General features: G+C 34.6%; 3 protein-coding genes across 3 annotated transcripts; 1 reads left to right on the top strand and 2 right to left on the bottom strand.

Annotated features, from left to right (window-relative positions):
* Nucleotides 1-6696: 6696 nt before the first annotated feature.
* On the bottom strand, nt 6697-18609 carry LOC117326547 (slit homolog 3 protein-like). Its single transcript, XM_033883302.1, has 2 exons — nt 17419-18609; nt 6697-10328 (listed from the first exon to the last, which is right to left on the bottom strand). Exons 1-2 carry the CDS (start codon nt 18454-18456, stop codon nt 7350-7352), a joined length of 4017 nt encoding a protein of 1338 aa, XP_033739193.1. The 5' UTR covers nt 18457-18609; the 3' UTR covers nt 6697-7349.
* A 6206-nt stretch (nt 18610-24815) lies between these two features.
* Nucleotides 24816-36142, bottom strand: LOC117326107 (prolyl 3-hydroxylase OGFOD1-like). The gene is made up of 13 exons (XM_033882728.1): nt 35889-36142; nt 33647-33792; nt 33093-33142; nt 32585-32685; nt 31120-31239; nt 30148-30239; nt 29333-29461; nt 28820-28933; nt 28024-28100; nt 27374-27543; nt 26700-26834; nt 25536-25594; nt 24816-24979 (listed from the first exon to the last, which is right to left on the bottom strand). Exons 1-13 carry the CDS (start codon nt 36079-36081, stop codon nt 24833-24835), a joined length of 1533 nt encoding a protein of 510 aa, XP_033738619.1. The 5' UTR covers nt 36082-36142; the 3' UTR covers nt 24816-24832.
* Nucleotides 36143-36337: 195 nt separating this feature from the next.
* On the top strand, nt 36338-58536 carry LOC117326110 (U6 snRNA-associated Sm-like protein LSm4). The gene is made up of 5 exons (XM_033882730.1): nt 36338-36433; nt 43221-43262; nt 44105-44203; nt 46384-46558; nt 53670-58536. Exons 1-5 carry the CDS (start codon nt 36431-36433, stop codon nt 53747-53749), a joined length of 399 nt encoding a protein of 132 aa, XP_033738621.1. The 5' UTR covers nt 36338-36430; the 3' UTR covers nt 53750-58536.
* The last annotated feature ends 2412 nt before the right edge of the window (nt 58537-60948 follow it).

The following is a 60948-nucleotide window of genomic DNA, read 5'->3' on the forward strand; positions in this document are numbered from 1 at the left end:
TATCCTTTTCATATGCCCATCAAATAATACGAATGTATTATGGTATAGCGTTTATCAGTCCGTCCGTCTTTCCGGCTTAAAATTGTTGTTTTTTTAAAGAGAACTCCTACATTTATACAGTTTACACATGATAGAAAATTACATACAATATAGAAAAAGGTACCTAATAAACACACAGACCTCACATACACAGTATCTCACATACTCTGAATTCAATTCACCGTCGTCGTCCTCCTCCTCCTCCTCCTCCTCCTCATCATCATCATCATCATCATCATCATCATCATTATCATTATCATAATTATCATCATCATCAACATCATCATCATCATCATCAAATAAATTTACATATATTGTGTCGACATACAAATGTACATATTTACATCACTCGTGCCTTATTAGCTTCAAATATATATATCTAGCGAGTTTATGAAGATCACAAATATTATCAACACTTGACTTGATGGCTGCATAAGTTTGTATAAGGATGTGTTTCGCCTGTAATATGATTGTATGTACTTTACTCTCAGATTATGATACTTCATGCATCTCAAAATAATATGATATTCGTTTTCCACGCCTAAATTGCAGCTCATACAGAAACTTTGTTCTCTCTTTGTATTACTGTATCTACCAGTTTCAATAGCTAAATTGTGTAAACAGAGTCGGTGCTTGTTGGCCCGGATAGGAGCGCTCGAGGGGTCTAAATGTCGGAGGAAACCGGAGTTCCCGGAAGAAGTCTGTAAGATATAGAGGATATTGAATGGTTTCCCGTTTAATGTAACATATGTTTCAGAAATATTTTATTAACAATACAAATATAAATAAATACAAAGTATTGTCAAAAGAATAAGACAACAGGCGCAATGCCTATATCAGTATGACAGAATATAGATATTTTCACGAGTAAAATATATCGAACTATTCTGTCATACGAGTGAAATATATGTTATATTTAACGGAAAACCATTCAATTTGCTTTTTATTGCATTTCATCAACTTAAAAACAAAATTAAAAACATCGAAAAATTAATAGTGTTAAAAAGTCCAGAAATCAGTTATAACGTCATCTATTTGTGACGTCATTTCGAAAGGACTGATTAACGCAATTTACGCGTTTCTGCTGTTATAGCAATCTGATTAAAATCAGCTGTTACATGGCTACGTTTACTATGCACTACGCCTGAATCTGTGCATGAACAGCTAACGTCAAGTGAGTATTTTGTCAAAAACTAGTCTGAAAATTTCAGAAATACAGCAAAATAACCAATTTATCTACATTTGTATCTCCACTTCGATTGGAAAACTCAGCAAGTTTCAACGAGGTGAATACAAAGATCCGCTCTGATTTGTCAAAAACGGAAAACTTATATTTTCACTGCAAAACTTATATTTTCACTGCTCATAAGTGCAGACTGCTCATAACTGCAGTGACAATATAAGTTTTTATTAGTTTGATAAATTTCTTCATTGCATTTTTGCCAGTGAAATATAGAAATTTATCAAAGTAATAAAACTGCAGCGATGAGCAGTGAAAATAACAGATTTTGCAGTGAAAATATCAGTTTTGCAGGGAACCATTCAATTTCCTCTATATATTTCACTGGAAAAAATGCAACAAAGAGTATTATTTAAGATTTTCCCGAAAAAAAAAACACGCCAAAACTGATGTGCTTTTGTGGAAACTAAACGTATGTGTATTAATTCGTCATAAAACAAATGGATGCGTGTTAAAATCAAGACTATCAACTGATAAATTATCAATATTTACGCATTCACCTGATACAGAACGCAAAATAGTTTTAATTCATATACATTTGTACATTTTATATATCGACATTATTCAGTTTTATTTCTGTACATTTCCTTGTCATCGACTTTCTTACAACATAAGATTTGAAAAACAAAATCGGAAACGGATGGGGGCTTATTGCCAAATGAAAGCTAAATTTCAAAAGAAGTAGGGAATTGACTTTTGCCAAGAAGTGACTTATTGCCAAGTAGTGACTTGTTGCCGAGTAGTGACTTATTGCCGAGAAGTGACTTATTGCCAAGTAGTGACTTATTGCCGAGTAGTGACTTATTGCCAAGTAGTGACTTATTGCCGAGTAGTGACTTATTGTCGAGCAGAAGAAAAGATTGAGACAGCGATTGCTCCAAACTTTCAACAAAACTAAACTTTGGATTCTCCACACTACTAACTTGTATAAACATCCAATACAATGTCTGACATTTTTCATATAAATTAGACACATTTTATTTAACAATGCAGCCGATCATGGAGGCTAGTATATCAGTCTCATAGCAATGAGGAAAAAAGAAGAAGAAGAAGAAGAAGAAGAAGAAGAAGAAGAAGAAGAAGAAACAGAAAAAGAAAAAAGAAAATAAACTACATGTACATATAAAATATGATAAGATGTTTTGATACATGATGCCATATGAGAAACCCATGGAAAGATTCTCTTAATGCAATGACCATCAGTATGCTTCTCGATACTAGGTGTGAAGTCACTGGTACCGACTCCAAAAACGACGGTCATCAGTAATGATAAACTAATGTTGATGAAGACAATTGTTCATTCGGATTTTTATTGATGCATTGTTAATAATATTTTAATGATGATGATATATATATTCCCTTAATACAGCACTCATCATTAATTATACATGATATAAGATGTAAATTTAATGGTACATACTCCCTTAATACAGCGGTCATCATTAATTATGCACGATATAAGGTGTGAAGTTAATGGTACATACTCCCTTAATACAGCGGTCATCATTAAATATTTATATTTCCACTCAATTCAGACTCAATGAACCTACCACAGTTAATTCGAGTCATTTTTCAATGAACTATATCAAGTCTGGCGTAGGAATACATTTGTCCAGCTTGGACTATATCTTTTTAATTCCTTTTCAAAAGTGATCATATTTATATGAAATAAATTCCTTTAAAACTAATTTTTGTTTTAATTGCTGTTAAGTTTGTTCACGAAAGAAATCCTGAAAGTATTAACCATATGTAGACGAAGAGTGATGACGTACATTTCCCTGGTAGACTTGCACAAGTCCCTATTTATCAAAGACAAAAATATTGTACAAAATATCAAAACAATATAAATATAAGGATTGAATAAAGTTATGTTGAGGTGTATGGCTTCGCAGTTCATAATAGATTTGTCTCAAGACCTATTGAGGTTTATACCCGCATACACCTCAACATAACATTATTCAATCCTTAATTATACATGCTATAAGGTGTGAAGTTAATGGTACATACTCCCTTAATACAGCGGTCATCGTTAATTATACATGATATAAGGTGTGAAGTTAATGGTACATACTCCCTTAATACAGCGGTCATCGTTAATTATACATGATATAAGTTGTGAAGTTAATGGTACATGCTCCCTTAATACAGCGGTCATCGTTAATTATACACGATAAAAGGTGTAAAGTTAATTGTACATACTCCCTTAATACAGCGGTCATCATTAATTATACACGATATAAGGTGTGAAGTTAATGGTACATACTCCCTTAATACAGCGGTCATCATTAATTATACATGATGTAAGGTGTGAAGTTAATGGTACATACTCCCTTAATACAGCGGTCATCGTTAATTATACATGATATAAGGTGTGAAGTTAATGGTACATACTCCCTTAATACAGCGGTCATCATTAATTATACATGATATAAAGTGTGAAGTTAATGGTACATACTCCCTTAATACAGCAGCCATCATTAATAATACATGATATAAAGTGTGAAGTTAATGGTACATACTCCCTTAATACAGTGGTCATCATTAATTATACATGATATAAAGTGTGAAGTTAATAGTACATACTCCCTTAATACAGCAGCCATCATTAATAATACATGATATAAAGTGTGAAGTTAATGGTACATACTCCCTTAATACAGCGGTCATCGTTAATTATACATGATATAAGATGTGAAGTTAATGGTACATACTCCCTTAATACAGCGGTCATCATTAATTATACATGATATAAAGTGTAAAGTTAATGGTACATACTCCCTTAATACAGCGGTCATCGTTAATTATACATGATGTAAGGTGTGAAGTTAATGGTACATACTCCCTTAATACAGCGGTCATCATTAATTATACATGATATAAAGTGTGAAGTTAATAGTACATATTCCCTTAATACAGCAGCCATCATTAATAATACATGATATAAAGTGTGAAGTTAATGGTACATACTCCCTTAATACAGCGGTCATCGTTAATTATACATGATATAAGATGTGAAGTTAATGGTACATGCTCCCTTAATACAGCGGTCATCGTTAATTATACATGATATAAGGTGTGAAGTTAATGGTACATACTCCCTTAATACAGCGGTCATCGTTAATTATACATGATATAAGGTGTGAAGTTACCGGTACATACTCCCTTAATACAGCGGTCATCGTTAATTATACATGATATAAAGTGTGAAGTTAATGGTACATACTCCCTTAATACAGCAGCCATCATTAATAATACATGATATAAAGTGTGAAGTTAATGGTACATACTCCCTTAATACAGTGGTCATCATTAATTATACATGATATAAAGTGTGAAGTTAATAGTACATACTCCCTTAATACAGCAGCCATCATTAATAATACATGATATAAAGTGTGAAGTTAATGGTACATACTCCCTTAATACAGCGGTCATCGTTAATTATACATGATATAAGATGTGAAGTTAATGGTACATACTCCCTTAATACAGCGGTCATCATTAATTATACATGATATAAAGTGTAAAGTTAATGGTACATACTCCCTTAATACAGCGGTCATCGTTAATTATACGTGATGTAAGGTGTGAAGTTAATGGTACATACTCCCTTAATACAGCGGTCATCATTAATTATACATGATATAAAGTGTGAAGTTAATAGTACATACTCCCTTAATACAGCAGCCATCATTAATAATACATGATATAAAGTGTGAAGTTAATGGTACATACTCCCTTAATACAGCGGTCATCGTTAATTATACATGATATAAGATGTGAAGTTAATGGTACATGCTCCCTTAATACAGCGGTCATCGTTAATTATACATGATATAAGGTGTGAAGTTAATGGTACATACTCCCTTAATACAGCGGTCATCGTTAATTATACATGATATAAGGTGTGAAGTTACCGGTACATACTCCCTTAATACAGCGGTCATCGTTAATTATACATGATATAAGGTGTGAAGTTAATGGTACATACTCCCTTAATACAGCGGTCATCATTAATTATACATGATATAAGGTGTAAAGTTAATGGTACATACTCCCTTAATACAGTGGTCATCGTTAATTATACATGATATAAAGTGTGAAGCTAATGGTACATACTCCCAAAATACAGTGGTCATCGTTAATTATACATGATATAAGGTGTGAAGTTAATGGTACATACTCCCAAAATACAGCAGTCATCGTTAATTATACATGATATAAGGTGTGAAGTTAATGGTACATACTCCCTTAATATGATTGACTACATTTATTTATGATACATGTTATGAAAAGATAGCAGTGATTATCTAGCAGAATTTAGACATATTACTTGTAGATGCCTAAAATGTATGTGATAACTATTAATATCTAAATGTCATATTTTGTATACGTAACTATGTAATGTAATGGACATGATATTATTTAACCACATCATAAATGTGAAAATAAATATCAAAAGCAATATACATTGAACATTTGATCATTTCCCAAGGATATCCGACACTTAAAAAAAATAATTATATATCACATTGTTCAGTTTCCTGTTGACTATGGTTTTCCACGAATAAATGATACGAGGTGAATAATACAACTGAATACTATTTTTACATCAATTGTAAATGAAAGAACACTGAAAGAACTACTTCGAGCATTAACGGTCATTTAATACGAGACAATATCTTTGGGAATAGCATTTTGAAACCGTTGTTGATTTGAAAATATGCATAATATCCTACTCGACTGGTGCACACACCCTTAATACAATTGACTTCAGTAATAAAATCACCGATACACACTCCCTTAATACAACTGACTTCACTAATGAAATCAACGGTACATACATCCTCAATACAACTGACTTCAGTAATGAAATCGACGGTACTAATAAAACTTATATTTCAACTGCAGCGATGATCAGTTAAAATATAAGATTTTGCAGTGAAAATATAAGATTTTGCAGTGAAAATATAAGTTTTCCGTTTTTTACCAATCAGAGCAGACTTTTGTATTTACCTCGTTGAAACTTCCTATCGATGCGGATATAAATATATTAGTTATTTTGCTGTGCTTATTTCTGAAATGTTCAGACTAGTTTTTGACAAAACACTCACTTGACGTTAGCTTTTCATGCCCATATTCTCCTATAACAGCAGAAAACGCTTAAATTCCGTTGATCAGGTCATCGTCAAGTTGACGAGGAGTAAAGAAATGACGTCATTACTGGTTCCCGCACTCTTCGACACTATTAATTTTCGATGTTTTCAATTTTGTTTTTAAAGTTTATGAAATACAATAAAAAGAAAATTGAATGGTTTCCCGTTAAATATAGCATAAATTTCACTCGTATGACAGAATATTTCGATATTTTTCACTCGTGCTTCGCAAAATATTGATATTCTGTCATACTCAACGTCCTCTATATATGAAGAAACCCATGTGCACTGCTGTCATGAACAGATTCTTTGATATAATGATACGCTGAAAATGACATGATTTGATATTAACAAAGATAGTATTTCAACTATCGTATCTGGGTGTATATCTTCAGAAACTCATTTAAGTATCTGTTATTTAATGAGAGTTTAAATTTCGGTATCAGATATTTACCATTCGTTTTTGACTGGTTTTGGTGAGGGTTTGCTTGTGATATTAACAGGATTCATTTAACAGCACATCTCTTTATATGCTTTGACTTCTCGTAATTGTTTAGGTTTGAGTTATGTACATGTGTGATAGTGTCTAATAATTTGTCAGATAGTTTCAGCTTGTTATGGTAAATGTCAGAAAGATCATGTTTTTGTAAGTATTGTGGGGGGACAGGGTGCTTTCGATTTTTATATGATGTCTGAATAAAATGATTAGGTGTTCCTAGAATTTGAGCTAGGAGCCTGACGATAACGCAAATTTGCGTTGATGCCTGAGAATTTGAACTAATCTGAACTTTGGGCTGAATGGTGTCTTAGTAATGTTTATTTTCATTTCTAGCAACAGGAGTCCTGATGTATGAAATCTAACCTTAAGCGTTGTTTTCAATACACCGCATTTTACTGTTCTGATTTGTTGGGTACTATTTCCGGATATAGACAATATTTTGACGCCCTTTACATCTAAAGTAAATGACAAGTGCTGTACATATAGCAATGGCCAGAAGTATGGAGAGAGCAACAATCACCCCAATGTAAACGGAATGCAGCATTTCACAACGGTTTTCATCTTTGGTTACTACACCATCCAATACGACACATTCTCTGATGTCACTTATCCAGGTGTTATCTGACAATGTCAGACACACTAAATCTCCAGTTTCCTCACTGTCATCTGAAAGTGACCAGGTATTCAGTCCTACTAATGAAACATTGGATACCAGATTACATTCCCTGAATACTTCAATGTGGGAATACGATTTTGAAGTAGTTTTTACATTACCTACTGAAAGGTCCCATTTAAGGTTTTCATTCTGTTTTGTAAGCACTAGTCCTTTCCTGAAACATGCCTGTATATTTTCCTTTGATGAATACATATTTTCATTTGCACCACAAGATGAGTTTGTCAGACAGGTAACCGAGTTACCCTCGAGTTCAGCGGGATAGCTACACCGTCCCAGGTCTGTGGTAAGGTTATAGTTTCTCAGCCAGGCCATGGAACAAGAACAAACAAGAGGGTTGCCGTGAAACTGAAACACAGTCAGAAATGGCCACAAGGAGAAACCAGCATCTGGGACCGTCATGATACCATTGCCGGCTAAATTAAGTTTTTTTAAACTTGACAGACTTTTTATACTTTCTGGAAACAGTGAAAGACGGTTGAAGCTGAGGTCCAGTTCCCAGAGGTGCGAAAGTCCAATAAAAGCGCTGGGCGTTATTGTGGAGATCTTGTTGCCACTCATAACTAGGTATAGTAGAGAGGAGGAGTTGGCGATCGGTTTCAGTATCTCGGTTAAGTCGTTGTGACTAACATTTAACATTCTAACTTTGTTTAGTATACAAGTTTCATTGTGTGGCAGGGCTTGGAGGAAATTGTGGGAGAAATCCCAATCTAATCTAACACAACATTTAAAGTGTTTTAGAGAATCACAGGTGGGGAATTCTGTTAATAGGTTTTTGGTAATGTTTAAAACTATCCTGGTATATGAGAAATGGGTATTTGGGTCAAAGTGTAAGAAATTTGAAATGCGTTTTATGTTGTTTCTGCTAAAGTCAAAAACCAACGTTGCGTCTGGAATTGTTGTGCCACCAAACTCAATAACATCTTCAATCGACTCTATGTGATTGTCTGATGAAATTAGATAAAATGTGGGCATTAAAATCTCGATTTCAAATTTTACATGAATGTTCTGTTTTAAGTTATTGTTGCTAATGTCCACAATGACTTCTCCTGATCGACTGTAATAGAATACATAATCGAAACTAAACGCAAAACCATATGCCCTAGAAATATTACTCCAGGAAAAATCAAAAATTGCTAAAGTTGACTTAAAGGTATACCGTAATAAAGGGAGTTCCGATTGATTATTTAAAGATGTGTTCAAGTGTGACAACTCACTATTTCTAGCTAGAGTTTCGACAACATTAAATAACCCAATATTATTTTCAGCTAAATCTAAATATTCTAGATATGGCATTTCCTCTGATATGAATGATTCGTTCATAAAACTCAAGCGGTTGCCCTTTAAAGACAGCATCGACACAGTTACATTGAATGAACATTCTTGTAATACCTCTATTCCATTTCTGTCCAGGTAAATACTGACTCCGCCTCTGTATGGATTTGACACATTTGACCTCAGATGACATAGGAATTCAGATGAAACGCAATTATCTGCTAAATTAAGAATGATTTTAGAGAAAAACCAAATGTCTGAAATAGTCGTTTGTTCGCACATAAATGTTGTGTTTTTCAAGATGACATCACGTATAGCTAGGTTGGGTAAATCAGTCAGGAAGTCCATCACACTCGCTGTAGAGAACGGGTTATGAGATCCGTTAAAGTTAATCCACGGTGGCAGATGTGAAGGTATGGCGTCTAGTACATTGAAAGAGATGTCAATCAAACTAAAGGTGCTGTTCTGGTTTGAAGAGAGGCGCATTGCATTGAGTTTATTGTGATGAATGGAAAATGTACAATACAAGCAATCGTGAATGGTCAGATCTAAACTCACCAGAAGATTGAAGGACAAGTCAAGGTCAAACGAGTGCATAAACCCTGTTCCAGCAGCAAACATGGTCTCGGAAACTTTAGTGATCAAGTTATGGTGAAATGACAAGGTCTTTACAGTCTGTTGGTGAACAAATGCTGGTCCTATTTCAGAAACCATGTTATACGAAATATCAAATGTCTCTAGATTTCCCATGCTGGCCACCACGTTATCACTGACATGATCTATCTGGTTGTGAGACAAGTTGAGATGTCTTACTTGATGTAAATGTTCCAAAGAGAGCCAAACGTCGCCGGTCAGTTGGTTTTGGGACAGATTGATGACAAGGAGATGAACATCGGCGGTTACAAACGACTTTGGATGGATGTATTTGAGTCGATTCTCACTCACGTCAAGATTTTCTAAATTTGAAAACAGATGTAGTTCATCCCCGTTGATTCCGGGAAGTTTGTTTCCTCTGATGTTGAAAGTCTTCAGTGGGTTTTTGTTGTAGGCATCTGCCGACATGGCAGAACTCAATGAATATATTTGGTTGAACGATACGTCCAGATGTTGTAGGAAACTAGGTACACTGTGTCCAGGAATACAGGTGATGAAGTTCTTACTTAAGGTCAGTTCTCTCAGATGGTACAAATTATTGACCGAACAAGCAGGAAAATGATCCAGTTGGTTGTCGTCCAGGTTTATGATTGTCAACTCCTGACTGATGTTGTTAAACACGTCACATGACAAGTGCTGTAAACCAATGTTCGTTAGTATAAGCCGATTAACTGAGGGTAAGTCTGTGAACGAGTTTTTGTCCAAAGTTCTCATCATCCACTCTCCATAAAATCTCAGGTTATTAAGAATCCCGTTGTACTGTGGGAAACTTGGTATAGCATTGGTTTCATCCTGGTAACAAGTTATTCTTTTTAAAGATGTTGACAACCTACATCTCGAGACCACAGCTGGCAGTGACCACGCCAACAGGACCGTGATTAAGAGGATTTTATATTCCATCTTGAGGACGTTGAACATGGCCATATCTGACATGTCAGTGTTTAGTTGTACTTATGTAAATCCATATGAATTACATTTTGTATAGGTGCTCTTTTGAATCACTATTTCCGTGACAGGGGAAACTATCGATCGAGAGATTCAAGTTGATGACCACACGGAAGACTAATAGTTAACAGTATGAGCTCATTTAGCTTTTGATTGATTGATGGGGCTTAACGTCCTTGTTCCGGTTATAACCGAGCCTAGGACACCTCATTTAGCTGCGATGTTGTTGCTCATTTAGACGACGGAAAATTTTTATGACAGGTATCGTCAGAGCTACGATTGGTTCCAAAACACATCAATGCAGCAAATCCTTGTATGTTGAAAAAGTCCGAGGACATAATCATTTGAGTATAACCAGGTGAATATTGTTCCCCCATCCAATCTAGGATATGATGTATTACAAATATGAAATATTGAGAAATGACCTACATGTGACGTTATTCATTTTTGTTTACGTTTCCTGACATGACGGGTATATCGCATGCATTGCCCTAAACCCACAATATGATGTGATATAACAACTTAATGCAGTTAGGGACACACTGTACTGACCAACATGTACCATTCTAATGAGTGTTTTGTATTTAAGTAAAGAACTTTAAATAATTACGCATTTTAGAGCATTAACAGCTGATGCTGAAAAAATCAGTGCTGGAGTGATTCATATGGGGCCAATTTATACTCAGCCGAGGCGTGAGCTGAAGGTCGGATATGAATGTGCGTAATACATTTCATCGGATTATTGGGCACACTCTTCTGGAGATATCTATGCTCGATATGAAGTTACCATGACACCACATTGGTTTTAATGGTGAAGATTTGATCAATCTAACCTTATTTGACTTAAATTTGTACATTAATCAAGTAAATGTTCTCAATCGTCGGGGAGGGGGAGGGGGCTGGGGGCATCCCGTTGGAAAAAGTAGAATGCAGAAAAGGGGAATCTTATCATTCGGATTAGAACCCATTACAGCGTCCTCGGATTTTTTTAAGTATATAAATATATAGATAAGATAGTTATATTCTAAATACAGCATATATTGTATACATACGTATATGTAATTGAAATCGCATAATAATACACATACACTTTATATACATGTAGCTAAACTATCTCCGTATGTACAAACGCTTACATACATCCAATCGGAACACACCCTACTTCACTCCTACAAACGCACACAATGACTCAATAATCAAATGATTTTATAAAGAATCAGTACAATTTTTACCTCAGACAAAAACGGCATGTACAAATGGGTTGGGTTACCAAGTGTTTATTAGTATAACCAGATAAACTGAGGGTAGGTCTCAGAACAAGTTTTTGTCCAAATTTCTCATCCACTCTATAAAATCCCAGCTTTTCAAGAGTCCTATTGTACTATAGGAAACAACTTGGTATAACATTGCTTTTGTCTGGAAACAGGTGATTCTTTTATGACATATCGACAACCTACATCTAGAGACCATGACCGGCAGTGACCACGCCAACAGGACCGTAACTAAAAGGATTTTATGTTCCATCTTGAGTATGCTAAACATCGCCATAACTGACGTCAGTAATATGTTGTGTCTCATTTTATCTAAATCATAATTGATACAGCTGTTATTTTAAAACACTTTAACCATGATCGGTGTCAAATGCGCACGGATAAACTAACAATCGAAACAGGCATGTTGATGAAGACCTCATGGAAGATTTAAAGCTGACACTAATATATCTATATGAAAAAAAAGACAATATTTTGTATTATTTTGTTAAAGTTAGGACGTTACGTTTTAAATAAGTCCATTTATAATCATTTACAATCAAAATAAACGCGTAATATTCACTTAAACGATGATGATATTTTTTGAAATGTGCAAAAAATTAGACCAGCGCGCGTTAGGTTTAGTATATATCATACTTTTCTATGCATTGTGAGACTGTTCACATGTTGGTTTTTTTTGGTAATGTTACAATTATGTCTAGATTCGATGTAAATATCGCTAAAGGTCGTTGATAATGTTATCACAACTTGCGCCCAATCCAGTTTTTTTTTTCTTCTTTTTTTCTTCTTCTGGCAAATAAGTATATTTAAACAAAATTATACTAAAGTAAACAACTAAACTGGCTCTACCCTCATCATGCCCGATCATGTAAATCGTTCAACAGCAATAATTACGAAACAGGTTATATCAACTTATAAGAATCACTCTCGTTGGCCCTGATAGAAGCGCGTGATAGGTTTAAGTGGGAGAGAAACCAGAGTGCTCGGATAATAAGAATCACGTTATCGGGCAGGTAACCCCATACCTTTCATGTCCATAAAGATTGGGGAATCGAACTCCAGCTGCTTAGCTGAAAGGCAATTGTGTTTCCACTGTGCCAACCGACCCCCAATGAAAGACTTGGTCCAAAAGAAATGAAATCAGAACAATTAATGAGAATACAAAAATACTTTATTTTCAATAGTGGACCTAATGAGTATACAATAATACTACGGTTCATCATGACAGTATAGTATTCAGTAGAGCACATGCATGGACTAGTAACATATATACAACCATTATTTTTGTAATAATCTTTTTTTGTTTTTGTCTCTTGAAAACATCTTTGATTAATTAGCTTAGCATATGACGGAAAATTTGGGTGTCACTGCGAATGAACATTTTATCTAAGCATTTGAAATCAGTTATACAGCTAAGCAATACATATTATAGGTATCATTGTATATTTAAGGATTGAACGAGATAATGAATTATTCTATCCATAGAGACCAGAGTGTACCCGGACAAAAACCATGTTGCAGTGTTTGCAAAAAGCCGTTTAAGTTTTTGACCTTTTATATTCACACATACATTGATGGGCCAATCCATTATCTTGTTCAGTCCTTACAAATTTAATTTCCAAAATACAAAGAAATACCTAACACAGTTTTCCCGCACAATATCCGCCGGAAGAAGTCAATTTCAATATCAGTTCCAAGTATATGTTCAGATATCCAACAATAAACGACATTTTTTTTAATTATTAACAATGGAGTATGTGTACGATAGAATATTAGCTAATGTTTTCCCGATAAGAAAATAGCCAAAACTAATGAATGTTTATGATTAAGATAGATGTGTAACAGTTTATCTGTACATTTTTCTAACTATCACTCGATAGACAGAATATGCAAACCAAGGAAAAGGCATGCTACAAAATTAGAAAAATTAGATTATCAACTGATAAATCAAAGATACACTGTATTAACACTTTCATTTGATATAGTATGAAACACCAAACAAAATATGTTTAGTTCATATGCATTTGCAAAACAGTCTATTTTTTTTCTATTTTTGTATAAGATCAAATTTATAAGATTTTCAAAACAAAATCGAAAAGAAGAGGGGGCTTATTTTCAAATGAAATCGAAATTCCAAACGACTTTATGTGAGAAGTGGAAGGAGCTTATTGCCGAGCAGGGACTTAATACTGGTCAAGTATAGTAATATGCCTGTCGACATTTAGCACAGTATTTACATATGTACGAAAGATAGCTCTCTAAAATGGAAGGTCAACGTGGAAGTCTTCAACAAAAATCAGCTTTGGAGTCTCTATGCTACTAAAATTAACTTACATATCCAATACAATGTCTGACCTTTTACATATATGATAGACACATTTTATTTGACAACATAGCATATCAAAGACAGTACATTTCATGGAGGCTAGTATGCTATCAGCATCATAGCAAGGGGGAAAGCATCGAAGAAAAAATCTACACCACTCACAGTAACATCAAGACAAAAATATGCGCTGGTACATTTAATTTGATACGTCACCCAGATGATACAAGCTACGTGTGAAGTCAATGGTCCATACTCCCTTAATACAACTTATCACCACTAACCATACGCAATGCTACATGTGAAGCCGCTGGTACGTACTCCCTAAAACGACTGACTTCACTAATAATACATTATGCTAGATGTAAAGCCAATAGTACATTCTCCCTAAATACCATTGACATCACTAATGATACATGATATTATTCAAACATAACATTGATTATCCAGCAGACGTTGCATTACTTGTTGTTTTCCAAGTTACGATCTTTGATGAGATAGCTGTTCGTAACGTTTTTGATCATTCGGACAATAATTTATTTGAAAACATCAGATCAGTAACAATGCACATGAAATATATACACAGTAGAAACACAAAATAAACACAAGGATGGATAGTATTGCAACAGCAAGACAAAGTCCCCTGCCTGAGCTAGAAATGCACCTATTCATTTCCCATTTTTTTTTTGAAAAATGGTTTTTCGAAAAAAAAACAAATGTGGGATGCACAACTACATGTTTTACTGATCATGTATACCAAGTTTTGTTAAGATCGGAGTAGTACTTTAGGAGGAGTTGTCCGGACAACTATTGCGTGACAGACAGACGGACGGACAGACGGACGGAGGGTAAACCTATAGTCCCCCCGTTTTTCAAACGGCAGGGGACTAATAAAACGAACACAAGAATTAGACCATTTTCCAAGGATATCTGGTAATTATGCATTCCATTGTCTAGTTTCCTTTGCACTAATTTTCGACGAACAGGGAAATTGTTTCACTGAACACTTTTTGTTTTACATAAAGCAAAATTTGTATAGGTATCCTAACTTTACACTGAAAGACATATTTCGTTTTCTGTGAAACTATTTTAGTTATTGTGAAAACATATTTCAAGGGATTTTTTTTTTTTTTTTTTTTATTGTATACACTTACAAATATTATCCCTGAAATAATCACTTTTCTGTTTGAAACATTGCTTTCCTAAATAAATCAAGCACGTCACAATCCAAATTGTATCCATTCAAATGCCTGAAATCGGTACCCAAAATTTGCTCACTGTCAAATTCGAATATGACTCAAAACACACATTCATACCGCACATAACACACACCTACAGATAACTGCTCAAAGGCGCTTAACATTTTGCGAGTTCTGTCCCATACAGATGTGGGTGCATACCGTGAAATGAATCACTTATCCGATCAAAACTCGATTATGGTTCTAAGAGTATAATTATCCAAAACCTGATCCACCAAATTTCAAAGAATTAACAACTAACTTTCCTTTGAATACCGGGACATGTCGGTATCCTAGGAAATGAGAGAGCCGAAACTGTAACCAAGAATGCTCACAGCTATACAGCGATGGTCTCTGGAAACAAACAAACTATTCCGAATCAAGTAAAATATTGGTGCATGCCCTCCGCCGCGAAAACATCGCAGGGAGGAGGAGGTCTTCACTCGACTCCGCACCGGCCATACATATCTTATTCATTCACACCTATTTTATGGTATCCATGTGACTCTCTATTCACTGTTCTTCGCTTTGTGATCGAATGTGACACAAATACTACCAAATTTCAAATATGAGAATTTGTTCTCCACAGTGACATTGGATCGAATATTTGACTACCTAAAAGAGATCGATCTTTTTATGAAAATATATCTCCTTACTCACGCACTATTTTAACCATTCTTCATGTCATTAACTCCTTCTATATAATCCAACCGTTTTAAAGTTTCATATACTCCACCTCAATATTGTTTGGCCAAAATGACCATAGCTGCTGAGAGGCGTCCAACATAATCAATCAATCAATCGAATAAGACCAATATCAATTCTGATGTATTTCACACACCCATGCACGTGTGCTATACGCAGATTATCCAGCATCACTAATGAATACCCTCTTGATACAACTGACTTCATTAATGAAATAGCCGGTACATACTCCCTTAATACAACGGACTTCAGTAATAATATCACCAGTACATGCTCCCTTAATGCAACTGATGGTAGTTTGATCCACGAAACTAAGTGTGAAGCCGTTTGTACATATACCCTGAATACAGTGGCTTCAGTGATGATATCACCGGTATATACTTCCTTAATACCGTGTACAACTAACCTCACTTATGATACATGAAACTACATAGATGCTTATGACATATGATACTAGATGTGAAGTCAATGGCACATACTTCCTTAATAAACTGACTATACTTATGACATATGATACTAGTTGTGAAGTCAACGGTACATACATGTTTGAAATTACTGGTACATAAACCCTTTATACAACTAACTTCGGTATAATAAAATATAATCACTGGTACATACACCCTTAATACAACTTACTTAAGTATGATACAAGTAATTAGGTCAAAATTCACTGGTTTGTATACCCTTAATACAACTGACTAAAATAATGATATAAAAAAACTAGGTTTGAAATTACTGGTACATACACTCTTTATACAACTAACTTCAGTATTATACAAGTAACTAGGTCAAACTTCACTGGTTTGTATACCCTTAATACAACTGACTAAACTAATGATATATAAAACTAGGTTTGTACAACTAACTTCGATATTATCACTACTACATACACCTTTAATACAACTAACTTCCGTAAGATATCAGTAACTAGGTCTGAATTGGTTAGTATACCCTTAATACAACTGACTTCGGTATGATACAAGATGTAGCCACTGTTACGTACACAATTAACACCAGTATGATACAAGAAACAAAATGCTTATTCCCTAGTACATACTTTCTTTTAAAACCAACTTCAATTATATTATGATACATATGTACACTGCTGTGTTATATGATAACACACTGACAGAGCTATCTACTTCTCAGCGGAACATTCGCCTGACGAAGACTGTGAGACACAGCGGGAAATCCCAAATCAGTAAAAAAAAATGTTCTCTGAGTAATAGAAAATTATCATAATATTCACAAACCAGAGAATGAGGACAACATTGACAGTTGTATATATATATCTGAGGTTTGAATAAGGATCCGTAGTATCTAAGGATCTAAAGAATGATGTAAAAAAAATCAATAAAGTTTCCCAAACAAGCGACTATGATGTCTAAGGATTTGATCTAGTTTTCATATATATCTGAGGGCTTGACAGTGTCATAATAATGTCTATCTTCATCTCTATTGACCCGATTCCTGATGTATGACGTCTCAGCTTCGGCGTTGTTTTCATACACCACATTTTCTTGTTCTGAAATGGTTGGGACAGTTCCCCTCTGTTTAGGAACAGTTTGGCGTCTTTTACATATGAAGAAAATGACAAGTGCTGTACATATAGCAATTACCAGAAGTATGGAGATAGCAACAATCACTCCAATGTAAACGGATTGCAGCGTTTGACTTCGGGTTTCATCTTTAGTTACTACATGATCCAATACGACACATTCTCTGATGTCACTTATCCAGGTATTATCTGACAATGTAAGACACACTAAATCTCCAATTTCTTCACTGTCATCTGAAAGTGTCCAGGTATTCAGTCCTACTAATGAAACATTGGATACCAGATTACATTCCCTGAATACTTCAATGTTGGCATGCGATTTTGTTGTAGTTTTTACATTACCTACTGAAAGGTCCCATTTAAGGTTTGTATTCTGATTTGTAAGCACTTGTCCTTTCCTGAAACATGCCTGTATATTTTCCTTTGATGAATACATATTTTCTTTTGCACCACAAGACGGGTTTGTCAGACAGGTAACCGAGTTACCCTCAAGTCCAGCGGGATAGCTACACCGTCCCAGGTCTGTGGTAAGGTTATAGTTTCTCAACCAGGCCATGGAACAAGAACAAACAAGAGGGTTGCCGTGAAACTGAAACACATCCAGATATGGCCACAAGGAGAAACCAGCATCGGGGACCGTCAGGATACGATTTCCGGCTAAATTAAGTTTTTTCAAACTTGACAGACTTTTTATACTTTCTGGAAATACCGTAAGACGGTTGAAGCTGAGGTCCAGTTCCCGGAGTCGCGAAAGTCCAATAAAAGCGTTGGGCGTTATTGTGGAGATCTTGTTGCCACTCATTACCAGGTATAGGAGAGAGGAGGAGTTGGCGATCGGTTGCGGTATCCCGGTGAAGTCGTTGTGACTAACATTTAACATTCTAACTTTGTTTAGTATACAAGTTTCATTGTGTGGCAGGGCTTGGAGGAAATTGTGGGAGAAATCCCAATGTAATCTAGCACAAGCATTTAAAGTTGTTTAGAGAATCACAGGTGGGAAATTCTGTTAATAGGTTTTTGGTAATGTTTAAAACTACACGTAACCTGATATGACCAGGGGAACGACTTTTCCATCCAAAATTTGAGATACGTTTTACTTTGTTTCTGCTAAAATCCAAAACTAACGTTGAGCTCACAAATGCAAAGGAACCAATAATACGAATACCATCATGGATTGACTCTATGTGATTGTCTGATGAAATAAGATAAATTGTTGACATAACTAAGATCCCAGATTCAAATATTACAGGAATGTTCTGTTTTAAGTCATTGTTGCTAATGTCTATAATGAATTCTGATCCGATGGGTATGTCCATCAAATATGAAACCATAACCCATAGAAATATTACTCCAGGAAAAATCGAGAGTTCTACTCAAACGATATCCTTCCAAACGTATTAAAGGGAGTTCGTACTGACTGTTTAAAGACACATTCAAGTGCGACAGCTTTCTATTTTTAGTAACAGTTCGTACAACATTAACTAACTCCATATTGTTTTCAGCTAAATCTAAATATTCTAGATATGGCATTTCCTTTGCTATGAATGATTCGTTCATAAAACTCAAGCGGTTGCCCTTTAAAGAAAGCACCGACACAGTTACATTAAATGAACATTCTTGTAATACCTCTATTCCATTTCTGTCCAGGTAAATACTGACTCCGCCTCTGTATGGACTTGACACATTTGACCTCAGGTGACATAGGAATTCAGAGGAAACGCAATTGTCTGCTAAATTAAGAATGATTTTAGAGAAAAACCAAATGTCTGAGATGGTCGTTTGTTCACACATAAATGTCGTGTTTTTCAAGATGACATCACGTATAGCGCGGTTGGGTAAATTAGTCAGGAAGTCCATCACACTCGCTGTAGAGAACGGGTTATGAGATCCGTTAAAGTTAATCCACGGAGGCAGATGTGAAGGTATGGCGTCTAGTACATTGAAAGAGATGTCAATCAAACTAAAGGTGCTGTTCTGGTTTGAAGAGAGGCGCATTGCATTGAGTTTATTGTGATGAATGGTAAATGTACAATACAAGCAATCGTAAATGGTCAGATCTACACTCACCAGAAGATTGAAGGACAAGTCAAGGTCAAACGAGTGCATGAACCCTGTTCCAGCAGCAAACATGGTCTCGGAAACTTTAGTGATCAAGTTGTGGTGAAATGACAAGGTCTTTACAGTCTGTTGGTGAACAACTGCTGGTCCTATTTCAGAAACCATGTTATACGAAATATCAAATGTCTCTAGATTTCCCATGCTGGACACCACGTTATCACTGACATGATCTATCTGGTTGTGAGACAAGTTGAGATTTCTTACTTGATGTAAATGTTCCAAAGACAGCCAAACGTCGCCGGTCAGTTGGTTCTGGGACAGATTGATGACAAGGAGATGAACACCGGCGGTCACAAACGACTTTGGATGGATGTATTTGAGTCGATTCTCACTCACGTCAAGATTTTCTAAATTTGAAAACAGATGTAGTTCATCCCCGTTGATTCCGGGAAGTCTGTTTCCTCTGATGTTGAAAGTCTTCAGTGGGTTTTTGTTGTAGGCATCTGCCGACATGGCAGAACTCAATGAATATATTTGGTTGAACGATACGTCCAAATGTTGTAGGAAACTAGGTACACTGTGTCCAGGAATACAGGTGATGAAGTTCTTACTTAAGGTCAGTTCTCTCAGATGGTACAAATTATTGACCGAGCAAGCAGGAAAATGATCCAGCAGGTTGTCGTCCAGGTTTATAATTGTCAACTCCTGACTGATGTTGGTAAACACGTCACATGACAAGTGCTGTAAACCAATGTTCGTTAGCATAAACCGATTAACTGAGGGTAAGTCTGTGAACGAGTTTTTGTCCAAAGTTCTAATCATCCACTCTCCATTAAATCTCAGGTTATTAAGAATCCCGTTGTACTGTGGGAATCTTGGTATAGCATTGGTTTCATCCTGGTAACAAGTTATTCTTTTAGAAGATTTTGACAAACTACATCTCGAGACCACAGCTGGCAGTGACCACGCCAACAGGACCGTAATTAAAAGAAATTTACATTCCATCTTTAGAATGTTCATCATCGCCATAACTGACATGTCAGTTATGCGTTGTACATTTGTATGTATGTCAACTTCCTTGTTTAAACATAGTTAATATAGCTGTTGGTGTCAAATGCAAACGGAAAAACTAACTATCGAAAGATCATGCTGATGAAGACACAGGGTTCTGCGAATTTGTTAGTGCATATAAATAGAACATTCGGACGTTTATGGGGTCGAGATAAATAAAAGGAAATCGCAAAAACGATATATCGGTTTTCATTATAAGGAGCTCATGAAAAGTGTCCTAAACAGTATACACACTAGGGTAGTCCCTAATACAACTATAACAATTTCTCATGTCCCTGTGGATAGAGACAACAGGGAAGTTTTATAATAATAATCATAATAAATAAGTTGGTGTTTTATATAACGTTATCACAGCAACATAGTCATCTCAAAGCGGTTCACAAATTATTATCCATGGTTATTGTGCCTTTAGCAACCAGCCAATGTCTTTCTCAACTCCCTGGGGAGCATACTATCTCTGCGCTAACAGCATACAAACGACATTTCCTACACCGCCCTGCTACATACTCTTTTACAGCGGAGTCGACTGGAACATAACGGAGTAAGGTATTTTGTTGGATAAAACACAGCGCGGCCCGTGCCGGGACTTGAACTAGCGACTCTTCGGTAAGGTAGCCCCGCTACAACTAGATCACCGTGCCAACCATGGACCACTGTGTGCATGTGATCTATTCGAGAGGAGAGAAATCTATGTTAGATATGAAATTCCTTTGGTACCACCCTTGTTCACACTTTGAGGGTGTAACATGCGTAACCTTATTTGACCCTTTTTTAACATGCGTAACCTTATTCAGCCCCTTTTAACAGGCTTATCCTTATTTGAACTATTTTAACAGGCTTATCCTTATTTGAACTATTTTAACAGGCTTATCCTTATTTGACCTATTTTAACATGCGTTACCTTATTTGACCTATTTTAACATGCGTAACCTTATATGACCCATTTTAACATGTGTAACCTAATTTGACTTATTTTAAAATAAATAATCTTATTTGACCTACTAACATAAGTTACCTTATTTGACGTTTTTTTGCATGACGGGTGTCGCCAATGAAGCAGAACGGCCGAACACTGAATTATCCCCTTGTAAACTTCTAAATTGTAGAAATGCAAATGTTGAGTATGCACATAAAAATATCAACAATAAATTTTCCCTTGTAGATTAATAAAAAATTGTAAAAAAAAATCTTAAATGGTCTAGTAATTATTATACCTATAAGTCTCACATGAATTACAACAAAATACAACACCTCTAATTAATGTTTGTTACATAGTAATTAAATGTAATTATTGAATTAAGAAGTTTTATTCCAAATTTTGTAAATGAAATATCTATATTTATTACAAGTCAATATGTTTCTACGAGATTACCGGAACTATCAATTTGACTAACTCTACCATGGCGTCTTTATTGTAATACCAAGTATTTAAATATATTTACACAATGCCCAATTCTGTGACAGCTAACTGAGGAAAAACAAGATATATGTTAACATTAACGCTATTGGTCAAATATATATCCACAGGAATTCTTTTAAGCATGGTTTAATTAGTAGGTGTGATTGATCAATGTGCATGTTTGTTTTCTGGTTTTCATTTTTAAAGATTATTTAGTGTTCTAAGGTTTACTATTAACATCTACTGGTGCTTTGTTAAGTGGTGTACTGATTGGCTGATCAAGGATGGTTGCCAGAGAAATTATCAGTTGGTTTGGTGGTTAAAATGGGAGGTAAATTCACTTCAAATGAAACCCAAACATTACCATTTACAGTCCTCATCAAGACTTTCTTCATTTACAGTGTTCCCTCATCAAGAGATATTTACAGTGTACCCCCATCAAGAGATTCACTATTTACAGTGTTCTCTCATCAAGAGATTCTACATTTACAGTGTTCCCTCATCAAGAGATTCTACATTTACAGTGTTCCCTCATCAAGATTCTTCATTAACAGCGCTCCCTCATCAAGATTCTTCATTAACAGCGCTCCCTCATCAAGATTCTTCATTAACAGCGCTCCCGCATCAAGATTCTTCATTTACAGTGTTCCCTCATCAAGAGATTCTTCATTTACAGTGCTCCCTCATCAAGAGATTCACTATTTACAGTGTTCCCTCATCAAGATTCTTCATTAACAGTGTTCCCTCATCAAGAGATTCTTCATTAATAGTGTTCCCTCATCAAGAGATTCTACATTAACAGTGTTCCCTCATCAAGAGATTCTTCATTAATAGTGTTCCCTCATCGAGAGATTCTTCATTTACAGTGCTCCCTCATCAAGAGATTCTTCATTTACAGCGCTCCCTCATCAAGATTCTTCATTTACAGCGCTCCCTCATCAAGATTCTTCATTTACAGTGTTCCCTCATCAAGAGATTCTTCATTTACAGTGCTCCCTCATCAAGAGATTCTTCATTTACAGCGCTCCCTCATCAAGAGATTCTTCATTTACAGCGCTCCCTCATCAAGATTCTTCATTTACAGCGCTCCCTCATCAAGATTCTTCATTTACAGTGTTCCCTCATCAAGAGATTCTTCATTTACAGTGCTCCCTCATCAAGAGATTCTTCATTTACAGCGCTCCCTCATCAAGATTCTTCATTTACAGCGCTCCCTCATCAAGATTCTTCATTTACAGTGTTCCCTCATCAAGAGATTCTACATTTACAGTGCTCCCTCATCAAGAGATTCTACATTTACAGTGCTTCCTCATCAAGAGATTCACTATTTACAGTGTTCCCTCATCCAGAGATTCTACATTTACAGTGTTCCCTCATCAAGGAATTATACATTTACAGTGTTCCCTCATTAAGAGATTCTTCATTTACAATGCTTCCTCATCAAGAGATTTTTCGTTTTTAAAGTGCTCTCTCTCATCAAAGATTCTGTAATATATCTTCTACACATTTTCTTATTTACCCTTGAGTCAGACCAGGTTCTCCAATTTTTGTCTTGTTTTTGTGATTTTTCCTACTAGACATGGTGTCAGGGTCAGAGGAAACTCAGGCTACATAAAATGATGAGGGAATAACAATAACAAGCTATAGCAAACTAGAACATGTTCATGATATCATCTTTATGTCATGTGATAAAAATAAAAAGACACAGTAAATTAAATGTAATATCTCAAGCCGGAATTAGCAGACGCGGATTAAGTGTGGGGTTTTTTTTTTTTCTATATTTTTTTTCTTATCATAATAAACTATCTACATTTGCTTTTCTGATTAACTATAACCTAATTACAATGCATCTGTACTTATACAATTCAAATTAATATATGATTTTTTGTAAAACTACTTAATAAAAATTTTACAGTACTTTTAATTATACCGGTTAATTGTACATGTATATATATGTAGGGGGTTTTTTTTTTTTTTTTTTTTTTTTTTTCCTGCTTTTCAAATCTCATAGCAACTAAATACTGTCATTTGTATATTTATTCAAAAATTAGCAAGATTATCAGTATTTGTATGTAAGAAATATGTAGAAAGAATGAGTTATTTCCCTTTATTTTATATTTATTGATTGAATCATTTGTAATTAGCTCATCCAAATTACACTTCAAAAATAATAACACAGTTTTGTATATTCCAAATATGATAGTTTTATTGTGTATCATGACTCTAATTCAAGAACATATGATAAATAGTAGTGTAATTGAAACTTTATATTTCAAAAGACTTTATTTAATATTCAATATCATTCCAGTATTTATAACAGTTGTCTATATTATTGTGTATGCAAGTGGAAGTGGAATTATTGTGTATGCAAGAGATGAGTGTTGAATGGTAGTCCTATTGCATTAGGAAATTGTATTGTAAATTTAAATGTTGGTCTTGAATAAAAAAAAACTATTCTATTCAAAAAAAAAAAAAAAAAAAGGAATCTATAAAATGACCCCTTTTTCTAATTTTCATTGATAGTTCTTCTACACTAGACGAGACAAAATTAAACTCCAATAACCAATAAACCATACAGATCGTCCATCTGGTTTTCATAGTACTTTTTGGGGTAAGTGATGTTAGATCAGAATACGAAATAAATATCGATTGCTTTAAAAAAAAAAAAAAAAAAAGACAAAAATTCCCTTAAATAAAAATATAATTCAATCTTTGCAATATATTGATTTTATTCATAGTACGTACAGCATATGTCATAATATTCCCTTTTGGGCAGCTTTCTAGATCTGACATTGAGGTGTTTGACAAAATGTAATGTGTCTTGGCCCCGGTACACCAGTGCCAGACTGTTCTCGGATGGACTCACGGACAACAACTGGAAAAAAAGGACAAATAGATATCTTAAGAGTCGGCTTTGTGATATTTATAAACAATACACAGTAAACTTAATTTAGACAATATCAATTTTCAGAAATCCTCATTTCGTGTATAAGTTTGATATGTGGTTTTGACTCAACATTCTTTAGGAATAGCAGATCAACATTTTCTTACATTCTATCTTGTTTAATTGTACATTAAAGCATATATGTTCATATATCGGGTCATATCATTCTGAAATAGTCATTTAGATTTCCTAAACAAAGATTATATCCTTTTGAATTTCAAAATATTATTCAAATTTTCAAAAGTTATAATTCAGATGTCCAAAATGGTCGCATTGAAATCAAGAGAAATAACTCTTTCGCGACAGATTTATTTACAAAGTCGACGCAATTTGGCGGTCCGGAAAACTCGTAATCCAGAAGGTTCGGGCTGGGAACAAAGGTGTCAGGATTATCAAGGGTCCACTGTAATTATTCACAGCTTGAATCAAAAAGGATTTAATTTAAAACCATATAGAATAGAAAATGTGTTTTAGCAGTAGGACTGACCTCCTCATCCTCCCCTCGTGCTATGTAGCTGGTAATCCCTCCCTGATCAGGCTCCCATCCTGAATAAAATAAAAAGTCATCCATTAGCATATTTTTGACTTCTAATTAACTCTAACTGATTTACAACTGGCTTGGTTCAGTATTATTTGACCTTCATGTATCCCTATTTGTGCTTTGAGACTGGTATAAAGGTCAGTATCTATAATACAGAACTGATGCTGACTTAATAGTGCTATCTCTTTGAAGCATACTCACGAATATAACCAGCAGGACACACCACCCGGTCACATTATATTGACAATAATGACCAGCAGGACACACCACCCGGTCACATTATATTGACAATAATGACCAAAGTTATTATACAAAGATACAATTATCAATACAGTTTGCATGTACATACAAAAATTGGTATAAATTGTGTCTGTTTTGATTATACATTGAAATAACTATCATAGTTTTATTTATTATTTATGAGTAAGCTGTTGTTGGCCAAGATGGAAGCCGGTGAGGATTCTTATTTGGAAGGAAATTGGAGTACCCGGAGAAAACATATGGTCGGGCAGGTAACCCCATACCTTTCTACATCTGATCAGGGAATCGAACCCAGCCACCCAGGTGAAAGGCAACTGTGCTACCACTAAGCCACCAAATATAAGACCTTGTATGTAATGTACCTATATTAAGAGGTCATTAAGATACTATACTAAATGTCACTAGTAGCATACTCATAATAGGAGAGTGCATACTTGATTAAAATATATAGAATTTAGTAATTGATAGTTGATGTTGTCAGCCTCTCCAGTAAGACCACTCTCTCACATGTACCTCCATGGTCTCAATGGAGAGGTGTTCATGCAATCAGAATTATAAATATGTACATATCTTATATGCTAAATGGCAGGCTAAAAACTTTAATGAAAATACTGATTTTAATGTTTCCTTTTTTCTGTTAGACGGCATAAAAATCCCTATCCATCAATCTGATAGTCTAATGAGGGAAAAAATGGAGTCACCAAAAATGATGGAATCTTTCTCGGCTTTGATTTATTTAATCTAAACAAATCCACAAACTGAGGCTGGTGTGATTTCATACATCAGTCTATTAATTCAATGGTGAAATTAAAGTGATTTTTTTAGCCTGACTTTAATTTTGTTCCCTACCTTCACAGCCAATATATAGAAGAACATCCAAGGCGAACTCTCTGTCCCCCTCAATCTCATTGTCATGTACCAGAGTGTACGAACCATGTTTCCATCTACGAACTTGGGTACAACAGCATGGCTCTCCTTTTGTTCCTATGATATTCAAACAATATCAAAAGTGTCATAAAATATAGCGAAACAAATGTATAAACAAAAACAAAAAATATATCAAATAATGAACAGAAAATCACGTTTAGTAGGTTAACAAAAAAAATTAAAAAATTGGCAAATTTGAACATTCTGCAGATTTGTCTTTCTAAGGGAAAAGAGCTGTCCTAAATAAGAATGCAGAAAAAAATCCTGACTTGTATAAAAAATAGAAAACAAGACATTAGATAAAATTTATGGAGAATTCATGGGAACTGACATGCCATTTTATAAATTTTAAACAACATTTCTACTACAAAAATCATTTATGTTATTAAAACTACAGTTAATTAAGATATGAGAAGAATAAGAATTTCTTGGAGTGACTGCTTCTATTGTAGAAATGATGGATCAATGCAAATACATATTAAATGAAATTCTTGAAAACCTGATGCATTCCATGACTGAATTTTCAATGAATGTATGCATGTAGCTGCCTTCAAATTATTTTTGATATTAGCTGGGTTATGCCCCTTGAGTTATACCATTAGTTCCTGCAGTGTCCTCGTCGCTTTCATCAGTATCAGATTCCGGTGCCAGGTCATGCAGTTTAAGCCCCGTAAGATTTGATAAGACCAGAAACATAGCATCAGACTGGAGAACTCGTCTGCACTCGACTACGATCTCCGGGGAATTGTCTAGAAGGGAGTAACACCTTGGAAAAACCAGTAATATATCAAATGTAAGATAAAATCACCGATGGTTCCTGTACCTAGTACTGATTATTTTTATAAACAAGAGATACCCAGTTTTGAATGCCCATTACTTGGTCTGTGTAAGATATGCGATAGTCTTTTCATCTTTACTCAGCTTTCCTCTCTTCTTCTTGCTAATTTGAAAACAAGCCAAACCTTCATACAAAATTCATCCAACTGTCGGCCATTTTGCTTCTCGATCAGTCTCAAAATTAAATGAGTACATCTAAGCACCAAGGGAAGCATACAAATCAAGTTTGAGAAATATTCTTCTCAAGAAATAACAGTATCAAGGATGTTTTACAGACAGAAGACAGGTCACATTTGACCACGGATAACAGGATTTTAAACAGCCAAATTGTTAGTTTTGTTCCTTCAATTTTGCCATGAGTAAATCAGAATATTATAATTATATACAATCAACCTTCATCCCTTTATACCTCTTGTTAGCAGGCCCTTTCGGTGTCCATGAATCACATTTCTGTAACGCATCCTTTAACTGCTCGTACTTGCTGTTCTAAATAAATGGAAATTTTCAGGATTGAAAGGTACATTTATGCATGTTTACCCCTATACAGATATAATGAACACTTTATGGATACATCAAACATTTCACAGATGTATTCAACACTTCACAGATTTGTAGAAAACTTCATTGATGTATTGAATACTTCATTGATGTGTTGAACACTTCACCGATGTATTGAACACTTCATTGATGTATTAAACACTTCACAGATGTATTAAACACTTCACAGATTTGTAGAACACTTCACCGATGTATTGAACACTTCACAGATGTGTTAAACACTTCACTGATGTATTCAACACTTCATTGATGTATTGAACACTTCACAGATTTATTGAATACTTCACTGATGTATTGAATACTTCACTGATGTATTGAATACTTCATTGATGTATTGAATACTTCATTGATGTATTGAATACTTCACTGATGTATTGAATACTTCATTGATGTATTGAATACTTCATTGATGTATTGAATACTTCATTGATATATTGAACAATTTAGTGTTCATGCTTCATGTGTCATTTGTGTAATGAACCATAACCATTGAATCACTAAAAGGTCATGCATGTATGAGACCATATCTGACTTTGATATATCTGTATACAACAACCTATTAACACACACATTGAAGTACAAAAAATGTTATTAAAATAACTAAAATATTATTTGGCACTGAAAAGACAATGGTATTTGTATTGTACCTGTAAAAAGTTCTGTAGTTCAATCTGAGATTCCTCCTCGAAGCGTTCCCGGATATCTGCTTGTGAGAGCATATCTAAGTATGTTGGGTTTATCCAGTCAAAAAACACATCCTCCTGATAAAATGGAATACAACTATATATTCCTAAAACTATGGAAATTTGATAAAAATGGGTTTATATGTATTTTGTTCTGACTTTCACATTATTTGTCTGATCTGCCATGCTAAAAGGTCAATGTCATTAATACTGTACATAATTGACAAGTGCAAGAAATGATTAATTGTCTCAGTAATGGCGTAAAATTAACCTTCCTATAGGGAAATTAATTTGAAAGTATTCGCTTAATTTCCCATGACTGTGATGTTTGTGATAAATAGAATCATATATTGGTATATATCTGTTATGTATCAATATATTGAATAACTATATTAATAATGGATGAATTCCACAAGAGAAAGTTGAAAAAGCCTTATAAATGTTTTAAAATACAAAATGATCACATTCTGCTGTCACCTCTATTGAAACAGCCTGAACTAGTTGTGGGTGTGGCTCCTCAAAGGGGGCGGGTCTTATTATAGATGGGCCATGGAACCAGCCACTGACTGACAAGCGTGTCTTGTCCTCCGACAGCACCTCAGCCACCTGTCAAGGGAGACAAATCAATAAATCTGATTTCATGTCACATAAAGACTATATTTACCAACTGTCTATAACTACTACCTGTCTACAACTACACCTCTTAAGCAACCAGCTGTCTATAATTAAACCTGGTTTATTATAACAATCACCTGTCTTTAACTACATCTGTCTTTAGCAACCACCTCTCTATAACTACATGTACCACCTGTACCACCTGTACCACCTGTCTATAATTACCACCTGTACCACCTGTCTATAACTACCACCTGTACCACCTGTCTATAACTACCACCCATACCACCTGTCTATAACTACCACCTGTACCACCTGTACCACCTGTCTATAACTACCACCCATACCACCTGTCTATAACTACCACCTGTACCACCTGTACCACCTGTCTATAACCACCACCTATACCACCTGTCTATAACTACCACCTGTACCACCTGTCTATAACTACCACCTGTACCACCTGTCTATAACTACCACCTGTACCACCTGTACCACCTGTCTATAACTACCACCTGTACCACCTGTCTATAACTACCACCTGTACCACCTGTCTATAACTACCACCTGTCTTTATATTTTACAGGTCCTTCGTAATCTGCCTATATTTTATCTACTTTAGTGAATGTCGGTTAATTTTCACAATTCTGTCATGAATTTACTACAATTGTACCCACCTGATGGAATGATAATGGCGTCACCTCAAAGAACAGGAAGTTATTTCTCACTGGAACCACAGACTTCACAACACCTGCGGGTTGTCCATTCTCTGAAGGATATAATTTAACAGCTATCAACACTTTCATCCTTGGATATTGATGAAATGTAGATTATTGGTTGAGATTGCCATATCTTTAGCACCCATGTCACAAATGTAGGGAAGACAGTACACTTGAAACCTAGCTTGTTTATTTTTACTATAATACTACTTACAGTCAACCTACCTGATAATAATTAGTCACACTGTGCAGTTACAAAAACACCAGAGTAAGACGATTTGCTCAGTAAAACTGTTTACAGGGCGAAGTCTACATGTGAAATCTGGACTGTAAACAATAATTATGAAAACTTGGGATTTTTTTTATTTTTATTTCTTTTATTTATTGATCTTTTTTTTGTGTGTGTTTTTTTTTTTTTTTTTTTTGTTTGTTTCTCAAGTTGAGACAATCTTATAAAACAGGTAAGTGAGATTATCAACCTTTTAAAGTCTTCCATTAAGCACACCCATTCTCTTTTCCAGGAAACTAACAGTATTCCGTCTTTTTGTAATGCAGAGTCATCTGCTCACATGAGCAGGTATTGATTGTTACGTTATTAGTTTGTGTGAGAATATTATGTCGTTTTCTCACAAAGTCGTGACATCTCTCACTCACATTACAAATGATGGAACCATTGATACCTGCTCAAAGAGTAGATAACTCTGCAATACAAAAAAGATGGAACATGAAATACATGTACATCTGAATGCTTCAGGGAACTAGTAAGCTAGGCCTACTGTCAGCAAATATTGTACAGAAACTAATGACCATTTTTATCTAACAGACCAGTCATATCACAAGCAAATCAATTTTATAAGTCCTTATTTTATTTATTTCTTTAGATAAGGTTTTATTTGCAATGTCCAAACTTTCTGGTTTCTCTATACCCACCGTTGACTGCAAACAGATCAAGTGCCCCTCCATCTTCATCTGACCATGATGGTGGAACAAGGTAGTAGATAAAGGCAATCCGTCTCCCTTCCAGTTCATCATCATGGCACAGCAGCGTGTCTACAATAGTCACATGACAGTCATGTAATTGCAAACTCTATTTATATCAAAATATATTAACTCTTGTTTGCCTCGACTGAAGCGAGTGAGGGATGTTACTGTAGGAGGAAACCGGAGTACCTCGGGAAAACCAACGTGGTCAGGTAGGTGACTCGATGCCTTTTCATATTTTATCATGGAATTGAATTCTGGCCGCCTAGTTGAAAGGCAAGTGTGTTACCACTGTACTTATGTGCCACCCAACCATTATTGACAGCCATGTGTAATATACATGTACAAACCGCATGAACCATGTAAGGTTTACTGTTTTTACTGTTATCACCGGTAAAAAAAATTTACAAGGGGGGGGGGGAAGAGGCAAAAACTCATATCTTGTAAGTCTATTGTGTTTTTTGTTTTTGTTTTGTAACAGAAAGCATCACAAATCAAATTTATTTTAATGCTTCCGCTGGGGATCAAACCAGGACCGCAGGATTACAAGTCTTAAACTCAACCAATCGAGCCAAAAGAAGTTCTCTTTGCTAGCTGACCGGTTGTTGTGAAAAATTTACCAGGGCTTCAGTTTGACAACTAGAACACAAATCTTGAACGTCATTTAACACAAAAAAAAAAAAAAAAACTCCCTAGAGAATTCAAATGGATTCTAGGAAAAAAACAAATATGTAAGATATATCTGAAAACAAAATCATGCCACCATACAGTATTTTACAAGATACAATTTTTCACATTTTTCTGCATAGGCAGAAATTCAGGAATATATATATATAAGTCCATCCCCCACTTGTAGTATTCTACATTCAGCCTAACTGGTTTAAGAATTTAAGAGAGAAACATAATTTTGTTCATCTTTATATATTGACAGAGTATATACATTCACTGAATTTAATAAAAAAAAAAAGACACATCATTATGCATACCAGGTAAATATAATTTATCACATGACTGACATGTTCTGGCCTTGTCTTAAATATCCTAAGACTACAGTGACGTCATGAATAAATGATATGTGATGATGTCACATAATTGTTTTGGTCATGTAAAACTTATGAAATTATAAGGAAGTCAATATGGGACTTCTTCCCTAATTTTCTAATCAATTTATGAGTTATGTAATTAACAGAATATTACACTTGATGTAAATTGGAATTTATTAACTTGATAAATGATTTAATACATCACTCACCTTAATGCTTGTGATGTATCGAATTATTGAACTCATTCACCCGCGACATGAATTCAATATTACATTGACACGCATGTATGATATCCTCTATATACTGTATTTAATGAACAGAATTCAAAATGTTACAGTTAAAAATAACAGCAACTGTACATGTAACTATACCTGTAAATTCGTACTTGGCACAAGACATGTCGACTGTGTTGTTTAGGGGTATATGGGTAACTGTCTCCAGCCATTCTTTGAATTTCACATAAATCAGGTCCCTGTGAAACAGAATGAACCACTGAATGATGATTTATGATTTTAATCTTCATAACAAATTTTTTTATAATGAAGATTCTCATTTCTCAGACAAATATGAGCTACTTATTTATATTATAGGATATATTATGATGCACCACTTTTACAATGTACCAAATTTCTCTTCATACTTTTATGTTATAAAATATATTATGATATTAAGGTCGTACAAAAAATCCTGATTATAACCACATTTCCCTTTTTTCTGACCTGAATTGATGTGTTTGTGAAAATGATCTATAAAATATTCTGAATATCAAGATTTTTTTATCATTTTTAATTACAGATTTTCTTTTCAACTGTTAAAAAAAATTTAAAACTTGTATAACAATTACCTAAAGCATGTCAAACACAACACTTTTTTTTTTACCTTAGAGCACTGATGTGAGGGGTCTGCACAACTTTAAGATCTTCTCTGCTCTATAACATTTAAAGAATAAAAAACTCAACGTCAGTTTAGATGTTTTCCTTAATAAATGAATATTTAAGTTTATAGTTACAATACATAACAATTCTCTGCTAGGATTATTACAATTTGTAATATCATGTGAAGGTTGAAGATTTGTGATATTCATTATGGGGCGATTACTCATGATCAAAACTTCTAGCCTCAGAATAAAACATTTACAGACCTCACCTTAACACGAAAACTGAAATAAAAATCATTTCAAATTGCTGTTTCTTCTGTATTATTGAATTTATAAAATTATGAACAACAGAAACGTTTTATTGTTTTTCATGTTTAAATATAGGGTCAAAAATTGTAAATCTCCTAAATATGGAGGGTCGGGATGTATGCAGTATGCAATTTTTATCTTTAGTTACAATACTTTCATAGAGGCTGAGTAAAATGTTAATTAATTATAATTTATATTTAAATACATAAATTTCAAATTCATTCATGACTGGAAGTTTATGAACAACCTGGTAAAACTTGTACAGGTCATTGTTTTTCTCTGTGAATGTCAAGTCCAGAAGCTCTTCCTGAAGGCTCTCAAGGAATTCTTCATCTTCAATGAAAGTTGGCAGGATACCGTGGGTGAATGGTTCATGGCACAGTTGCAATCCACCTGGAATGAAAACCAGTAAGGGTTCTGTAAATACACTATCATTTCTGTGGTCTTTTAAGCATTGAACGGCTTTCAGTTGGCATTCATATTGACTATGAATGCCAACTGAAAGCCGTTCAATGCTTATATTTACCATCTGTGATTTTTTATTTATCGTGCGATTTTTTTTTGAAATTTTCAAATTCAAATTGCAGTTGGCAGTTCATAAGCTGGTGAACTCGCAACTGAATTGGTAGGGTTATATAGTGGCAGTGCCATACAATGGTAAATATAGCTTAATGTAAATTAGAACCTGAGATGTAATAAAAAATTTCAAAACGTAAAAACACATTTGTTATATTTCTACCTGTGTTAAGTACAAGTGTATAAAAAACATAATTTTATACATGTATGAATCAGTCATTAAAGAAATGCTTGTCAAAATATATATTTGGCATAGAAAATATGTAAAATATAAGATAATTAGAATCCTTTAGATGGATGAAAGGGGGAAAAGGGAACAGGAATCTGCTATACCTTATGATAAAGATTCAAGAAAAGATTCAAGTCTAAGAAGTGTTTTTATGCACTACTTTCAAGCTGCACTACTAGATGAAGTCATTCATTCACCCCAATCAAACTCCTCAGATGTATTTCTAAGCTAACTAAAGCGACTTCTGTTTGGTTTAATATTGTTTTCATACTTTTTAATATTGGGAGTCGACGATATGTTCGTGTTTGTCTCCTTATGATATCATAAAAACTGATGCCATTTTTATAGTAATACCTGTCCTCACTGAAGCATAAAACACCCAGCAGGACACCCCACCTGGTCACATTACACTGACAGCAGGTGAACCAGATGTCCAACACTAAATTAACAAGTGATGCAAACTCTAGCTTGTATGTCTCATATTATTGTGGTGGATTATAAATTTGTCGGTGTATTGTAAAATAGTGTGTTTACTTGGCATTTTTACTATTAAATTTCTTCCTGAACATTGCTTATTTATTGTGTAACCAGTAAACGTGCCAGCACTACATTTGACAAGCCAACAGAGAAATATTGGTAAACTTGAAAGAAACTTGGCTGGCTGGTAAGGATGAGAAATATGTTTCACCCATACCCCAGGCATCTATGAATAGGCTGAATCGCAATGACGTCGCATGGTCGAGTGACTTCTGACTGGTAGGCAGAAAAAAACAAACAAACTGAAGCTGATGATAACGTTAGCTTGACTGAGCTAGGCCTATTTAAAACAGGGCTTTTTCCGGGGGCTTTTTGGGGCCGTTAATGGGCCCCATTCCCAATTGAAATTATTTATTTCATATTAAAGCCAATTCCCAAAATTTACAGTTTACTCTTGAAAAAAACTTTCCCAATTCACCAATTTTCTTCCCAAAATGAGACAAAAAGGCCCTTTCCCAAACCAGTGAGAAAAAGTCCTGTAAAATCACATTATGCCCACATCCTGCTGTGTGATCAACTGCACCAGTAGAGGAAACATTGAAAACAATGTTGCATTCCACAGAATTACCAAAAGTGCTGACAATTGAGATAAATAAATTGTTACAATGAAGGCAAGATGGATGGACCTCTTCTGCAAATTGTTGGGCATGCAGTCGCCATTTTGTCTCAGGTACATTTAAATTAACGATTTCACACCAGACATTCACTCGAGATAATCCATATAAAGGCCTAAACAGTTAAGAATTAACTAATGATTATGCAATCTTTTGATATATTTTCGTTTGGTTTCAAATCAAGATCGTTCAAAGATCTAGATCTGTTTGCAGTTAACTAACAAGACCCTAGCTTGTACTTCACAATTGTATACTGGGTCATTTACATCTAGTCTATTATCTGTCAAACTGTCCAAGTCTGGTGTCAGAGCTACTCCTATAACATAAGAGGCCGCTGGTCGGCCCTTTTTCTATCGGATATGGTTATACGGCACCTGTCAAAAGTATCTCGCCGTGTAAAACCTCTAACATTGTTGGAGTAGTGTCAGAGCCAGAAGAAATTCGCACTAGGGACCGACAATCCTTTCTCTTGTTTCCTCATATAACTTTCTAAATGAAGCTGTTAATCCGATGAAATAACAGCAAATGTTTACCTGCGTCGCACGCCTTGCCAGCCTGATACGACGACTCAAAATTCTTCACATTTTCATCTTCAGTGTAGCACTTGTTTAGCGACACTGACAGGGATTTTTGCGTGTTCGCGGACTTAGTTTTGTGCTTTCCCTTTTTCACTTTTGGCGCTGTTTCTCCGTTGACATCATCAGTCACTGTACGTTTTCGTTCCATGAAGGTTAATGCGGTTTGATGACAACAGGGAGGAAATGCAAAACACACGTGTGTACGTACCTGTTTACAACCGGAAGTTAGTTGTGTACTTTCGTTTTCAAACACATCTATTTCTTTTTAATTATTTTGTAAAATAAATTATGAAATATGCCATTGTAACTAAAACCTTAGACTCGACTTTCTCTGTCTGTAATTATTTTCATCAAAAATAGCAAATATTATTGTTACGACATCTTTTCTACTTTTTGGCCGAAAAAGCACATGTGTACTTCCGGTTTATGCTACTTCACGTTTCGATTTCGTTTTGGCGAGCAACACCAAACGAAAATTACTGTATGCACTTTCAATAATGGTAAGTGTGGTTTATCTACATTATATTGTGAACGGGTTTTTATTTCGAAATAATACTTATTAGTCTCATTTAGCGAGGTCAAGTTATTAACACATTTTCAAAGTAAGTGTCTTTAGTAATTTACCGGCTTTTTGTTGTTATAATATACTTCAAAATCACTAACTCGGTCAGATTCTTTATGACAGAAAGCCACTTGACTAACGCTTACATGTACCTCATGTGCCCACATATAGAATTAGTATGCTGTGTTGCTTTTTTTCATATCGAAATGTTATCTGTTTTACTTTCACACACACATATATATATAAGTTAGTAACGATATAAATGGGGGAAAAATGAAAAATAAGAAAAAAACGTACGCAATACACACTATGTTATATGTATTGCGTACGTTTTTTTCTTATTTTTCATTTTTTCCCCATTTATATCGTTACTAGCCCCTGTGATTAAATCATAAATGTTGGAAACATGGCTTCGTTCTAATAACTTCAGCAAGCTAAAGATCTCTGGCTATTTTTTGGTTCTTACGCCAACCGACTTTTAACAACTGAACCCTATTTGACACTACCCAAGGTCTGCCTTGATTTTTAATAGCCCGAGTTTCCTCTGGCCCTTACACCATGTCTGGTGTAGGGCCGAGAGCGCGCTATATGAAAACGTGGAATTCTCCAACACTGTTTGGTGTCGCTAAGATTTTGGTGCAAATACAATAAAATCGTGCGTGACATAACACCTACCTTACATATACATTCTGTATATGGATAAATGAGATATTTATTTACCCCAGAACACCCATTTAGTCAACCTATCTAGGTGTTTTATTCGGTCAGTATAGACCATCACTTTACAATAGTCAAAATTTCATACTTGACTCGACGCCATATTGCTAACTACAGTTGAGTGTAGACTAAAGGTTACACAAAGTGCACTCCGAGTGCACTCCGTTTGGACTTGGAGTGCACTCCGTTTGGACTCCAGGTAAACTTGGAGTGCACTCGGAGTGCACTCCAAGTTTACCTGGAGTCCTATCAGGCCCCAATCCTACCTGGGTCCACATGTATCATATGTACCTGCAACCAAGTACATATATACATGATGTTTATAGATAGATGTATACTCTTATACATTTTGACTCCTTAAACATGTAACAATAAGATATTGCTACTGTTTTATCTTTGTATATATCATCTTATTATTTTGTTGGTTCATTTTTCGCTGGTTAACTAACAGCATCTAATATAATTGATTTTTTTCTATTAGTTCACCCTATATAAAATTAATAGATCTGGCACTTCGTTGAAAAATGTATGAAAGCATTCCTTTGATTTTAAGAGTTTTAACAATTAAGCCACGTCAAATAGTAGAAAATTGGCAATAAACAAAAATGTATTTGGCAAGTTGTTTGTGGTCTCTCAAAATGTAGGGTTTCATTGTGTACTGGACATAACTTGTACTGGAAGTACTAAGTACTGTTTTTAATATATTTCAAATACTTTTCTTCCAGCAGTGTATATTTATCTTAACATACAACAAAAAAGAAAGGTTTTTTTATCACCTCGATAGCATATTCCGGATCTAATGTCTAATTTTGATTTACAGTTTAACATCAGACTTACATTTCTATTTGGTAAACCAACTTTTTTTTTGTTATGACAGCCTCATTAAATCCAGGTCATACATGGAGTTCTTTTAACAATTATATCAACTTCCAGGTCAATATTTACCTGTACATTGTATATCAAGGGTGATGATTACAGGGGTGTGGAGAAAAGTCAGACTTACACTGACCCCAATAATGACCCCTTCCTTCAAGTTACCTCATAAGGTGTGAAGATCTGGACAGGTGTACACACAGTCATCTAACTAGATAAAGACCCCCCCCCCCCCCCCCCCCCCCCCCCCCCCCCCCTTAATTGTTAGATGGAAACTGGTCATCATACCTTACCTTTACCTAGCCCGAGTTTCCTCTGGCCCTGACACCATGTCTGGTATGGTGTCAGGGCTAGAGGAAACTCAGGCTGACCTATACCAAGGTCATATAGAATATAGGTACGGACTTGTGACGGTCGATATCTGACACTTCTGAAATTATATGATTGTCCATTCCTATAACAGTATTATAATATTAAAACAGTTATAAGTCATTAATATAAAAAAAAAATATTTGAAAAAAAAAATTTCACACTGGTACTATTATTTTATGTCTTTGATCAGAGACCTATATACAGAGATTGGCAACACTCTCTTTGCCTTTGTGTTTACGTAGTGGTCCCTGACCTTCCCACAATCCTTTGCGGTCGCTCGGTTCAGTCTTCACTAGACGCCATATTGGAGAAAACTTGAAAACCAGACACATAATTATCGATAATTTCTATTTGAAATCATCACCAAGATCCAATTATGTGCTTTAATTTCATTAATATCAAAGTGCAGAAGTGTCATCAATATGAAATATATCACAATTTGCTGTCCAAGTGTTTGTATTTTGAGTATGAAAGTCAAGCACAACGCAGGAAAGATCGGCGGGAATCTCCAATTATCGAAAAGTCCCTATGGGGTTTTCGAGAATACGGATAAATGACAACAATGTGCATGATAATCAAGACCACATTCCATAAGTATGATAGTTTTTGGTCAATGTGGTAACTTTTGTAGTGGCCTAGATAAAACAATGTGCTTTTTGTGTGCGTTTAAAATTGACGATGTTTTGGTCGGACGTAATGGCTGCATAATTACAAAACTTGGACATGTCCAATAGGACCCAATGGATTTTAGAAAATATGGATAAATGGCAACAATGTGCATGATCAATAAGACAATATCCCATAAGTATGATAGTTTTTGGTCAATGTGGTTACTTTTGTAGTGGCCAAAATAAAACGATGTGCTTTTTGTGTGCGTTTAAAATTGACGATGTTTTGGTCTGACGTAATGGCGGCTATTTACAAACTTGGACATGTCGAATAGGACCCAGTGGATTTTAGAAAATACGGATAAATGGCAACAATGTGCATGATCAATAAGACTATATCCCATAAGTTTGATAGTTTTTGGTTAATGTGGTTACTTTTGTAGTGGCCAAAATAAAACGATGTGCTTTCTGTGTGTATTTAAAATGACGATGTTTTGGTCTGACGTAATGGCGGATTAACCAGAACATGTCGAATAAGTTCCAATACTACGATACACACATGCGCAAAGCCCGATTTACCTGCGCTGGCGTGTGTTTGATAGGAGACAAGACGCTCTCGATAAGGGATATGCTTGAGTGGTCACGAATAAAGGGAGCCACTACGTGTACGGGGAAATAGCGATGTTACTAATCTCTCTGTATATATGTCTCTGCTTTGATATTATAATGGAAGCATGTATAGAGTATTAGAGGTCAATATGTAAATCAACATAGATATACATAATTTTCATGTTTGAGTTAAGTCAATACTTATCAAACATTCCATACACCAACTGCAGTGGGCTTTATGCAATTTTTTTTAAAGATTGAACATTTAACTTTATGATTTTATAATTTGCTTGAACAACCATTGTACATTCATGACCTGTATCTGTTACATAAAATGTATGAGTGACACATATATACTATGACAGATATTGACTGAATGGGAATAGAAAACAATGTAGTTCCAACAGGTCAGTTTTACAGGTAAATGGTACATAGGTTGCCTGTCCAACTGCCCTGAGGCAAATTTTACCTTAGGCTCTATAATCTTATTTCCTGGATGAGAACAATGTGTACTAATTACTGGTATAAGGCTATAGGTTGGTTTTGGGAAATGGTGAATTTACATTCATTATACCATTTTGAATTACACTGAAATTATTATTTTTTTTTTTATTTTAATCTCTTTCTTTACAATTATTTTTTTAAAGCAATGTCTTTATATTTTTGAATATAACAAGATAAGAACTGCATCATTTCTCAATTTGATTTGAATTAAAAAATTTTTGAACTTGTATCATTCAACATTGTACCTCTACATACCGGACACCTGCATAAACCAGCCAATACGTTTGGTCTCAATGACTTACGGTTTAGACAGGTTACAATGTAATAAGAAACAGCTTATTTTTACTTTCTAATTTCAGTAAAGAATGACTTCATTTCAATAGAGTTTGTCTTCTTAAACCTGTTATTCAATTTGTTAATGGTTTTACAACTTATCTAGACATTTCCACCTTAATTACACTGGCATTTCGTTTATACATGTAATTTTGGTCTGATTAAGGCCTCTCAAATGGAGAGCTACAATCCTTTCCTTCAAGTCAGGAGATAATCTTCCTGTTCTGTTAATTGGCCTGAGGTTATAACACTGTGACCCTGCTTTGCACAGCTTCATCATTTGAAGCCATACAGTGACAATATTGACACAGGTATTTCTGTGAACTCAAGGCAGCACCTGTAGCTGGCTCCTAAAACTCACCTGGCACAGTATCAGGGGTGTCAGGCCAGAGTCAGCCATGCATGGCCAATCATAATAGCAATTAAACAGATACTGTCATTTATTATGGGTAGTCCAGAACTACATACCTGTGTGTACGTTATGTCAGAATATTAATTTAACTAGGTAATGCTCGTAAATATGTACAGTTGTAAATGTATATTTTTCTAATGATACATTTAAATATATAACCTATATAAACTAAAATGATTGTTTATTCTATAATTACTTGCCTGAATTGAGTACATATATGTAGAGAATATCTTATATAAAAAACACATAATTCATTAAATACTGTAAACTTTGAATATTTTGAATAATCAATAACATAATATAGATATATTATCTGAACTTCCTTTACAGTCATGATATATGTACAGTAATAAATATTCTAATTGAAATAATTTTCAATTCCTTAATAAAATGAAATACAATTTACTTACATGTTAATGAAATAATAAGCAATTAACTTTCATAGAAACCTGATTATAGCATAAATTGCATAACTGTCTTTTATGGATCTTAATAAATATAAATTTAACATATAGGCATTATTACCATGTATTAACAATAAAATAAATATTCCTAGTAGACTAAACAAATGTTAATAGTAATATTAACAGAAGAAAAGTAATTTGTAAATATCTATTTATTTATATATAAATTATATTAAAAGCATCGAAGCATTAATACATATATATGATATAGTCTGATTGTAGAACTGGGGTAGGCATGGTGTCTTACAGGACTCCAGGTAGACTCGGAGTCCACTTGGAGTGCACTCCAAGTTTACCTGGAGTCCAAACGGAGTGCACTCCAAGTCCAAATGGAGTGCACTTGGAGTGCACTTGGGTGTAACCTTTAGTCTACACTCAACTGTATGTAGGCCGCAGGCGGCCTAACTTACTACCCCAATCAATGCGTGATGGAGCGAAAAGAAAACGGTGTCGGATAATTCCATGTTTTCATATAGTAGTGCGCTCTGACCCTACACCAGAAATGGTGTCAGGGCCAGAGGAAACTCGGGCTACACCTCTTCATGCAACCTTTTTCGAAAAAGGCGGCATTGGTTGTGAAAAATACAGAATGTGTGTACCAAGCAGAACAAATATAAAGTACAAAGTTATTAGCTTTTTGTTTCTCTTCACTTTATATTCTATTTTTGTTTTTACTGGACCACCATTTCCAATCTGAGTTGTTACCAGAATGCAGCCTGGAAATGAAAATAATCATGATTGTGTCTTTGAGTGCTATTTTTGTGGAATTGATGATGATTTATGAAAAAGATGTCATAACATGACATTATTGAACACTTCAACGTAAATTAGCTGCTTGACATGATCAAAATCCTGACTTTGAAAATTTGACATTGTGCGAGTGTAAATCCACCTTGGGAAGTTAGAGGTAACAACGCGCCTGTCATTAGTTTCTCACTGTGTTATCCTCTGACATTGTTGGAGTACCTTCTACTCACTCTCAAGTACTCGCTCATCTTCAATTCTCCTTTAGCTTACAGAGGCTTCATAGTTATCAATGATTATGTCCTCCACGGTCATAACGCAGAGGCAAGAAAAAGGGGAACCTTATTAACAGTAGTTTTTATTAATTTGTTTTTATTAACTTTTGTGCAGGGGTATAGATAAATATAAAAACAGGCAGTACGTTTTAGTGTGTGATGAGGGCTTCAAGGGCAGTATATGGGGATCAGGGTCTTTTCGCTCTAAATCGTGTTCGACGAAACGAAAAGTTTAGAGCAAAACCTTGTTTGGTTTCTTTATTCATTTTAGTAGCTTTAAGTCACAAATCAACTTTCATTAAAATCAATTTAATGCGTTACAATGTTTTGTTTTCTTGATATAAGGACTAGTATCATATAAACAGGTTTTCCGATAAGAACCATAACTTTAAGTTTGTCCGGACAACTCCTCCTAAAGTAAATGGCCAATTTCAATGAAACTTCACACAAATATAAAGGACCATGTGTAGATGTGCATGCCACTTTCTTTTTTTTCAAAATTATGGTTGCTATGGCAACTGGTCACTATAAACAGGTTTTCTGATAAGAACCATAACTTTAAGTTTGTCCGGACAACTCCTCCTAAACCGAAGGGCGGATTTCAATGAAACTTCACTCAAATATAGAGGACCATGTGTAGATGTGCATGCCACTTTTTTTTTTTTTCACTATTTTACTGGGTTATCTTAGTTAGCCTCTAATTAACAGTTACAATTCACCATTGACTCGTGCAGATTGCGGGGGTATTAATCAGCCATCCTGGCGACAGTTCTAGTATTTTCTGACATATAATACTGATGTCTTTCTCTTTCAGTTACCTCTATCACTTCTGAGAACAGCTGTAAACCACCCTATGGTAAGTCCTTTATATATTTGCTGTACATGTCAGCATATCATTATCTGTTATGATTTAAATGCGAATTCTCCACCAACATCCTTAAATTAATGTTAAACCATATTCAGATAAAAGAGACATATAGATGTTGTAACTTGGTCCAATTCATAAGTTGATTTTGACATACAGATGTAAATGGGACAATTTGTGATGTTACTATTCTGAATCCATGATTACTGTAAAAGTAGACATTTTTACGTGTTGAAATTTACGCTGAGTCAGATTCCAAGCTGTTCGCGGTGTGGATATTTTCACGCTGTCAGGCATGATGAAAATGTATTATATAAAAAGGCATAGAAGTTCTGCAATGAATCTGTACAGTAACGTAGTAATGATAATAAGTATCACGAAATGAAGAAAATTTAATGATATACAGTTAACATTGAATTAGATAAAATACTATCATTTTTACTCATTACTCTTATCAGTATAAATAGCCATGTATGTCTCTTGAACGACCATGCAGACAACGTTATACATCACGGACGATATGACACTTGAATGCAGGCATGGTATACCTTATTGCATTTAGTTTATTTGGTGGAAATATTCGCTCGTCAATATTTTCATGTGTTTTGTTATTCGCTTGTGGATATTTTTCGCGGGGATTAAATAGTGGCGAAATCAGCGAAAATTTTGACTCCGTTAACGTTTCCACCTTTACAGTATATTTACCCTAAAAACAATTAACTGCTTTTGTTTATAAAGGGGAGAAACATTTCTGTACTTTTTTTTATTTTTTTTTAAATCATCAAAAGATATATTTTCCTTATTGTTTTATTTGTATCTTAATTTCTTCACAGCTGGTGGAGTTGAAAAATGGAGAGACGTACAACGGTCATTTGGTCAGTTGCGATAACTGGATGAATATCAATCTACGAGAAGTCATCTGCACATCAAGGGTAAGACTCATATATACATAAATCATCCTACGAACAGTTCAAGGAAAATTGAATTTAAAATATGAAGACAGAAATATGTAAATGAAGATGGGGATGAATAGTTTGCAGTTTGGACTGTATGGTGATTAGAGGTCAACTTTAGGCCATTGGTGTATATTACCATGTTTTAGGAATTTTCGTAGAGTTGATTGCCTGCTTTCAATATTTTCAAACCTTTGAAAACATATGATTCTGGCAAACTAATACATTGATTTTAAAGCAACATGTTTTCAACTGTTCTTTCTGACATTGCATTCGAAAAAAGGAAGGATAATGGCAACACAATAGTAATAGATGGTGTTGTTTAAATCGTGTTCCTTCCTGGTATGTTGAAATAACAAATACCAAACAGAATATAGCCACACCATTCACTGAAAAGCTAATTATTCCCCCAATAAAATGGATTTAAAATCAGATGTGTCTGTTTCAAGTTGTGTTATCAAGAAGGGACATAACTCTGTCATTCTTATGCAATCTAATGATAGGATCTCGATCAGCGATGGAATTGTCATTCTTATGCAATCTAATGATAGGATCTCAATCAGGGATGGAATTGTGTGTTTTCGATAGAAAGATATCAAATATTGACTGATTTCATTAAACACTTTTCTGGACAGTTCTTTAAAAAATGTTTAAGAATTTAATGGACATTTTTTAATCCATCAACCAGACCAGTCTAATTTGGATGGTGATTTCAGTAACTGATATAAGTACATGTATGTGTTTTCCTATTTAGTTGATATTTCAAGTATTTTCTGTAAATTTATCATAATTACACTGTATCACCTGTTTTAGTTACCAATGGTTAAATCAGCCATCATAATCTTTAAAAAAAACTCACGTTTTTTGTGTGTGTATATTTCTTTCTTATCAAGTTTTACAAGCTGGCTAAAATCAACGTTCATCATTATCATTTTTGTGGCATGTTTTAGCCATGATGAAAATTTTTAACAAGACAAAATATGTACGTTCTAAGGAAAGAGTTGGATTTTTAGCCCACCATCATCATCATCGACAGGCAGCCATCTTAGATTTTGACAATTGAAGTTTGTTATCGCTAATTCTCAGAAAGCACTGAAGGGATCATTCTCAAATTTCATATATAGGTTCCTCTTGGTGCCTAGTTATGCATATTGCATTTTGAGACCAATCGGAAAACAACATGGCCGACAGGCAGCCATCTTGGATTTTGACAATTGAAGTTTGTTATCGCTAATTCTCAGAAAGCACTGAAGGGATCTTTCTCAAATTTCAAATATAGGTACCCCTTGGTGCCTAGTTATGCATATTGCATTTTGAGACCAATCGGAAAACAACATGGCCGACAGGCAGCCATCTTGGATTTTGACAATTGAAGTTTGTTATCGCTATTTCTCAGAAAATACTGAAGGGATCTTTCTCAAATTTAATATGTAGGTTCCCCTTGATGCTTAGTTATGCATATTGCATTTTGAGACTAATCGGAAAAACAACATGGCCGACAGGCAGCCATCTTGGATTTTGACATTTGAAGTTTGTTATCGCTATTTCGTAGAAAGTACTGAAGGGATTTTTCTAAAATTTCATATGTAGGTTCCCCTCGATGTCTAGTTATGCATATTGCATTTTGAGACCAATCGGAAAACAACATGGCCGACAGGCAGCCATCTTGGATTTTGACAATTGAAGTTTGTTATCGCTATTTCTCAGAAAGTACTGAAGGAATCTTTCTCAAATTCCATGTATAGGTTCCCCTTGGTGCCCAAATCTTAAATTTTATATATAGGTTGCCCTTGTTTGAAAAGTACTAGAGGCTTCTTCTGAATTTACACAGATTAGTAAGACTTAGAAGAAGAGAAAAGTAGGGAAAAGATCAATCTGACATGGAACCTATGAAGAACATTCAATGGTGGGCGCCAAGATCCCTCTGGGATCTCTTGTTTTCTTCATAATATAAATTTATCAAAAAGGAAAAAGACAATATGCAAATTGTAACACACTATACACAGAAGGGGTGGGTTTTTTTTTTTTTTTTTTTTTCACAATACAAATCTGGCAATAACAAATTAGTTTTTAAACTCTGTTTCACATGAAATCCACAGGAGAAATTTTTAAAGCTTTAAGTTGTGTCACTGTTAAGAAATTCTCATTTGTTTGATCAGGATGGTGACCGTTTCTGGAGAATGCCGGAGTGTTATATCCGAGGAAGCACCATCAAATACCTACGTATCCCCGACGAGGTCATCGATATGGTGAAGGAAGAGGTCATTCAGAAATCCAAAGGTCGCGGAGAGATGAGAGGCAGGGGTGGCCCACAGAGAGGCCGGGGTGGTCGAGGTAAGGGTCCAATGAACATTTATTTTGACAAGATAATGAATTTATGAAATTGAAAATGGTGTGAAGATAAGGTTTTCCTTCTCTATGTTAGAAAACATGAAAATAATACAAAGCCTTGCTTTTTTTTAACTCTGAAGAACAAAATCGGAATTTAGGTAACTGCATATAGTACAGTTGATAGTTTTGTCACAATGAGTGGGCTACTGATATAACTAGTTATCTCCCTTGGTCCATTAATGTATTGGTGTACTGACTCCCAGCCTGTATGTCAGTTACAATATTTTACTCAACTCCACAAACTTTAACATGATCTTAAATGTAACTAATCCATACAGCAGATTAAAATAATTACCACTAGTGACTGCGATAGACATAGCTCAGAGTGTAGAATATTTTTCTACTCCAGAGTCTCCAGGTTTTAATTTCACTGGAATCTATTGGATTATATCTGCCGTTACAAATTGATACCTGCACATGTGAACAAGTATGGCTTCGTTGTTTTTGTCAAGTTGGTACAGAACCATGTTAAAAATATACACAAGTTAAACCTGCCTTAGTGACCAGTTGAATTCAGTGACTCACTCTCATATGTGACCGTATTTTTCCTCCCAATATTATTTACTCTACTTGTTACCAGAACCTGGATTAAGAGACCACCTGTCATATGTGACCTTTTTCAACCTCCCTTGGAAGGTCACTTATGACAGCTAGGTTTGATGGGATGTAACCATGCAAGTTATCATTAAATACATAAAGGATGGAGCTAGTGAACTTCTGGCCCTTATAGATTTTAAACATTTGTTAAACAAATTAAGTTAGATATTCCTAGCCTGAAAAAAAATATGTATTTTGAATTTTAAGAATCAAAATATATAAAATATTAGCAGATGGTGAATTGATACACTTTCAGTATTTTAGAGCATTTTAAGAGGTTATTGAAGAGTGCAAGGGTTTAAATAGTTCAGCACTCGATCCTATTTGGTTCACACATAAATAATTTTTGCCTTTAGATGTCCATTCCTTCTTTTACTGACTTTATTGGACAATCTATTATCGAGTTTGACTTAGAATAGCCTATCTTCAGGCACAATGAAGATGTATATATCAGAAGTGAAGTGATGTCAACACTGCAGTATACATTGGCTTTGTGAATATGTATATGCTGCACCCTGTCCCAGGCCAGTACTCAGATTATGATATCAACTTTATTTTTATCTCAATAACGACTTTATCAAAGCTAAGATCAAATGTTTAATTTGCTTTTTCTTTCATTAAGCCATTATTGAGATAGAAAATAAAGTTGATCAAGGCTTTTTCTGAGGGTATTTTGGGGCCAATAATGGGCCCCTTTTTCTATCAAATTTATTTCATATTTAAGCCGAATTCCTAAAATTTCTAGTTTGCTCCTGAAAATTTTCTTCCCATAATCCAATTTGATAAATTTTCCTCCAAAAATGAGGCAGAGGCCCCATTCTGAATCAGTGAGAAAAAGTCTTGTTTATAGTCGGGTATAATAAACTGGTCCAGAACCAGGCATAGTGTAAAAAATGTACACTTTCACCCAAACCTGAACTAAGGCACCAAACACAGTATCAAATAGATGGAGGCTTCTCTGTTTAATGGTATTCTAGGGATCTATCTCTCCTCCTAGATATCTTAGGATGGTGTCATTGTGTCATGAATCATTCTCTTTTTTGTGGTGAACCAATGTTGCACTTTTCTTTCAGGGACATTTCCATGTGCCCATTTTTGGTTACATTATATAATTAGAACTTCAGCTTTTGCAGTACATTATGGGATTGGGGAGCCCTACATACATATTTACATGTTATCTTGACAAAACAAGGATTTCCATTTTTATTTATGTAATTACACATCTTTTGAAAAGCATTACATATGAATTTATTAGGGATACAGACAATCTTAAATTGGCATTTTGTTTAGTTTCATCAGAAAATTGTCATTTGCTACTGCACTGACCACCTTAAAAGTATTACTTTGTTAAAAAAGGCCTATGATCTGCTTTCTTTTCTTGTACTTATTTTAAAAGTTTTGTACACATGCAATATCAGTCCTCATGGAAATTCCCAGGAGATGATTGGCTAGTGTCATGGTTACACTGTAAAACTGACAATGATACGTTTCTTATTTGATGTTAAAAACAAATTAAAATTTGACTAGAAATAGTCATTCTTTATGCATTTCTTCAAAAATGAAAGGAGAAATTTCACAAAGCTCAACAGTTTGTATATTGTATTTGAGATCCAAGGGTAACTTTTTTTTTCTTTAAGAGTTTTGTTTTCATTTGACAAAGATACCGGATGTAATAACTGAAGAATCTCTGTTGGATGTCTTAATGTAGACAGGACATTTATCAGTGAATGAATGCCATTCTTTTTAACATATCACAGACATTCCTGCGGAAGTGCATTCACAGACCAACAGTTTGCATATAAATCACTGCTAATGTTCATTGTGGAGCCGGTAAATGATATAATGATTCTAACATTGTTCTTGGCTTTATAAAAAGCCCTTGATATTGTACGATAAAATCGACAATCATTCCGTTGATCAATCTAAAAAGCTGATGCAGATGTAGATGAGGAGATATGGTACAAAAAGATAACAGGCAAATCTCATATCAGCTGGGTCTCTGTCATTGGTCATGGTTGACTGATTTTGATTTTCTTACTTGACAAAGTCATTGAATACAAAAATACTTATTCACTTGTCTGTAATGCTTTCAAACTCAAATGGCAAATTGAAGATTTTTTCACCAGCAGTCACTTCATGTGACAAAGTTGAGGAAGGGATAAAGTATAATGTATGTTCAATTTCTGTAATAACTCATGATCAAGCAATTTCATTTGTAAAAAAATTTGATCAATCTTCTTCATTTTATAGTCAAGTAATTGACTACATCAATTAAGTTTGTGTAATGGTATAAATAATTAATGTTTAGATCACCTGAGACGAAGTTAACTTAGTTAACATTATCAGCATATGCATGGAGTGACTAGTTTGTTGGTATGCACATGTTGTCCCTGACTGACCCCCAGGGGCTGCCTAATGGACGGGGCTATAAAAGGTCAAATTAACTGAAATTTTGTGAAACTTCTTCTCAAGACCCAAAAAAGGTAGAATCAAACAATCTTCATAGATGAAAGGGTCTTAATTAAGGTGCTTTACCAAAATTATGAATTTCATAACTCTGGGGTCACACATTTGCCCCTGGGGATGGGGTAAACTTTATTAAAGTTTATATAGGGAAATCACATTTTTGACTATCATTTGTTTGATTTCCATTGGAATTCAGTCTAACTTTGTTAGCATTATCAGCATGGGATGACAGTTTGATGGTATGCACATGTTGGCCTTGATTGACCCCTTGGACTGATGGGAGGGCCCAAAAGGGTCAGTTGAATTAACTGAAATATTTCGAAACTCAGGTGACCGTCAAGGCCCATGGGCCTCTTGTTATCATTTGCGATGCCTTGTTAAATAGTTCTCCCAAGAGAAACCAGGGAGGAGGGTAACTAAAGTCTGCATTGTGTTTGTCCATCCGTCCATCTTTCACATTTTATATTATCCGGACTCTATCTACACTACTTGTCACTGAAGGAACTTCATACCTGGGACCTGGGTTCACCTAGGTGAGGAAGTATACATGTAATGTTTAAACGTAGGTTTTTTTATCTACGTTTATTTGACCTTTGACCTCCATCAAAGAAAACAATTTTTTTGGGCCTATAATTGTCACTGGCACTTTTTACTTGGAACATGGGTTCTAACTTCAGTTGTATTGAACTTCTGATATATCACCTACACTTAAAATTTAGTGACATTCGGGAATTCAATATTTCATTTGCATGTGTACCACCAAAATAATAAAATGCAGCAATTGATATATGGTGTGTCTGTCAAGGATTCAATGTAAATGTTGAGACAGGGACCCCCCTTGTTGTAGCTGGTGGCTACCTCACTGAACATTATATGGAAGGCCTGTGTCACATGCTATCCTGAGCAATGGGATAATGAAAGTGTCTTTGCCACATGTGCACAGAGACACAACCTAAACAGCACATAATGGTCTTAATCTGAGCGTCCTGTGATACAAACATCACAAATCAACCAATTTAGGGATCGTATCATCCATATTGGATCTTAACCCACGATTGCATTGTCTGTAAGGCTCTCTGGATAACCTATCATGGACCGATATACCTTTCTAACCCACTATCCTGTTATTTTAATCATCAGATGGTTTGACAGTTGAAGATTGTTTTCTATGTTTCTCAGAGAGTTCTTCATAAATCTTTCTCAAATTTCACATCTAGGTTCCTCTTGACCCTCAGTTGTATAAATTCTATTATGAGATTAATTGTAATATAATATGGCCATCAAGTGACCATTTTGAATTTTGTCATTTGAAGTATATTTCGCAGGGAGTCCTTCATTGATATTTCTTGAATTTCATTTAGATTCCTCTTGTTTTAGTTGAAGTTTGTTAACCCTTATCTATTAAAAGTTTATTTCTTAATGATTAAGAGGAAGAAGAGAAAAAACAGAGAAAAAATTAGTCTTACATTGTACGTAGATCCAATAAAGGTCACTCAAAGGTGGACACCAAGACCTCTTGTTAAACAGGAAGTAAGAACCAGGTTATTGGGTCAATATAGTTTTAAGAGGTCTGTGAAAAGATGATCATAAATTTACTATTTTATAAGAAATTTTTGGTGGTAGTCATGTTACTGTAAAAGCATTTTTCAGATTAATTTTACTGATATGCAGTTTTTTTTTTATTATTCGCCCTGGAATCTGTGTTTTTAACACAGCTGCTGCAAATTTAAATGTCATGCACAAGCAGAACAAAATATACTACCAACCATTATTTGACAATCAGGAAGGTTAAATTTTTGTATAGAAAGAAATGTGTGTGTTATAGTATATAGGTAACTTGAGTTTATCTAAGGAAGACACATGGGTTCGGAGGATCACTGTTTTACATACGTACTCTTACGTCTGCCTCTGGAAGTTTATCATTAAAATCTGAGATAAATTCATTCTTCACGAGACAAACATACACATTTCTGACGCGTGTGTTACAGAATGGCTTGTGTTGGCTACGAAGGTTTTTCTCCTGCGGACATTTGTATCGCTAGTTTTTACTTGTAGTACCTACCACATCGATGATAAAGTTGGATTAGCTGTGATGTTTATCATTTTATCAGAGTTATCTCCCCATGTTTGGTTTTTATTTTGACAATATGTTGTTTTTTCCCGTCACAAAATCCCAACATGGATGACACTTTAATTGACAGGAAATCACACTTTGGGATAAAAACGTTAAAAAAAACCTTTTACAACGTTAGTGATATCGGCAGCTTCTGTTTCCTGTGATCATACATGTCAGCACAGGTTTCTTTCTGAAGACGTAAGAAAATGTAAGATCCGATATTTTTAACACTTTTGAGATTTTGCCATATTTTTCAGAAATCTCGTTAATTTTACTTCCAATCCTGTTTGGGAATAAGTGTTTATAGTCAGCCTGTCACTACTGTTTTAGCAGTTCAAACTTATGGGCACTAAGGGAATATTTAAAGGGGTCATAAAGATATGTTTCAGGGCCAAGACCTTTGGAATTGGCATAACTTCCGATTAGCATGATGCTTTATGTGACAAAGTACACTAGGTGCATTGATAGGGTGTGGAGAATTTTGACAATTATTATGACTAGGAACAAAATCTCGACAAAAAATCTTGTATATGAAATCTTTTAACTGTCGGAATAGATTTCCGTGATAGAAATATATTGGATATGGGATAGGAAATATGTTGTTGAGGTTTCTGCGGCAGTTGATGTATTCCGTAGATGCCTGAATATTCACTAATGGACCATTTAGATCATAGTCTTGGGGAAAAACATGCCACTGTTTTCCGTCAAAGCTTCAGTGCTATATGCTTCATTCGATGAACCAAACTTCTGTCATTTTGCAGAAATTCCACAATAAATCATAGTTGAGTATTGAGTAAGAAGGTTATGTAGTCACGTACACCCTACATGTTGCGAGATCTGTTTACTGCTACGACCGTATTTATTAAAACTGTCTGAACGGCTAATATTCTGTAAAGTTGGAAGTCAGTGAAATCAAGTTTTCTAGAAAGTTTAATGAATTTGTTCCTTGGAGTTACGGTTATAATACACTCGTCTTCCACCATGTGTTGGTGCTTGATTCCCAGATAAGGCATGAAAAGGTATAATGGGGCTGTTAATTGGGACCCCTCGCTCACTTCCATTCAGACCAACAAACATGATTAATATGAGTTTATTTTAAATTTGCAATCATTGAAAAATTAAGTTTATGCAAAGTATTTTTAAGTAAATATGAAATCTTTCATTTATATATATAAATATATCTAGTGGCAATCAGTCGTCATAATAGATCAAGGATAAATAAGATGTAATTTCATAAATTTTCTGCAGATCTGCAAAAAAATGGCAGACAGGTGGCCATCTTGGATTTTGACAGTTGAACATTGTTAGTACGTGCTACATTGTATTACTCAAGAAGTACTTACAGGATATTTTCACAAACTTGACATGTGTATATATGCTCCCCTTGGTCCCTAGTTGTGCCCACTTAAATTTGAGGCCAATTTGAAAAACAAACTGGCTGACTGGCAGCCATCTTGGATTTTGACAGTAGAAGGATATTACTAAAACTTGATGTGTAGGTTTTCTTTAATTTCTTATTGTCATGGTTTATTTTAAGACTGATTTAAAAAAAAAATGTAACTGGTAACCACCTTAGTTTGAAGTTTTTTATCACAATTTCTCAGAAAGCTGATGTACCTAGGTTCATCCTTTTATAGATAATTTAGAGGAAGAAAGTATGAAAAATAAGAAAATTAGAGAAAAGATCAGTCTTACATTCCAGGTAGACAATGAAATAATGATCATTCGCTGGTTGGCACCAAAGATCTCTCTGGGATCCCTTGTTATTTATTAAGCATGTGTGATGCTGTTGGTGTCAGATACAGATCATTCCAACATTTTGTTGTTCAATGTCAAAACCAATTTTACATGCATATATCTCTTGTATTTTAACAGGTGCATTCGGCAGCCGTGGAGGAGGAAGAGGAGGGGGCCGTGGTGGCCAGCAGAGACCTGGAAAGGGGAGGGGTGATTGAGTGTGATGTTGTTAGGAGGAGACAGGCAATATCTGAGCTAGATATATTGTTACCATTTTTGTATCGGGTTGGTTAAAAAATTCGGCCAATGTGTACTAGACATATATCATATGCTACAATTTATCTCTGAGCTGCTTGTGAATACGATTTCAAACATTCTTCCAAGGGTAAAAAGAGTTACAAAATTACTCCTGTTTTGCAATTTTCCTTTAGCAAATGGACATGTACAATTACATGTACTGTTTTTTGAAGAGAAATAACTCATTTGTCTTTAAGTATTTTCTAAGAGATCATAGTTATACAAAATTCTGCGTTAATTATATAATGATGAAAATGGGTATTTCCGGTTTTCCTAAGGGCTTTTGGAGACATCGGTTCCATTCCGAATTGAAATTATTTTGTATATGCCAAATTCCTTAAAATTTTTGGTTTACTCTTGCATGTTTTCTTCAAAATTCGCCAAAAATGCCCTATCCCAAGGAAATGAAGAAAAGGTCCTAGTTTATGCATCAATCTACAAGAAATAAGATATGCTGCATACACTTAAGTTTAATTTCTTAACCACGTCATCGCCACGACAAAAAGGGTAACAATACAGGTATGAAAGTAGGTATGATGAAGTGTTAGAGAACAAATGAATGTGAAATGTTGGAATTATGAAAGTGGAATGTGTGTATGTCTGACGTTGTGTGGCAAGATTAATCATTGAATGTTGATCTGACATGAATGTATGTTTGATATTACTGTATGCATACTTGTATTAGTGAGATCTTATTTTCATGCCCTGAGCAGTTTCCATATCATTCATAAGCTACTCTCGATGAAAATATATTTGATTTAACAATATTTTCACATCAAAATTACATGTATCCTGAAAATATTTCAAACTAGAACAAATTGGTACCTACTATTAGTATAAACCTGTAGGAAAAGCCTTTGTACTACAGTGACATGCCATATAAGTATTGGGTCACGAAATATGTTTACTACATATTTCATGCTTTTTGACATATTTTCAATAAAAAATTTATGAAATCATTTTTCTAAGGATTTTCTTAAAATTCCACACACTAGTAGGCAACTGTAAGCTGTTTTGGCTGATATTGTTAACATACTTTTCCTGTGTTGATTTTACTGAAATAGATAAATTTATGCACTATAACAAAAGTATGATGTTTTGTTCTTTATTTTTAATGACATTGCTAAAATTCTAAAAAATTGAAAGGCTGCGAAGAATTATACAAATATTATTAGAGGAATGAGCAAACAATTCTGTATGTGAAATTTAAATAAATTCCATTGAAAATCAAAGCCATGAAAATTCATTGAAAACTTGTCAAAATGCATGAAATATATTCATTACAATTTTACCAATGAATTACTTTTTCTGATTTGACCAATCAAAACACTCCTTACAAACGACAAAATGAAAACCAAAAGCTGATTCGGTATATTTTGCTATAAAATGTAATAAACAGAATATCTAACAGTATCTTCAGTAATACCATATATATTTCACTCGTGTGGCTAATATTTTGAAATTTAATGTATCAATTTAATATCAAAGTTTAGGCCCCACTTGTGAAATATATTTGGTATTCCTGAAGACACTGTTACATATCATCAGTGTACATGTAGAGAAACTTCATCTGCCTATTACGATTTCATTTTTTTTCTTTATAGAAAATGTTACCTGTATATACTAAAAGATTGATATTGATCTTCAGCTCAGTTGACGGCTGACATTCTGTAATGAAATCTAGTTGGACTGGCGAAGCAAAAATTGTGATGTTACAGAATGTCGGTTAGAGATTAAAATAAATTGATCTTGAATATTTACAGGCAATAGATTCTATTTCTTGTACATTTATTATATTTTAAATTGCATAAAGTGATATAAATTGTTACTACAATTTCCAAATTCTTCAATTTGACTACATTGTTTTCTCCCTTGTGAGTTTTGAGTCAGCAAGAAAATTGGATATAACATCATTTTAGTTGTGACATAACTTTGCACCAAATGTCATGTGAAGGTCACAGACAATTAGACAAGAAAGAAATTTCTTGGGTACATAGGGCGTGAGATTTCCCTGTCTCATATATCAGTACATACTAGTAACATAGACTAGCCCGGTGTCTCTGGAATATTAAAATTATAAATAAAATTGCGCTGTATGATTTTGGTCCCTAGGATATGTCCGATTCTACCCAAGTTACATACTAGGGGCAGAAAATCTAGTATTAGACTTTAGCTTGGCAATTCGTAACAAAAAGAACTTACCCGGTAGGGTCTGGTGGTACCCAGTCTAATGAGTACATGAAAGGAACCAAATTGGAAGTTTGCTTGAAATATTCAAACTTTACATACAAAATATTAACAGATAGATTAAGAAGAGGTGCAACTCCTGAAGCAAGGTTCCAATTGGTGTATTCTGCCTTCTTCCATAGCTGATCATGGTTGCCTTCATGTTACGGCCATATGGGCAGGCTGTCATCAGGGCAAAGCTTACACCTGACCACGGCCTGCTTATAACTGATGCTCTGTGTCCTCTACGCATCCTCCTGGAGTCTAGTAGATGAACAAAGACAAACATATTAATTTAGCAAGGCATTGGTTCTTGGAGAATTTCTCAAATTGGAGATTTCAATACACAAAATATGTATTAAGATCATGGAAATGAAGCTCAATTGAAACTTTACACACAAAATATTCATTAGGATCACGATTATGAACCTCAATTCAAACTTAATTTACACACAAAATATTTATTAGGATCAAGATGATGAACCTCAATTTAAACTTTACACACAAAATATTCATTAGGATCACGATACTGAACCTGAATTCAAACCTTACACACAAAATATTCATAAGGATCACAATGATACAAGTATGCTAACAGTATTTAGATGTGTAATCTCATTTGTGTATTTTGTTCCAATGTTCGAGATATTTTGAATAGGTGTGGTTGTATTTCGTCATGTAAATGAAAAGTGCTATAATATAAATATATAATACTAGTACTTCATAGCTAGTATTACTATAACAGACAGCTACACAGCCAGGATTATTTTGTATCACGGAGACCAGGCCCTAAAAATTATTCCACAAAATATTTTTAGTTTTGAATACGGTTATAAAGAAAAATGTTAAACAAGTCACTGTCAGTGTACATATTTTAGGAGTAGTTTGATTTTAGCAGTTTTTGTGCTGAAATGATTTCGCTTAATTATGATTGTGTTAATTGTAGCTTCAGTCTATTGTTTTATAAGATGATCTTATACATGTATAAGCATTATACAATGTACATGTACGTATTGTGAATACGCTTGTGAATACGCCCACTCACCATCACATTAAACTGTGTAAATTCAGTCGTGAGCTAAAGTCTGAGCTAGTGTACCTACATCAATACATTGACAGTATATAAGGAGATTTTTGGAGGAAATGGGCAATTGTCTTCACTATTATATTGCGTTCGAATATAACAAACATCATCCTCATATACTATTCATCATGTCTCCTTAAATATCTTCAGGATGTGTAAAACACATCGAAGGGAATTACACACTGACAGTTATAAGTATAGGGTCATACTTTATGTTCAGAAATGGAAAATGGTGCGATATCAAGCTTCAAAATCGCAGGACATGACATTGATTGATGAAATTCATTCAATTAAATGCATCAAAACTGCATAATATAAATATACTTTAAAAATAATTTTTTGACAAATTTCTGATCTCATCATCTATGTACTTTTGCAGTGCTGATGTACTTTGTTACAATAAGGCCAGACAAATTAGATTCTGTGTTGAATTTCTCTGAAGACGGTATCTGTCGAAATTGTAAATGTGTTGGAGATACAGTTATTTCTTATTTTAATTATTTGATAAAAAAAAGACATTGATTTAATAAAAAAAAACAAATTGTGCAAAATATGTCAAACCAATAATTTTGGTATAAAAATATCTTAGAACAAGTAATCAGCTTGGCATGGCCTAACTGTGATGTGAAACATGCATTTTGTGCGTTTAATCCGATCAAATTTCCTGAATTACCTTTTAATGAACAAAAGCTGATTTCCTTCAGTTTTACTCAAACTTTATATGATAGGTGATAATGTAAGGATTATGGATGACATGTTCACACAAAAAATCTCTTTACAAAGTAAATTCTTCCGTATTTTTCACCAAAGCATCCATAATTTGTTTGCAAATTGCAGTCTTGCCTGTTACATAAATGTCTCTGAATTGGATTCCCTTGTCAATGTAAAAAAAAAAATCCTAATAAGATTTGTTAACAGATTAGGAGATAATTAATTCCATCTTTGAAAATTTTCTGAAATAAATTCAATATTTGATTAGCTTGGGTGAGAATAATACGTAAGGTTAAAAGGTACAGTCATACAAAAATCTGGTATTGTTTTCAAATCTGTCAGTTGATCGGATCTTAGTTCAGACAAGTTCATCCCTTATTTCCTGCATAGGACTGTGTTTTCCCACTGATCCGGGTCAGCTTAAGTAGGTCTGCAGGGGATTCAGGATTACTAAAGCACACCTGTGGCCTCGACTTTTGTTGGCTAATTAGTCTGTAAATATGATATCATTGCTGTTTGGCATCAAAGGGATTCTGCTGTCGACCTGTGTATAAAAAATGTATTGCTAGACATCAGAATGGCTGAAGACAGCCAATATATACATAGGTATTGCTGGAATTTACGGAATATTTCTGTCCATCACTACAAGAACATGTTTTGATATTAAAATACACTGATTTTACAACATTGCTGTGTTGCGTGTGTGCTTCCTACAACCTCACTACACTTTGATCTTTTGTGTATTTGCCAAAAGAAGTTCACCAAGTACAGACTTTTTTTTAGACGAGAAATGTATTGAAGTGTATGATAATTGCAGTTATGAATGAATTTCGTGGAAAATATTCTTTCAAAAAGAAAAAATCATTTCAACAAAAATTAATTTACATTTATTTGACCTGTAAAACTTATAAGTATGTTAGTAATTAATTACAGGTACAAAAGAACACACCTGGTTATTATTTCCCAACTAGAAAAGAGGAAGGGGGTACAATCATAGTTTTGAACTTCAACTGTCCCATCTTCCATCCTATCTGAGCTCTAAAACTAATAACATAGACTTGTCACAGGAACTTCATAACTGGGACATAGATTTACCTGTATCAAGAAGAGGAGCATGTATATGCTTCAATAATACAATTTAAAGCTCTGATTTTATGGAAATTATTTCTGATAATGTGGCTCGGGGTGAAGGTTAAGAAAGGATCTCGGGCAACCAATTGGTCCCATGTATTATACTTGTAGTTGAATCTACCATCTTTTGACCTCGCTGCATCAACACTTATCAACATGATAAAGCTGGTTCCCGTTCCCACAGCAGAAGAAAGGTTCCAAAAATAATGTATCTAATATACCTGTAATTGTTATTGGGGTCAGATGTCAAAATATAGATTGCATATAGACATATTTTTGTTTAAAACATGGATCTTGCAAGGTGGTCCAGTTTTTGTTCAAACCATTGGTTTTTGTGACCTACTTCTAATTCAAATGGAACACTTATGTTTTCCCAGCTTTTACCCATAAACACAGGGACCTGAGAATTTGTTGCAGTCTATGTGTATTTGATTTATGCACTGGGGGTGTCATTTTTACCAAATTTTAATCTAGTCGCCACATAACATCTGAAAATGTGCTATATATACACTAGGAAGGTCCAAATACATGTAGACTAACAAATTCTCAGGTCCCTTTGCCCATAAAGTGCAATTTAATGTTATTAACAGAAATAAATTCACAAAAACCTTTACATGTTGGATACATATACTTACATTGTAGTATGTGGCAGCATAAAAAATATTGTGAATTAGGAATGCTCTTTAATTCAATTAAACTGAGGCATAGATTCAGACACTCGGGAACTGGACACTAGCTATAACTTGGTGTGCGGTATTGAAGAATCCATGGAGCAGATAGAATATTGGAGTGAGCTACTATACTGCACATGTTAGGATTCCTCAGAGACCAGCAGAACTGCATAGCCCCAAAATGATGAACACACGAGCTGGGCTTATGTGACAGCAGTAAATTTTTGACTACTGTTTTCCAATTTCCAGTAAATATTTTGGCACAAGCATTTTACTGCATCCCATAACTTCAACACTGAATACGTTGAAAGATTACAAATATTGAATTTGAGTGTTTTGCCAAAATGTCTATGCACACTGGATTGTTTTCTCAGAAAATAGCAAATTCTGCATGTATTAGGAGAGCCAGTGTATAATATATTCATCCAGCTTTTCACACTCTATGAATCTGGAGAATTTTTCAGGTTTTTTTTTTTACAGCTGTAATTTTAACGGATTAAAGTTTAATATAAAGTATGGACCATTTTGTGACAGTGTTCATAAAACAAGGGCAAAAATATTATCAAAATACAGGTTTACATTGTGAGACCCATAAAAATGATAAAAAGGAGAATGAGTCCATGCAGGGTCCCGTTGTTCAAAAGGTGATTAGCTTAATCACTTGATTAGTGATAATCTCATTACTACAAAACCTGAGCGTGTGTATTCTTAAAATAGGAATATGGTAAGAGACGGAGGAGTGTTACAGTTTCATTAAAATATTATCACGTTCTTTTTACCAGAAATTATTTAATTGTGATTTTAAGATTGTTGTTAAACTGTGATTAGCCTAATCGCCCTTTGAACAACTGGGACCCATGTGTTACAGAAGGGTTAGCGTCTTCTGACAGATCAAAACTACAGTGATGCCTCGTCCTATAAATAGTAACCAGAGTGATGACAATAGAACCAACAGTATAATCGATAAGCATTGAACTTGTCAAACTTCATATCACAAAAGGTAATAGCACATTTCTAAATGACATATAGCGATGTTAACAATAAAACTATTCCATGGTCGCCATCAATATGTTGCCTATTGTCAGTATATTGTGACCAAAATTGTGCCCTGCAGGTAGGGCGTAAGAATTGTACCTGCATGTAGGAGCATGTATATGCTTCAATAATACAATTTAAAGCTCTGATTTTATGGAAATTATTTCTGTTAATGTGGCTCGGGGTGAAGGTTAAGAAAGGATCTCGGGCAACCAATTGGTCCCATGTATTATACTTGTAGTTGAATCTACCATCTTTTGAC

Source organism: Pecten maximus, chromosome 4 (genome assembly GCF_902652985.1).
Source record: "Pecten maximus chromosome 4, xPecMax1.1, whole genome shotgun sequence".
NCBI classification, from domain to species: Eukaryota; Metazoa; Mollusca; class Bivalvia; order Pectinida; family Pectinidae; genus Pecten; species Pecten maximus.

Bases quoted from the DNA above. Each gene is read 5' to 3' on its own strand.
- LOC117326547 (XM_033883302.1), bottom strand. From the start codon at position 18,456: ATGTTAAATGTTAGTCACAACGACTTCACCGGGATACCGCAACCGATC. The intron at 10,329-17,418 runs TAGATCAAATCC...ACTTGTTACCAG, and splicing joins CCTCAGATATATATGAAAAC to GATGAAACCAATGCTATACC.
- LOC117326107 (XM_033882728.1), bottom strand. From the start codon at position 36,081: ATGGAACGAAAACGTACAGTGACTGATGATGTCAACGGAGAAACAGCG. The intron at 33,793-35,888 runs GTAAACATTTGC...TTTTCATTCCAG, and splicing joins TGGCAAGGCGTGCGACGCAG to GTGGATTGCAACTGTGCCAT. The intron at 28,101-28,819 runs GTACAATACAAA...CCATTTATTTAG, and splicing joins AACTACAGAACTTTTTACAG to AACAGCAAGTACGAGCAGTT.
- LOC117326110 (XM_033882730.1), top strand. The intron at 44,204-46,383 runs GTAAGACTCATA...TTGTTTGATCAG, and splicing joins AAGTCATCTGCACATCAAGG to GATGGTGACCGTTTCTGGAG. The intron at 46,559-53,669 runs GTAAGGGTCCAA...GTATTTTAACAG, and splicing joins GAGAGGCCGGGGTGGTCGAG to GTGCATTCGGCAGCCGTGGA.